Source organism: Arachis hypogaea, chromosome 12 (genome assembly GCF_003086295.3).
Source record: "Arachis hypogaea cultivar Tifrunner chromosome 12, arahy.Tifrunner.gnm2.J5K5, whole genome shotgun sequence".
Classification (NCBI taxonomy): Eukaryota; Viridiplantae; Streptophyta; class Magnoliopsida; order Fabales; family Fabaceae; genus Arachis; species Arachis hypogaea.
Window position 1 is genome coordinate 14,906,611 of NC_092047.1, and position 72,089 is coordinate 14,978,699.

Genomic DNA, 72,089 nt, shown 5'->3' on the forward strand with positions numbered 1-72,089 from the left:
TGTGATTTATCATTGACGATGACACCACAAGAATAATATACCAAACTTGATTACCAAGCTTAGCATATAACAGAAAAGAAATTAAAAATATGTTACATTAATTAAAGCAGATCCTGTACTAGTATTGTGCATGATAGTCAAATTATATATGATATAGAAAATTAATTTTTAATTAATTAATATTAGTTAGTTTTTATTGTAAAAATATTTTTTAATTCTCATTTTTTGGAAGATCTAAGCTAAAGTTTAGGATTAGGGTTAAAATTTAAAATTTATAATTAAAAAAAGTTTGTTAATATTGATTGAAAAAAAAAATAATTTCCTAAATAAATACTATAAATATTATTCAAATATGGGTGAGTTTCAATTATGTTTCTCATAAACATTGTTTCTACTGAGTACTAATTAATGGTGTAGATATGTTTTTGGTTACTATTATTATAGTGAATCTTATATATTTACACATATTTGAAATCTTTTAGTTAATTTCAATTATACTTAGTTGCTTATTTTCCTCATATGATAATCGATCAGATGCAATGATGTTATTAAAAGCAAATATTTTTGTTAGAATATAATTAGAATCAATTAAATCAATTAACATTATTTAGTATATCTGAATATTTATTATAAAATATTACATTTTTATTATTTCGATTCTCTTAACACCTATAAATACCCTTCTATATTTGTATTATTTCATACAATTTGAATATACGCAAACTTTTTTCTCTACTATTCTCTCTTACCCTTTCTAACAATTTTAACCACTATTTAGAGATTAAAAGAGAAATGTTTTAAATTTAAAACAAAATAGAGATATATACATACGTTCAAACTTGGTCTACTTGGTATTCATTATTACTATGTACTAAGATAATAAGATGTTGAGACATATGTGAGATACAGCTAAGAGGGAAGTATCCACCACCACATTCTTGTGGACACAACTCTTCCACCATTAACTTTTTATTATCAAAATAGCTATCTTAAGAACATTTATATTTTATTTATTATTAACTTCAATATTAATTTATTTAAGTGAGATTTTATTTTTATCCAATTTCACAAAATATTTTTTTATTCAAAAAAAAAAAAAAGAAAAAACTTGTTGAGTGTGTTATTTTAGGACACATAACCCTGATACAATTAAAACCTTGTATGGACTGGAAATCTACCTAAGTGTTAAAAGACTTTTTTTTTTAAAAAAGGAATTAGAATTATAAATAGGAAAAAAATGTTTAAGTCAAAATGAGCTTTAAGGAGAAGGGGGATGCATGGAGTTGTCCACAAATGCTGGCAGAATAAAGTTCATAGATATAACTTCCAAGAGCTATAGATAAATGTAACACTAAACTAGCCAAACAGAAAATGGTGGATGGAAATCATGACCTCAATGCAAATTAAATCAGAAAAAAAATACAAATTATTTAAAAAAAAAATTGAACATGGTGTAAAGTGTGAAGCATCCCTACAAGTCAAACTACCTTTTAGTATTGTTTTCCTTGTCCACATTTCAAAGTATCTTCACCCAAAAAAAGGTGTCTCTCAATTTTTAAAATTTATGTAAGAGATGTGTCAATAAGTCAATAATTGAGACAATTGTACCGGAGAAAACTTTTACTAACTTGTTGGAAGCTATGTCCTAAGGGATTTTTTTTTTTTTTTGTGCTACTGAGTTTAGAACTTTCATATTGTTTGGCGGCTAACCGTTATTACATTGACCTTACTTTAATTTCTGGCTGGAAAATTTGTGTATAATAGTCAATTAATTTATTTGATTGCATCATATAATTTTGTGTATAATAGGTTATTTATTTGATTGCTCCATATGTGTACTTATTAATTAACTAACAATACAATAATACGTAAGATATATATAAAATATATATTAGAATAATATTAAAAAGGATTTAATTAATTTATGTCTTTAGAGTATATATATGTTAAGATTATATATTAATTTTTTTAATTAAAAATGAAAAAAATTAAATTTTTAATATATTTATTTTGTATTATTAAAAAAATATTTAAAAACTTTTATTAATAGTACTTTTATCGTGTGCTCTTAGAAAATTAATTTGGATTGATCTAATGGTTAAAGCACTATACTAGACCGTGTAAGTAAGTGTCAGAGAGTTTAAAATCCTGCTTTACGTGTAGGGGTGGCAAGCGGAAAAGCCCGTCCCGCCCCGCCAAAAGCCGGCGAAATCTCTTTTTTTTTTTTTTTACTATTAAGTATTAAATAATATATATAATTTTACAACCATTTTAATAAATTTATAATTTCTAAAGACATAAAAAAATTATAATTTCTAAATTCACAAACATTAAAGTCTTTATAATTATAAATATATAATAAACATAATCATAAACCAAATTTTTTGAAACAAAATAATAAAACCAACATTGTCCAAAGCAAAATAAATATTGTCCAAAACATATAATTAAACATCTACAAGTTCAGAACATAATCAATCAAACGTAAAACATAATTCAAAATACTAAATTAGAACAACTTCAATTCTTATCTTCGTTCTCTTATAGATCAATAACATCATTGGAACCAACTCCTGAAAATAAGCTTCTCCTTTTGCAATATCTTCTTCATCTAAATTTTTCTCTAGAAAAAAGTAAATAAATGTATTAGAAAGATAATACATAATAATGAACAAAATCACTCAAATAGGTATGTTACAAATATAATTATACCATAATCAGCATATTCACGTATCCAATTTCGAGTGAAATCACAAATTCAACATTATCTAGCAATAAACGGCTTCTATACTTATTCAAAACATGAGAATCCATGCTAAATGTAGATTCTGAAGCCACGGTGGTAATAGGAATGCTCAACAAATCTTGTACCATTAGTGATAGTGTTGAAAACAATGATGATTATTGTCTTTCTACTATTGCAAAACATCTATGATTGCATCATTGCAAACAATGTTGCCTCACTCAAATAAACACCAAGTTGATTCTTTCCACTTTTCACTTCAGCTTCTTGATTATGGGACATCAAATCTTTTGAATCGCAAACAATATATGAATAAAAAAACATAAACAATAAAAAATACATATAATCAAGTAGAGTAATATAAAAAAAATACTTACACCAATAATTTTAATAAGCTGAGTTCCTATTGCAGAAGATATCGCTTGAGAAAGTATTCTTGGAGTTTGAGAAGTACTTTCTACAATTGTAGAGGAACTGTGGTCATAAACCTCAAAGAGCTTGTATAACATACTCTTCACATACTCCATCTTGTCTTTAGCACTAATAGGATCAATTCCATTATAGCAATGAGTCAAAGTGTTGAATTTAAATCTAGGATTAAGAACTGTCCCAAATACAAGAACAATACTATATTCATCCCAATATTTCTTGAACTTGATCATCATTTATTCTCCCATAGTCTTTATAAGCACTTCATCATTTTTCAGACTATTCATCAAAATAAGCTGAATTTACTAAACTTGTAAGAAATGCAAGTTGAGTGTTAGTAAGAAGTTCCAGACATTAACTTAGTAGTTTCGTAAAATGGTAACAAGAAATCACATATCTTTTCAGTTTTTTTTCACTCATCTGATAAAGGACAAATATTCCTAAATCCAACTTCTTTCACTTTATACATTTCAAAAGCTTTCTTATATGGAATAGCACTTGCAAGCATTGCATAAAGTGAATTCCACCTAGTAGAAATATCTAAACATAATGCATTTGTATACTCAAGTCCCTTAATATTTGAAAAATATTATTTAAATTTAACCATCCGACTTTTAGATTTTCTCAGATACTTAATACAATCTCTAATCTTATGCACTGCATCACCAACTATTTATGTTCCATCTTTAATAATAAGATTTAAAATATGAGTAGAGCAACGAACATGAAAGAATTCACCACCACATAACAACGAATCATGCACATCCAAAGTATTTTTCAAGTGATCAACACAAGTATCATTAGAAGAAGCATTATCCAAAGTAATAGAAAATTTTTTTTATCAATTTTCCACTCATTTAAAAACGTAAAAATTTTAGAAGACAACTCAAATCCTGTGTGAGGAGGAGGCATATGACAAAATTGAGAATTTTACTCTGTAATTTTCAGTTCTCATCAACAAATTGTGCAGTCAAACATTTAAACTCCTCATTGTTCATGGATGTCCAAAGATCATATGTTAAGCAAATTCCATTTGGAATGGGAACTAAAATTTTTTTAAGTTTCGTAGCTTCTCTCTTGTGAACTTTTACTATGTCAGACTTAATCGTATTTCTAGTAGGAAGTTTCAAAGTTAAACTTATATATTTCACCCAATTTCTAAATCTCCTATCATCAACCATATTGAATGGATTATCCCCTGCAACTACATAAGAAGCAAACATATCCCTAGCGACTCCTTAATCAATCTTAAGTGAACCCATTTTATTTTGCAATTCTGCTATAATCTCACCAATACATGCTTAATCTGAGTACAATTATCAAGATGTCGTTTTAGAGTAGATGTGTCATATTGCTTACCTCTAACTTTAAACACCTTCTTGCATCCTTTACACTCAGAACGTTCTACTACATCCTTATTTGGACCGAGTTTTTTGAAAAAATTTAAAAATATCAGATGTTGCTGGACTGGCCCTTTTCGAACTAGGTTCATCAACCTCGACCTGAGCAGCCTCAAAACCAGCTCCAGCAGTAACAAGATTACTCACAATTTCAAAATTCATATTTTCTGAAATAAAAGTAAATGTTAAAACAAGTATTATACATTATGATTTAGTTAAAACCATGATCAAACAAAAGAAAACACAACAAACAATAAAAAAATCTGCATAAGATTTTAGATTTGTCAAAACAGTAAAATTTAATCAAAGCAAACAAACTTAAACTTATCTAAATCTCTGATATGATACAAACCTAAACTTATGCTAATGTTTAATTTAACCATGCACACTATTTTGTAAAAAGATAAAAAAATTCAAAACATTAACAAAAAAACTAACATACCAGAAATTCAGAATAACAGCGGTGAGCTGGCGACGACCAGGACAGAGGAGACGAGGAGCAGCGGCGACGACTAGACGACAGACCCAGAGAGGACAGAGGAGCATTGCCGATGGCCAGGAACCCAGGACCCACAAGCAACGACGACGATGGCTAGACGGAGCAGTGGTGGTGGCTAGAACCCAGGAGGACCGAGGAGCGACGGAGGGAGCAACCTATGACGAGGAGCACCGCGACTGTGGTGTAGGATTGCTGAGTGCAACTGTGCGAGACTGCGAGTGTTAGCGTGAGAGAAGAGTAACGAGCCAATGGCACCTGTAGGGGCGTCGAATGCTGGACGCAGCATGGTTGGGAGCGACGGCTGGTGTGAGTGTGACTGTGGGAAAGGCTCAGTGTGCTGTGAGTTTGAGTGAGTGAGTCCGAGGGAGTAAGGGAGGGTCAATTAGGGTCGGTAGAATTTTTATTGGGTCGGATCGGGTTGGGGGAAGCTGAGTTTTGGGACAGAAAATTTGCAAAAAAATGCACCTGGCCAAAAAAATACTGAGCCCGTTGGGGAAGTCCGCTCTGCCCCGCCAAAACTTGCCAAAATCCACGGTTTAAGCGGTGCGGGTTTGGCGGGCTTTTGATGTGTGACAGTCTCAATTTTTCAGCCCAGTCCGTCTTTTTTGGAGGATTACGCTGGCTGACCCAACGGGTTTAGACTCATTTGCCACTCCTATTTACGTGTATGCAGCAACTCATTAGTTAACAACAAATGCTTAAATGGAATTTAGATCCACAATAAATTAATCATTGACCTCTCAAATTAAAAAATACCGTTAGCAATCAATAATATATTCTTGTGTTCTTAAGGCATATTTTAGCTAAATATTTTTTATTAACTAATCGTGACATTAAGATTTTGTTGCATTAGCTCAAAATGTGTACTTTATTAAGATGTAAAACACATTATTACATTTGCAATTGTTATATTTAGCTAAGAGAATTACCAATAAATAATCATATAATGTTGGCATCTCGTTTTTTTGTGCTACAAACAATATTATTAATTGCCTTAATTACCTTTGTAAGTTCAAGTTCTACAACAAAGCCATTAGACCATAATCCTTTGACTTATGTTATTTAGCATCAAGCCCTATTGGCCGTACAAAATCTACAATAATTAGTGTAGTTAGGACCTTTTTTTTTTCATGTAATAAGCTCAATTTTTTATGTCATGGTCTAATTTGACTTATGTTATATTTAAATTTTGTTTAGAATTTATCTTTTGCAGTATTTTAGATGTTAGCTATACAACTAAACAAAAATTAGAATTTATTTAATTGTTAAAAGAGAAATGACAATGTTTTGATAACGTCATTTTTTTATTTTTATTTTTTTTTATTTTTTTCTAAAACTATCCTCAATCTATATTTGTCATATCAATATTTTCTAATACTTTTTTGTCATATCCATAAAGATTATAGATAATTTTAGAAGAAAATAAAAAAATGTAGTTAAAAAAGAATGTCATTATCAATATAAGAGTGACATTATTATCTCCTTTGTTAAAAATAATCTATTTGTTTTCTTATTTAGTATCATCAATGATAAAGTTGCGTTATTGTCACTGTTCTCACCATTACCGCTATTAGCACCACCGTCATCTATCTGTTTTGTCACCTATATTTCTTAAAAGTTTATCCGATCTATTTTGACGTTCCTAATAATAATGTCACTATTTGATTTTTTTAGGAAGAAGAAGAAGATAAATGACAAAAGTAAAATTGAAAAAAAAAATATTAATCAGTTATTTTATAAATAAATTTAAAGGGTAAGATAAAATTAATATAAGTTGAATATTGATAATATTTTTAAATATTTTTTCAAATAACATGTAAAAAAAGCACTTTATCCCCCTTATTTATTTGTCTCTAATGCACTCAGTTGCTTCCTTTCATGGTTTTCTTTGTTCTTCCTTTCAAACAATATATAATTGCATGGAAAAAACAAATAAAGTAAGAAGTAAGGAGACACAACTACACAAAGCATCAAAATTAAAGCTTGAAGGGTTTGTATTCCTAACATCAATTATTAAACTATAGGGTAGTTAATTAGAGAACTTTAGAGAGTGATGGGGGAATTTAAGCACTAAGCAGTACAACACACATTAAACACAAAAAAGACAAAAGTACATCATAATTTTGATTGCAAGTTGTTTGAATTAAAAAGGGATATTAATTATGACAACTATAGTCCTACTTGGCAGCATATTAGGGAGTGCTTACAATCACCAGAATCTTCCCAAGAGCAAGCTATTTTTTTAATGGTGATTAATGTCTACAAAGTAGTGTCTAATTTATTTAAAAAATTAAAAATTAATATTTAATTTAAAATATAAAATAAATAATTTTTAAATATTTAAATTTTTTTATAAAAAATAAATTAAATTAAAATTAAATACTAAATAATAGACACTATAAAATTCAACTTTTTTTTTATTTCTTGCTTGATCTAAAAGAAATTGATGTGGCAAAAGGTTATTAGAATGACAAGAAAGTCTTTAATTAGTGTTAGAAGAAAATTCTTTGTGTCACTAAATTGTTCCTGTATTTGACAATAAAGTGATGGAATAATGATAGTTAGAGCTTAGAAGGTTGAACACAGAACACAATAATAATAACTTGAACTTCAAAAATTCTGCCAACCCAGCAAGTGGACAAGTCTCTTTTGCTGTTGTATTTGACTTTAGAAATTAGAACATTGAAATTTTCATTATTATCTTCTTTTCATTTTAGTTTGTCTAGTGCAATAATTTGAATATAATATTTACAAAATTAATATATTTTCATTCATTATTAAATAAGATACGAGATGATTTCTTACTCTAATAACTAGTTGTGTATGAAAGCATAGCATTGTACGTTTTTGTTCTGCTAAAAATTTGTTTAATTCTAAAAGTTAAATAAAAATTTATATATATTTTGTATTTAAAATATAGAAATAAAATGTACATACATTTAAAGTTTTCTATATTTAAATAGTAAAAAATAATAATAATTATTTAAAATTCTTGATCATTTCTCTTTTAGATATAAGTTTACAAATAGGGTAAATCACCCTTTTAAATTGTTTGGCATTCGATATTACTTAATTGTCCTGTTTTAATTTTTGTTTATTGATTTAACTTAAATCGATTTAGTATGTATTCATATTTTAAGTTAAATTGATATACCCTTATATCATGTAATCGTTTTAAGTTAAATTAATTTAGTAGAAAATGACATTTCATTGTAATTTAATTTATGTTAAACTGATTCCGTAGAATGTTGTGCTCTATATAAATTAACAATTTCGTTAGGTAACTAAAAAGAATCCAGTCAACTCTTGTCAATTTTTATTGGGTTAGATCCTAGAACCCATTTTATCAAAAAAACTACATCTTCGATTATTCATGGTAAACCTAATTCCTCCCAATGACTATAATAAATTTAATTTACACTAATTTTTACCGTTCAACCTCATTTACCAAGACACTACTGCAGCACCACCGAACCACCTCTTCGCACATGTTTTCCATCGCTGACGTCAACTCTGGTCAGCGCCGCCAGCGCGTCCATCAGCAAGCAACTGCGGCTCTTCGGCAAATTAATGTAGCGCCGCCACTACTGCTGCATGTCACCATGGCCGCTCCATTGAAGATGCATCCCCTTCTCAGTTGGACCATCTGACGGTGCCTCTTATTGCTCTGCCTCCAGGCACACTGCGGGATTGTTATATGAATTGAACTGAATTTTTATATGATATTGGTTCATTATGCTTTGCTGGAGAGCTGTTGTATGCATTGATAATTATAGTTGTTAAGAGAATTTAGAACTATGGGATAAAAATAGGATTATAAGTTCGTTTGTGTTTTTTTTTTTCGGGTTTAAATTGGGTTTGAATGTGGTCAACTTATAATTGGATTTGAAAAATATAGTTGTTATCCCCATAAATACAGAGTGATGTTTTGGAATGCTGAGTAACAAATAATAGTTATAATCCTATTAACTGACTGTTATTTTGGATGTGTCTTCTGATCAAAGTTAATTTGCATGCACCGTTCCATGGTTCAGATTATATGTATGATTGTCACTAATTGAATTTATTTGATTTCGTTCAGTGTTCTTTGATGTTCATTTGATTAATAAAAGTTGCTATTAAATTACTTTATGTCTTGTTATTCTTGTACCTTTGATTTAGTTGATTTAGAAAAATCAAAAGTTGAATCTTGAAATTTTTTCTCCTGAATTGATTTTTGATTTATAATTTAGTGATTAATAGGTGCAATGGTTTAAATTCTCTAAAATAAATGGGTGTGTCTTCTTATCAAAGTTTATTTTCATGCACCATTCTATGGTTCAGACTATATGTATGGTTGTCATTAATTGAATTTATTTGATTTCGTTCAATATTCCTTGATGTTCATTTGATCAATAGAGATTGCTACAGAATTACTTTATGTCTTGTTATTCTTGTACCTTTGATTTAGTTGATTTAGAAAAACTAAAATTTGAATCTTGGAATTTTTTTTCCTGAATTGATTTTTGGTTTATGATTTAGCGATTAATAGGTGCAATGGTTTAAATTATCTAAAAATAAGTGTGTCTTCTGATCAAAGTTAATTTTCATGCACCGTTCCACGGTTCAAATTATATGTATGGTTATCACTAACTGAATTTATTTGGTTTCGTTCAGTGTTCTTTGATGTCCATTTAATTAATAGAGGTTGCTGTTGAATTACTTTATGTCTTGTATGTTATTCTTGTACCTTTGATTTAGTTGACTAAGGAAAAAACCGAAAAGTTGAATCTTGGAATTATTTTTTTTTTGAATTGGTGTTTGTTTATAATTTAGTAATTTATAGCTTCAATAATAGTCTAAATTATCTAAAAATGTTTGATGTTTCTCTCGGTACTGATAAACCGCAGAGTTTTTTCCCCCTCTCTTTTTATTATGGGGTGTTGTTGATTGAGCTGGAATGTGTGTTTAATTTAGTATTAATTTGATGCTTGCATCGTCGGATTTTATTTTTCACTTAAACTAGTTTACATTCCCAACCAGCGTCGGAAGCCCCCCACTTTTGGTGTGTTGCTGAAAATCACCTTGCAAAAAATGAAAAAACTGGTACTACAATGTCCATGCTATGTGCTTCTCTTTTAATTTGTGACTCTATTTCCTTCTTACGGTCGCTTCCTATGTTAACTGAAATTATTGGAGACAAGGTGCTCACCTTGTTACATCACTAATATGATGAGAGATCTAGGCATCTAGCTGAAGAAAACCTAGTTGAGGTAGAGTCAATGGGACATAATGCTTGATATCATTCTGAATCCTCATAATTCAGTGATTGACCAAGCACTGAACGCTTTCAATAGACGTTCTCAACCTGTTGTGCGCTGCAACAATTTAAAGAACAAATGTAAGGAAGTTAGGTCATCGTTCACAGCAAGAGTATCCATACAAAAATCCACTAATTTACATACAAAAATCCAATAGATTATTACGAAATATCAAATAACAAACAAGAGTATCCATGCAAGTACAACCAAAAAAAATATAAACAAAGTTCCAAAGAAATATGCAACTTGCATAACAAAAAGAGACAAAAAAAAGAAAAAACACATCATATATCAAAGTTATACTATCAGACTGGCATAAAAAATATCAACACTAATTATACTACTAAACTACCACTCACCTTCTTTACACGTTGGGTATCAACATCACTCAAGCACTGGGCATTGACTACGGTGCAATTAGAGTGATCACTCACATAATCCGAAGTGCCACACGATCCTTCTTCACAAGTTGATGGTTCCATTGACGCAACACTCTCAAACTGCATTCAACGGCAACAACTACACCTTGCTCCTATGGAGGTGGAACGCTATAGCTCCACGAGAGGGGTCTGTTCACGTTGACGTTTAGGAGGGATGTTCGGTGGCATGACGACGGGGCATGCACGACGACGACAATAACTAGCATGGGGTTGGGATGTGATCGCGTTGAGTAAGATTGAGTTTCTCGTTGACGAAACCTGTTGGATTATAAATGGAATTGGGGAGTGACGATGCGCGTTTGGTCGGTCTCCGCGGTAGCACGACAACAACGCAAGAACCACGACGGCGACAGCATGTGAAGACGGGTGGGGTGCAATTGCGAGATAGGGTTGGGACCTCCTTAAAAAGGACGACGTAAATGTGGCTGTATTTGGCAACCTTTTTTTTAATTAGTAATTAATGTTGATCATTAACATATTAAGCATATTATTTTTAATAAAAAATAAATATTAATTATAATGGTTACAACTTGGCTGATTCTAAGTTATTCTCCAATACTTTTTCATTAATTCAAGTTAAGCCGATTTGGTAGGGTGTTGTGCTCTATATAAATCAATACAAGCTAAATCAATTTATTAAGGATAATATTTTTATTATATGATCATATCTGCTCTTTACTTAAGTAATTTTAATAATTTTCATTTTGTATACTATTGTTTTTCAAAGTACTTATAGACGGATGTTATAACTTATATAAACATATTAGGAAAATAAATTTAGACGCTCATAAGAATTGTCTTTTTTTTTTATTTATTTATTAACTTTAATTGCTGACAGAAAAAATGAAAAGAGATCATTTAAAAAAAGATTTAATAATATTGTATTAAACATATTTTATAATTTTTTTAAAAAATAAATGACTTTTTGATATTGTATATTTATTAAAAATTAAATATTTAATTAATATGTGTTCAAAGAACACATGACTCTTGTTTCTCACCCCTCTCTTTGTACCATCTTTAATTAGAAACGACACAGCACGAAACAATACACTGTTAAATTGAGCTAAAAAGACTAATGCATTATTAGGAGCCACTACAAGGGAGGCGCGAATTGGCGGCGGTTTTTTTCTTGATTAGTGGCGGTTTAATGCCGGCGGTTAACCGGACCGCAATGGATATAGGCGCCGGGATTGGGTTTGGCGGCGGTTTCCAGCAACCGCTGGTATAACCGCCGCTAAATCAAAATTTTGCGTTGCTTCATATTTACCGGCGGTTTCCAAACTGCCGCAAATTATCACGTTATGTCAAAGTTTCCACAGGTTTAGCGGCGGTTTAAAACCGCCGCAGTTTGTATAATCTCTAAACCCAAACAGAGGCGGTTTAAAACTGCCGCTAATTTAAGAAAAATTAAAAAAAATTTGATTTTTCAAAAAAACCCCGCATAATTTTATTAAAATATTATTGAATTATTTTTTTAATTTTTTTATATTTTTTATTAATTTAAGAGTAAATATTTTCAACAAAAATAGAATCTAAACTTGTAGCAAAAACAAAATTGAAATATAAGCATAACAAAATAATATATCCATCAAAATACGAAGTAAATAAATCTATTTCGAAGAATTGCTCAGTCTAATTCAATAAAATGTTTGCTTCAATGCAAAATAACTCCAATCCTAATATTCTATTTTCACTCTATCATTCCACGAAACTCATCCCTGCGGCGATGTCGGTGGTAGCTCCTCACCCTGCCGTTGAAACAGATAAAGCAGAGCACTTTCCATCGCTTTCATCTTTTTCTTCTCTGCTGCTACCTCATCCTCCATCACCTTCCTCTTCAACTTCTCGCCTTTCAGCCCTGCCTGCAATTCAAGCAGCTTCCTCTGGGTCTCCTCTAGTTGGACTCCGTTGCCAGACGCATGTAAATTCGGACCAAAGAGTTGACTACGAGTCGGTCTAAAACCCACATCACGTACTCTACCCGGTTTCTCTTTTCCGAAAACCTGAGCAATGGAATCATTTTGAGACAACATCCTAGAAGACTCATCCTGTTGCTCAATCTCCTCAATTCTTTCCTATATACACAAATTAGCAATCTCCTCAATTAACTGTATCACTTACATTTCAAAAAAAAAAAATATAGCAACAAAAAAATTTAATATTACACATAAAATCTCAGTCAATAAAAAAGCCAAAGGCAAATGAAAAGAAAAATAACAAACAAACAAGAAATTAAAATTGATTTCTGATAGTAAATGAAATGTTTTGAAGATTAGCATCGATGATCATATTACATACAAACTCACAACATAAAGATGTGATAGTTTAGTTTAGCATACTATAGAATTCATAGGCCATCTCTAATTCTTTACACACAGTAAGTTCATCACATAATAAAGAGAGAACACCATAACAGTTCAAAGAAGCCTTCTCTTTATACGCAACGCATGGTGCAGCATTTTTTAAGCTTGGAGCATGCAATATCATAGTAATGTGCAAAGATATGCACTATGAACCAAAACATAAAAAAAGGGAATTCTCCTAAACTGACTTGTGTTAACCTTTATCAATTAACTCTTGAGAGACCAACGTGGGAGCATAATTGAGCATATTTACAACATGGGTTGCCATAAATTTACTTAATTTGAATAACACAATTAACAAGTTCATAAATCTACAACATGGGATAAAGGTACTTAATTTTCCAGCCATTCAGTCACAATATTGATAATTCTCCAATGCTGACAAAGCCAAGAGAAGGTTAAAAAAAAATAGGGTAGTCATAATTTGATTACCTTGAAAGAAAGCAAGTGCTTTCTGGGAGCTGCAGAGGCAAGAGAGGCTTGGTAAGAAGCGATGGGAGAGAATAGTGAATGAAGTGTTTTTGTAGAGAGAGCTTAATAGCTATAATTTAATTACTACTAAACAGGAAAAGCTTTGTGCTTGGGGCACATTTTTGCCTTTTAACTATGGAACCCCACTCTTGTTGTATTTTTCCTGGTTTAATGGAAAAAAGAGAGAAAAATGAAGCATGTTTTCTTGCCCACAGCACCCTTTTCACACTTTTCTTTCCCCGTGTTGCATTGGAAAGCATTTTGGGATGACCGAAGTCGCAGTCGCTCCCGTTGAGGTTGCTGAAACCCTGGTCCAAACTTTGATTTTTTCGTGAATCGACCTTCCTGAGCCATCTTAAACTCCTGACACCAACAAGCACACAAAAAATTATACGAATAGTCATGGTCCATAGTTGTTTTCTCATATTCATAATCTCAAGCAGCTCATGAGAACCAATACTTGTTTTTTAATCCCTGTTAATTTTAATTCAATGTAATCGGCAGAATTATGAGGTTTTCAATAATAGAGGAATTTTTATCAACATGTTCCTATTACAATGCAGGTTCATGAACTATACCCCTGGGTCATCTATGAGCAAATTATATAGCCATGCATGTTGCCAGAGTCCAGGTAAATTCATGCTTCAGTCAAAATATATACACAAGAAATAATTAGAGGACGAACCCTTACCTGAGAAGAGAAGACGGGACAGCAGACCTTCGAAAGGAAAGAACTGCGATAGACGAGAGAAGCGCTAGGTTTCAAGCCTTCGTCAGGAGGGGGCTTCGATGGCTTGGGACTACGTGAGACACTGCTGGAGGTAGGTTCAATTGGAGTCTCACAAGGCTTGAAAGAGGATTTGGGCGCCGTTCCTTATTTCATCTCAAATTTGGCTTTAGCAATGTGTTAGTGTGGAAAATTGGATTCCCACTCTTTTATAATAATAATAATAATAATAATAATAATAATAGTAATAATATTAAAAGGATAATAATAAAACCAGCCATAATTAACAAAGGCATGTCCTTAGTAAGTCACACCCGCACACCGCCTTAAGTACAAGTATCGGGGAGTGTTAGTATATATATGAACATAGGAATTATAATATAGGGGTTTTCTATATCTGAACCAAAAATTAGTTTTCATATCTTTTTTAAAATATAATTTCCAGATAAATATAAGTTAAAGTGACCTCTTTTACTATTAAATAGGTGATATTATTCCCATATCGAATATATCAAAAAATTTCTTCTTATTGTACCAATTAATATAGCATCCGTGTCTAATAGCTCACCCATTCAAACTTGTATTACTGCATAATTATAATTACCATCTTTCATACATAATTAGATAAATAAATTATCTGAAAATTAATATCATAATATTTAGGGGTGGCAACACTACCCGAACCCGCGGGTACCCACCCCGCCCCTACCCGCCCCCGCATCGGGGTGGGTTTTAACGGGGCGGGTTCTTAGGCGGGGCGGGGCGGGGTCGGGTTTAGGTTGAACCCGCCCCTACCCGCTCTGGTATATATAATATATGTAACATATATAACATAATTAGTAAAATGATTAATAATATTATATTATATATAAATTTTTACTTTAATTTATATTATGTATGTAAATGGTGGTTATATAATTTTTAAAATTTAATTTTATTTGTTGGATTTAATAATTATAGGGGCAGGTAGGGGCGGGACAAGTACCCGCAGGGGTGGGTTAGGGTTTAACATTTTACAACCCGCGGGTAGGGCGGGGCGGGTTTGATGCAGATTTTTTGTAGGGCGGGGCGGGGTCGGGTAGAGCAAAAACCCGCCCCGTTGCCACCCTAATAATATTGACCAATATATATATATATATATATAGGACTATCCAATTATCCAAATACAAGTAAATTTAATGAGCCCTTACTGCTAAGGCAAACCAAACCTCTATATCTATCTATCTATCTATCTTTCTTTCTTTCTGTATTCCCCTGCTCTCTCTATGCATATTTTGTTGTTGTTTTTGCATGTCTCATGAATTTTTTAGCTTCACCAACTTTGATATCAATCAATGAAAAAAGGGCAAAGAAGTTTGTTTTGTATTGAAATGAAATTGCAGCCGCACTACAATGCAGAAATCATAGAAAACATGCCATAATTGATTGCCAAAAATTTACCATAAACTCATGTTTGTTTATCATTTTAATGCTCTTTTCAGTGCCAACACCTAAAAATGTTAAAAAGAAAATGTTTAACAATGTAATTATGTAGGGGTAAAAAAGTCATGAATCAGAGATTGAGTAAGGTTTGGTTTATTACCCATGGTGACAGCACTAGCAAAAATAACACCAGAGAGGATGAATACAATAAGTGAAGCCCTTCCAAGACATTTAACCAATCTTCTTACAAAGAATTATCCCCAGAATCCAGCCAAAACTGACACTGTAGTGAGGTATAAGGTTGTTAAAAAAATACAATAAAATTTTGATTTATATGTGTTGTTATTGTCTGTATAGAACTTTTTTATATTAACATATGGTCAAGTTCTTTTGTTGAGATAAATATTGTAAAAGAAGTTTTATACGAAGGTTTATAAATTAAACTTGAACTTTTATACATAGAACTACAATCAACTTAGGGGCAGTGCTATGGTGATGAAAGGAAAAATTTTCCTTTCATGCTGAAGCAACGTGGAGTACATGGTTGGTGGACGTGTGTAAAGTTGTTCTCCAAGAAACAATAAGTCTGACCAGAAGCAGAGACAACAGGCTTTAACATGTAAAACTGATTAATAAGATAAGTACTACATTATGTTAATTAATGTGGTTAAATGTTTGGGCCATTTTTATTTCAAGTCCAATAAAATTTTTTGAAGCTGGGTTATTCATTCAACAAGAATAGATTGGGATGCTGTATCCCTCTCTGGGCTTAGTCCTAATAATAATAATAATAATAATAATAATATGTGAAAGAAGTGTTGGAGCCTTGGAGGAACTAGGGTAACCCAGACGCTATAACGATTTCAGGAGGGGGAAGGGTGACAGCAGTACATAGTGAAAGGCTAGAAAAATTGAAGGGTACGAAGGGAAAGGACCGGGAGCGGCGCTAATTTGTGTCCAAACCATTTAAGCCGGTAAGTTTTTCCAACAGAACACTTTAATTTTGTACATTGAAGATTATGCTTGGTTGTATGTTGATGCAAGGGTGTGTTTGAGTTGTAAGGTGGTAGAGAAGTTAAAATTAGTATCGCAGGTTTTTTGCTAACAACAGAGGATGTGATGAAAAATAAGCAAATGCAATTGACGCCAATTTTTCTTTATTTGTAAGTTTTATGGGGATTTGTTGCTAATGCATATAAATTGTGATGTAAAATATTTTTTTGAAGTAATGATGGTCGAGAAAAATTTTTAGAAATAAAAAGAGCTTGTTGTTGTTGCTGCATGATTGATTGTAAAATTGTTTAGACTAAGTTGATTAGTAATTTGTGATGTCAGATATTTTTGCTGCATGTTGATGAGTAATTGTTTAGGAAATATTCTGTTCTGTCACTCCGGTATTGTATTTTCAGATATTTTTTGTTGCTGTGTTACTGAGTAGTTACTTTTATTATTTATTTTGATGCAAATATTCTTCTAGTGTATTCGTTGTTGAATTTATTGAACTCCAAAATTCACTGAAAATTTTAATGGCTGAGAGTGGATATGAAATGTTGGATGAAGAAGCCGGTGACTATGGAGATGTATTGCAGTTGAGTAAGGAAGAGATAATGAATAAGGCATTCCGAAGCGATGAAGCAGCATATGAATTTTACAGGAGGTTAGGCAAATATTTTGGTTTTGGTATTCGAAAGGGTGACTCGGGAAAAGATGAAAGTGGAAGGGTTATTTGTCGTAGATTTTTTTGTAATAGAGCGGGCCTGAGACAACGTCATCACTATGATAGGCTAGATAGGCAGAGAGGTCATAGACCAGAAATGCAGACAAATTGTGAGGCAAAGCTGTCAGTCTACCTTGATGTGGTCAGTGGTATATGGAGGGTGAGGAAAATAGTATTGGATCATAACCATGATTTAACTCCGGCATATATGGTTCATATGATGATGAATTTTAGAGAAATAAGTTGTTTTGCTAAGGCACAAATATCTGGTATGCAGGCTCATGTTGTTCCGACGTCTAAGATTTTGGGGTATATGGCTGGACAGTCTAGTGGCTATTCTCTAATGGGCTTCACTAAGAAGGATGCTTACAATTATATTAACAAGGCTAAGCGTGCAAAGATTATTGATGGGGACGCTAACGCCGCTGTTGTATACTTGGAGGGGAAAGCGGGGGCAGATCCGATGTCGATGGCTAGGTATAATCTTACTAAGGATAATATGCTAGCCAATATGTTTTGGGCGGATGGTGGCAGTAGAGTTGATTACCAATACTTTGGGGATGTTCTAGCCTTTGATTCGACCTACAAGAAAAATAAATATCAGAGACCGCTGGTGATATTTTCTGGTGTTAATAACCATAAGCAGACGACAATATTTGGGTTTGTCTTGGTGTTAGATGAAAGCGTTGGGTCTTATAAGTGGTTGCTAGAAAATTTGTTGGAAGTCAGGTGTAACAAGAAGCCGTCGGTTGTCGTCACGAATGGCTGTGATTCAATGAAAGCTGCAATCAAGTCTATTTTTCCAGAGGCAACGCATCAATTGTTCTTGGCATATGGAGGAGAACGTAACCGCTAATGTGAAGGAAGAGGGACTGCGGCAATATTTCACCTGGTGGCTGTATTCAGATATGGAATACCTTGTCGGCATATGTTTTTTGTAATGAAGCATGAGCATTTGACTCGAATTCCTGAGAAGCTGGTTCTGAAGAGGTGGCACAAGGATGCAAAGTCGTTGGATAAGTATGCTGAGATAACGGAAGTTGGTAGTGAAATTGGTTTCTTGTTGCGCCATGGTGCACGTCATGCAGCCGCACAGTGGATGCTATATGTCGGAGCTAGGAGCCCTTCGTCTTTCACACAAGCGCTTAACGGTCTCCATACGCTGTGTCAGGAACTGAATAGAGGCCTTGAAAATGTCCGTCAGAAGAAAGCTCTTGATACGGTTGACTTACATGACCCTGTTGTGGCGAAGACCAAGGGTGCCCTTCGTGTGAGGAGGCAGGGTGGACGGAAAAGGCGCTGCACCCGTTGCCGCAAAACAGGGCACACAAAATGACACTGCAATGCCAACCGGTCCTTTATTTTCAAAGCTGAAGAGAGCAAAGATTTTGAGGTGACAAATTTAGGGTCGGAGGGGTCATCGCCAACGGAAGGGGTGAAAACACCGCATACCCTTTCTTATTGTAGCAAGTAGAGTTGTGTGTTTCAAAAATTATGTGTTTTTATTTCCTTTTGATGGCTTCATTCCGCTGTTTGGCGTGCAGGTCAGATTCAAAACAAAGCAAGAAGGGTGTTCCTAGACCCAATAATTTGGCTACGCAGGTTTGCTTAGAGGCATCAGGTTCGAAGATTAGATTACAACATGAAATTCCTGCTGCAACTGGACGTAATGAGACTATGGAATGGGAGAGGAACATGATAAGTAACACCGATGATTTACTAACACAGGTACGTGGTTTTGGTAAGCTTCTCCTAGTTAAAAATCTGACTTCTGCACTCATGTTCTGGTGGTACCTTAAAAGAAATTTTCAAACCGAAATTGAGTGATTATATTTACTTTTACCTGTGCAGTTGATGACTCAAATAACTGATATCAGTTCAAGACTGGGTTCGAGGTTCCCAGAATAATTAGTAGTCGAAGTTGGTGTTCATTAGAGAATTCAGTTTCCTAATATAATAGTTGTGCTTTATGCTCTTTGTTTTCTGAAGTGTTAGTTTCTATCTTTGCTTGAGTATAGTATTTGATGGGTAAAAAGACTGCCTAATTTAGTGCCATTGAAATGTCATTTCTACCACCGATAAAGGAAATATGGATCACAAGTTATATCTTTCATATGGGAAATTATTGCAGCCAGCTATTTGCTATTTGTGTACATTCATTAGATGAAGTGTGTGTATTAGCCTTCTATTCGTGGTCGAAAGAAGTGTAATTAACATCTGAGGAACCATTGAAAGACTAAAATGAGATTAATGAAACCAATACTAGAACTAGTAATAGTAAGGCGTAAATTAATTAAGAGTCTTTGATATACTCGCAGGTCCACTTCCATCATTGAGGACTAACATGAGATTAATGAAACCAATACTAGGACTAGTAATAGTAAGGCGTAAAATAATTAATAGTCTTTGATATACTCACAGGTCCACTTCCATTTAGTATGCCATCCTTATTATTTGTCAGTAGACCTTGATCATAAATTAGTTTCATGTGTTTTTAAGCAGGCGTGTTCTATTTGACTTTTGGTGCAAGCGGTGCTGAATTAAACTGGTTAAACGTTTATCAAGCAATCTAGGTAGTGAACGTTCTTTAGTGACTTCTGGTAATGGGCTTTATTAGTGGTTAAAAATGAGTCCACGGTACCACAGATTCATTATATCATGGGCTCATGTTTTCCTTGTCTCAGGGTTATTACTATATCTAATATTAAAACTACTCATTCTTGCGGAGCTTGGTACAATCACTTCGACTCGTGTAATATTACTATATCTAATATTAAAACTACTCATTCACGCACCTGTCCAAATGACGCTTAAGTGACGATATCCCATATTGTTTACCACCAGCCTTAAACTTCTATTTGCATCCATCACATTGAGCACGATCTATTCCATCATCACCAGGTCCAAGCTTTGTGAAATATCTCCACACATCAGATGTTACAGCCTTTGTCTTTTTCTTTTTAATATCTTCTTCCGTTTCAGATCTTTCCATATTTTCAGGATTTTATGTTACATTTCTACCATCAACTTCCATAGAGACAGAATCATCCATTGCAGAATCAACAACTCAACCTAAATAACACAAATAAATAACAATATCTAAATCAGCAATAAATCAATAATGTTGCATCAGAAGTCAGAACACATACACCAAGCATCACAGAAAGCAAAGAAGTAAAAGTTCAAACTAAAGTTACATAGTTAAAATGATACTAATACAGTAATACTCTAATAGAAGCCACATAAAGATAGGCAAGAAACAAGATGAATAGCATGTATTATTCACACTAGTACACTACAAACTTTTGGAATATTCATTAGTACCTCACACCCAGTACATACCACCACAAAATGAAAAAAAAGATGAAGATAAAGATGGTGAAAATATGTAATAGCAGCATGCCAGAGATATAATTTCTGGTGTAATTAATATAATTCTTTTCTTTTTTTTCTGGACTATTTCAGTAGATCATAAGCTTTGTATAAATTAATGAACATAGGCCTTCAAATTACTATGCTTACATTTTCAATTCATAGGTGAATTTCAAGGGAGGGAAAACAATGAAATGGTAGCAGAATTATGTTATATATGTACAGCCATTTAAATACAAATAATGCTTCCATATATGGATGGAAGTAGTGTATGTCTTGCATAACAAGTACTACAATGCTGATATCTGAGAGGGTTACTTGCCTACTCTCAAAATTCATAAGCAAATTTCATAAACAAATTTCAAAAATAAACACCAGTAAAATAAATTTCATAAAAAATCCACCGTAATTTTCAACAGCATCAAAGAAGCTGTCCACAATCACAATCACAGATTCACAGTTCCTTACTAAAAAAAAAACAAAAAATAAATATCTTTACTTACTGGCTCACAGTCGTCGAGAGGCATGGGAGGAGAGAGTAGCGCCGCCGGGATCTGCCAGAACACAGAACCGCCGAGACAACGTAGAGGCAACACGAGATAGCGACACCGGGACTTCAGTTTGGTGAGGACAGGTGAGATGAAACAGCGACCAGTGACGTGACTGACCGACGACGAGAGGCAACTCAGAGAGAAGTGGAACTGGAGCGCGTTGCCACGAACCGCGACGGTGTGATGCTGCCTGTGCAGGGAGCTCAGGGAACACCTAAGCACAGCGAGGTCGAGGAGTGAGGACAGACGAGGGAGCTGAGCTGTTGAAGGATGAAGCCGGGGGGTCAGGGTCCATCGGTATGAGGGTCTCACCGTCTCAGGGAGTCAGGGTCAGGGAAGGGAGTAAGGGACGAAGGGTTAGGGCCGGCTGTTTGTGGGAAGTGGGAACTGGTAAGCAGGGGAAGGAAAACCTAATTTTCCTATTTATATATCACTTGTAAATTTATGAAATTACCCTTAAAAAAAACATGTCAGCCCGCCGGGCCAGCCCTCCCCGCCTCGTCTTGGCCCGCGTTTTTGGCGGTGCGGTTTTGGCGGGTTTTTAAAATTTGGCGGGTTCAAAATCTCGTCCCGACCCGCCGTTTTTGGCGGTTTTGGCAGTTTGACCCGGCGAATTCGGCCCGTTTCGCCACCCTTACCTGTGGCCCAAGATGCAATAGTGGCCCCTTAAACATTAATGGTCACCAAATTGGGCATGCAAATGTTGGGCTACGTAGTAAAAAAAATTTTATATTCCAAATTGCCACATATGCCGGCCCAAGAAAAGGTAATGAACCCAAACATTTGTCGTCCGGACCTATACGAAAAGAAAAAAAAAGATTTTGTCCAGACCGAAAACATATCTTTCTTTCGACACGAATGAGCAAAATTGAGCAAGTTGACCCTAAATATACAAAACAATGGGGATCCAGGGTTTTCATGCAGTGTTTCATGCACCTTTGGAGTCTCCTCCGACCTAATGTCCGCACTCCTGTGTGTGTAAAATGTCTATGGAGAGCCAGGACCTATGGACCTTATGTTTCTTATGAGGTCTTGTGAGGATTCTCCTTCATCTTTATAGGACAGTTTTCTCTAACATGAAGGAAATTACATATACATATGTATATAAATACCACGGAGAATTTCTTTAAAAAAATAAACTAACAATTACCTGAAAATAAAATCCGTTTGGAGAACTACAAACCTGTAAGTTGACTTGTGGTGCTGGTTGGGGAGTACCGGCTTTTCCCTTATTGACCCTGCCCATCCTTGTAGGCGGTGGGGCCGATATACCTCGGACAACGTTCTCTGGTTTTGGTGGAGGACACTCTTGGCGTGTCGGAGCTTCTTCTGGGAGCGTCCCGGTGTTCGCTACCTCTTTCACCGTCTCTTGAAGTGTTCCATCACCTGGGTAAATATGCACTCCTCCAAAAGGATGCAAGTTTAGGTTCAGGTCCATGATCGGTTTGTTGTCACAAGCAGCAAGTACATTCAAAGATGTGAGAAGTTCCAGCACCCGACCGTGCTGTGCCACAACTGCGGTTAGGGCCTGTATTTGGTTCGCTTGCGTCTTCAGGATCCCCAAAATCATGTCATCTCCGGTTGATGGTTTCTGAACAATGACGACAGAAGGGAAGCATGTCACCGTTTCCGTGTGCAAGTGATACTAAACCGGATGATAAAGAACGAAAAAAAAAAACACACTTTTGCAGAAAAAGAACAACGTTCTCATACCTGTGTGTGATCATCGACACTGCTGACTGCTTCGTCCACGGTGGTTACCCGCTCCATTGATTCATCCTTGGTTGCTCTCCTTCGACGCTTCACTGCATCCTCGATGCTTTTCTCTTTGTGTAACTCCATCCTGAACAGTACGAGCAAGGGCACAATAGAATGGAAGTACAGTGGGTTAGGAAACTAGTGTGCTTTAGACGATTCCCATTTACATTGCAGTTCATAAATATGACACACGTGTGGCTACTCAAACATAAGGCCACTGTTAATTGTATTCACCTAATGTGTTCAAGAGCGGCCCAATTCGTGTCGTAGAATGCATACTGAACCCCATCATTTGGTTTCTTATTCATGGGCTTCTTTGGTGTTATGGCCTAATGGGCCGAATGGCATCGTTTTTGTAGGCGTCTTCTGGGACAATACAGCACACGGGAAAATTCACTCAAGGCTGACCCTAACTTCAAATGCAATTTAGGGTTTTCCCTACCTTTATCCAATCACACATCAACCTTTTTCCACCACATCTGCATGCCTATTCAAGTCTGTTTGACAAGACAGGAGAAAGAATACCTTCCTTCTCATTAGATAGGTAAATGATATCCTATGGCATTGGTAGCAGACTATACCCGAGTTTATGGTTGGAAAAGTAATTCAATTAATTTAAACAAAAAATTAACTCAACGTCAGCAGTTATACAAAATTTTGTGGTTACATAGTAGTTGGTTCCACTGTGGACTTCCTCGGTAAGTTAAATAAATTAACTATTAGGGCACTAAGTCTTAGGTCCCTATTTTTTGCTGCAGCATGCCTAAGTTTACCAGAGTTAAGTTAAATAAATTAAGTTTGAGTAAATGTAATTCATAGACCCAACCACCGTAAAATATGTAATTAACCTGAACATTTGCATAATTAGTTCGTCAACCGTCCTTCAAAATTACTGGAAAGCAAAGTATACCCAACAACAACATCACCGTTCACCACGTTACAAGACTCATCGTCGATGTTAACAATAGAAAAACACAAACATGAATAACTACTAAACATGAACAACAGTAAAGGACGAAGACTTAACAATAACCTGCTAAACTGTGAACGTAGAAACTTGCAACCATAGTCAACCCTCCATTCAAGTCTCGAATAAGTCGTTATACTTCTGAAGGTCAGACCTAAGCTTTCGGTTCTTCTGTTCAAGATCCCGGATTCGCTGGTGTACGGGGTTTGGTAGTTGCCGTTCCAGCTTTTCAACCCGAACTCTCAAGGCTGCCACGATCCTGTAGTTGTAGTCTTGGATTTCCTTCCCCACCAAAGATAACACCTTTCCCAACATTTTGAACGACGCGTCTGCCTTGTGGTCTGCTCATCCGATGAGAACCCACCCTCAACGATCCAATTAACATCGCGTTGTTGTGATTGCAGTGTCACCCAGTAGCTATGAAGCAACTCACCACTGTCAGAGAAAAACTCACGCCTGTTAAAGACCGGATAATCAAGCCTCACCTGGCAGCAAACACGAATGAGATAAACCTCCATATCTTAAACCAATACAAACTGAGTCAAAGAAGTCTCTGGAACAATATTCGGTCCTGGACATCGATGATAATGACAAACACCCAAAGTTATTCATCGTCATAATCAATGGCAGTTTAAACGGGAAAAAAAAAAAGAAAAGAGAAACCATTGGCGTAACCATACCAACACTTGCCCCCGTACCTTGTGGTATCTGAGAACAAGGAACGAATGCTTTCTGTGATGACTCACCCAATGTTGGGCCAACGTGCATGCTGTTGAAGTGTTTAGATAAAGAGAACGGTTGCTCAAACAGTCCCGTCAGAGGATGAACTCCAGAATCGAGCTCCGGAGGTGGGGGTAGTGTCAATGGTGGATCAACAACTCCCAACCAATGTTGGGCATCTCTCAGGAGGCAAAAACCCTTGAACTCTGCATCTTTAAATCCGTTAACTTGTTCTTTATAGTCCTCCCAAGACGTGTAGATTCTAGGAATACGTCCCCTGCGCACAGCATAGAGCCTGTACTTTCCGTTGTTCATGGGTATTGCGTTTGGGAAAAATTTCGGGTGGGGATCACTCACTGTGAAAGAGGATTGCTCCTTCTCTATGTGTAACGCACACAATGGATATAAAGCCACGCTGAGTGAAGGAAACCTTGAAAATCAATTTTTGATGGTAACCGGTGAAAAGAATAGTAGCAGAGCCGATTTAATATTAACTGAACGTATTGTCGTTTCATTTTGGTAAATATTATTAGAAAATTAATTCCCTTCTTGTTAGTATCATACGAACCTTTGACTGCCAACAATTAATTAATGAAATCATTTTCGAAGTTGCTCGTAATGACTATTTTCGAAACTCGTCCTTATCAATTAAGTGTTGGAGTTAATATAATTATGTAATAAATTATTCTTTTATTGATTAAAAAGTATTTTTTAAAACATGTAATACTTATATTACATTTTCGTATAATATCCTTCAAAAATTATTCAATTATTAAATTATAATTTTACCAAAAATTTCGTTAACAATTTTTTTATATTTTGCTATTAACTTGTTGATATAAAAAAAATATAATATTTTAATATTAAGTAAAAAATTTAAGTAAAATTATTTTTCAATATCCATATGTATTAATTGTTATACATATTAATAGTAGTAACATTTTTTTGTTTCATGTTAAAATAATATATATTGATATCGAAAAGTTAATAATAAAATATATATAGTTAACTGTTAACAAAAATGTTAGTAAAAACAAAATTTAGTAACGAAATAATTGTTGAAGGGTATGTATCTTACAAAAAAATAATCTATTTATTATTTTTTTTAAAATATTTGGGTAAAAATACAGTTTCATTAATAAAAAATAATTTATTAAAGAGTATTTTGTTAAGCAAAATTTAAAAAATAGATTAAAGATGAGGTTTTTAAAAAGTTACAAAAAACAGAAATGTACATTTATAAAATAGAGGGAACAGGAGTGCCATTTTAGCATCTTACAAAAGAGAATGGCTAAAATTTTCTCTTAATTTTAACTTTGAGGACCAACTATAACGTTCAAGAGAAAGGGAAAGAAAATTATTTACTCTATGACAAAGAACAACATTAAGAATTTAATTCTATGCAAAAAGAAAATGAAAAAACAAATAAATAAAGAAAGCGAAAATGTAATTCACGAGGAGATCTATTTCCAAATCTCTACTGTCTCTCTCTCATCTTGGTAATGAGCGGATAATTTATACACTTTTTGGCATTGTTTTTAGGTAGTTTTTAGTATATTTTAGTTACTTTTTATTAATGAAAATCACATTTCTGGACTTTACTATGAGTTTGTGTGTTTTTCTGTGATTTCAGGTATTTTCTAGCTGAAATTGAGGGACCTGAGCAAAAATCTGATTTAGAGGCTGAAAAAGGACTGCAGATGTTGTTGGATTCTGACCTCCCTGCACTCAAAATAGATTTTCTGGAGTTACAGAAGCCCAATTGGCGCGCTCTCAATTGCGTTGGAAAGTAGACATCCTGGGCTTTCCAGCAATATATAATAGTCTATACTTTGTCCGAGTTTTGATAATGCAAACTGGCGTTTAAACGCCAACTTTCTACCCTATTCTGGCGTTAAACGCCAGAACTGGCATAAAAGCTGGAGTTAAACGCCCAAACTGGCACCAGAACTGGCATTTGACTCCAAGAAAAGTCTCTATATGTGAAAGCTTCAATGCTCAGCCCAAGCACACACCAAGTGGGCCCCGGAAGTGGATTTCTGCATCATTTACTCATTTCTGTAAACCCTAGGCTACTAGTTCATTATAAATAGGACCTTTTACTATTGTATTTTCATCTTGGAATCATCTTTAGATCATTGTTGAGGCTATCTTTGTATCACTTTTGATCTCTTGATCACGTTTGGGGGCTGGCCATTCGGCCATGCCTAGACCTTCTGTTCTTATGTATTTTCAACGGTGGAGTTTCTACACCCCATAGACTAAGGTATGGAGCTCTGCTGTTCCTCATGAATTAATGCAAAGTACTATTATTTTTCTATTCAATCCAAGCTTATTCTTGTTCTAAGATATCCATTCGCACTTCAACATGATGAATGGTGATGATTATGTGACACTCATCACCATTCTCACTTATGAACGTGTGCCTGACAACCACTTCCGTTCTACATGAAAACGAGCTTGAATGCATATCTCTTAGCCTCCTGGTTCACGATGCATGGTTGCCTCTCCTGACAACAGAGCCCTCCATTCCGTGAGATCAGAGTCTTCGTGGTATAAGATAGAATCAATTGGCAGCATTCTTGAGACTCGGAAAGTCTAAACCTTGTATGTGGTATTCCGAGTAGGATCTGGGATGGGATAACTATGACGAGCTTCAAACTCACGAGTGTTGGCCATAGTGACAGACGCAAAAGGATCAATGGATCCTATTCCAACATGAGTGAGAACCGACAGATGATTAGCCGTGCGGTGACAGCGCATTTGGACCATTTTCACTGAGAGGACGGACGGTAGCCATTGACAACGGTGATCCCCCAACATACAGCTTGCCATGGAAGGGAGTACACATGATTGGATGAAGGCAATAGGAAAGCAGAGATTCAGAAGGAACATAGCATCTTCATACGCTTATCTGAAATCTTACCAATGAATTACATAAGTATTTCTATCTTATTTTTTGTTTTAATTATATTTTAATTATCAAACTCATGAACATTTGAATCCGCCTGACTGAGATTTACAAGGATGACCATAGCTTGCTTCAAGCCAAAAATTTCCGTAGGATCGACCCTTACTCACGTAAGGTATTACTTAGACGACCAAGTGCACTTGCTGGTCAGCTGCACGGAGTTGTGTGAAAAGTGTGCGATCACAATTTTGTGTACCACTTGGTGACAGTCATTGCTGCAGGCATATGATGGACGTGAAGTGAACACCGAGTACAATTGCGTGCTTCAGTCGCCCAACTCAGTTCTCGTCACCCACAACAAAAAGTGTATAAATATTTAATATTTTCTCTTAAACCTGTAGCCGACGTTATTTATTTATTTTCTTGTTTAACCATATAAATTTTCATATATTAGGATCATATTGTTATAAACAAATAATTTTTTTACAACAAACTTGGCAACTAAAATCAACCATTATTATATTTTTCTATTAATATGTTTGTAGTTTAATTTATTCGTAATGTATATTTATATTTCAGTATGTATTTTATACAAGGTTACAAAAACCGAACCGATCAATGAATCGGTAGAATGACCAGTTCAACGATTTATTAGTCTAACCGTGGTTCAACTGGGATTCAACCAGTTTACTTATATATAAGATAAAATTATAAAAAATTAAGAAGTCATTTTTAATACTTAAATTCAATAAATTTTCAACTAAATAAACTTTCTCGAAATTACATATAACAAAATAAAACTTCAGTCATAAAAAATATAGCTTTAAATCCTTTAAAAAATCTTATGAAGTACATTATCTCAAAGAAAAAAAAGGGGGTATTGTACTTATTGGCATCAATGTATAGTTTAATTTCTTAAAATCAACAGAATTATTCTAAGAAATTCAACAAGGTATCAGCAATCATTAACAAAAATACTCCAACAGTAACAAAAAAAAGAGGAAAAACAAATGAAGCAGCAACCATATTTTCTTCAGTTAATCAACAGAGTTACATAGGTAATCCAATTGAAATATTTTTTGCAACTACAACAATCAGAATTTAATCTATCCAAGCATCAGAATTCAGAATATAAAAACAACAAATCATAATAATTATAATTAACAAAATAAAAAAAGACAAATTGAACAACCGATCGAATAACTCAACAAAGAGGGGGAGCAACACAGTCAAACTGTGTAATTTTCTATGGCGGCGGAGTTAAACGGCGAAGATTCTACAGCGGCAGATAGTAACGCTCGAACTGTGCTATGAGCTCGACAGAGAAGCTGAGAAGGTGACGCTACTGTTGGTGGTAGCGGCGCTGGAACTCAAAGGGGTGGTGGCGGCGTGGAACTCAGAGGGAGATAGAAAGGGGTATTAGGGTTTTCTTATGAGAGAAAGGGGATAGTTGGGCTTTTATATGGGGGTTTTGTTAGTTTTTTTTTTAAACCTTTAAAAACCGTTAAAAAACCGACTGGTTTTAGCGATTCACCGGTTAACCGCCAATTCGGCCAGTACTATCACCGGTTTTTTGCCATGCAGTTTCTAGGCTTACCCAGACCGGCTAGCAGACCGGTTTCCAATTAATCCGGTTGAACCAGCCGGTCCGGTTTGATTTTTAGCACCATGATTTTATAATACTGGCTACAAAATTACAAAAGAAAAATAATAACTGGTTTAAAAGTAAACTTTAAAATACATTTTTTTCATAATATTTTAAGAATATCAAACTGCATATTAAATAATATGGTTCAAGAATAAAATATATTTTGCTATATTTACGCTGGGATACATATTTTTAATTTGTTTTTATAATAAAATAACTATTATTGTTAAATTTCAATAATTTCTTAATTAGTTTACATCCGTTACACTATTAAATACTATAAGTATTTGTTGGAAAATACCACTACTACAGGTAATGTAATGTAATTATCCATACTGGACAAAATGAGACTATATAATCGTCCCTTTATCTTAGGTAAGTTGAGATATGGCTCCTGGAAGTGGGTTGAGAGATTTTAGGGGCAGTTACTTTTTTGAATAAGTCTTATCTGCCAGCTAACCTTCGTTCCCAACTTCCTTAGGGTGGAAACTGTGTCGAATCTGATTTCTTGGAAGGAGGTCGATTACGTGGGGAGGCCAACCTATGGATTGAGACTTTTTTATCCTATTTGGACCTGGGCGTTGGTGTTGGGCCAGGGTATGAACATAACTATTGTGAAATCAAAATATAATTATCTTAACAACGACAAAATTGATCACTACAAGTAAAAACAAATTAGACAGAAGTAAACCGTATATTAGAATTGAAGATTACATAAAACGTAATTAACTCACAACACGTCTGACCGAATTAACTGGCGTAATTTCTTTGCACCAAAAATTGTTTGCTCCGTCCAGAAGACCACGAACAGGTGTTTCCAGACACGCTCTCTTAGCCGGCCACTCTTCTCCACCTTCATGTACTTTTTTGGTCGTTCTTGTACTTCGTACACGGAGGTCAACTGCCCCTTCGACGTGGATTAAGAGAACACACTTCTCTGAAGCCATCAGCTACTTCCCATGATGGTAGCTTCGGTAGGTCCGCTTAAAGTGTGCCTATTGGTCCTTCTGCCTCCCACCGTCTTCGAACTTCCCTTTTGGAGCTCGTTCAGCCTCTACTTGTCGCTCTAGTACAATCTCCAGCTGCACCAACCATCCCTGGTGTCTGTGCTCAGTTTGACGACGTCAAGCACAGGGAAGAGCGTGAAGCACCACATGCACTCTCAAGCATAATTAGGCTGGAAAGGAGAATGGCAGACGTGCGGAGACTTGTTCGAACTGCACAACGGATAAAAATATTCCACCACGTTCCAATCCCAATCTCTATCAATATACTTTTAATAGTACTCATGTCAATGCTTACGTTACTCTGAATGTTAGTCATTTTTTTTCTTCTTCCTCGTAAGTCCTTCCAGGTTTCTAGTATATATAAAAAAAGGAAACAAATTCATTTTCCCATATTACATGATCCAATTAACTATACCTAATATCAACATGCTAGTTTTCTGTCTCTCAAACTGAATATTTTCAAAAAGATGTTTCTCCACCGTTAGGCCATACACAATACAAAAATAACCCTTAAAAAATCCCAACCCCACCATTACAACCAAAAATACCCATGACCTACAAAAAAATCCAATTCAAAAACATAACTATCATTAATAATTTAATATAAGCTTATGACCTATGTGATTATCCCAACTCACCTAAAACTCTCTCTGCAACCACTGCAGCCGACAGGCTTTTGTCTGCGCGTGCACTCCTAATATCAACACGCGTCCCCTAGATGATGCCGCCAGCTTAGTTTATCACCTGATGAAATATAAGGGCTTCAGCACGGTAGCAACGGCCTTTGCGGAATATGGTCAAAAATCAATTGCCAAGTGTGTCTTGTGTTGTGCGTTACATTTTGGTTAATCAAATGCATATCCTAAGGGATTTTTTTATTTATAAAATAAAGAAAAGTATTATTTTTTCCAACATGATTTCTGAACTTTAATTCCCCAAATACGATTTTTTTTTTGGCATTTAAGCAAGTTCGCCAAACCCCCGGCAAACTCTATAAAAATTGGCAAGTTCTCCTAACCCCGCGGCAAACTCTGTTTTAAGTTTTCTCAATTCTGCTTTTTAATCCATTATCACCTTTTCCAGATAATATATACATCTACAAACAGTATATAAGAATACACAAAAATACACGGACAACAAGCATGACTTCTTCAAGGAACTTGTAATTATAAATTAAAAAAATAACTCATACTTAACAATGGCAACTATTGTTATCGTCTCTAAAATACGTACATACTTTTTCATCATTCCTAGTTGGTTTAATAAACATCTACTTACATTTTAATTGAAACAATTCTTTCTTTAAATCAAAGTTATCATTTTCTAATTTTTTAAATTCTTAAATCTTATCAATTTTCAAGTTATCAAAATTACACCGACTCTGAACAACATTCTAAATTCTATTTATAATTTCCCTGACTAAGTTTCTTTTGTTACATATTTTCTTTTCTTTTTTTTGGAATTGGGTTATATATTTTCCTTCCTAAGTTACCAATTACTAGCGACTACCATTGTATTTTTGTTTTCTACTTTTATAATTATCAATCTTTTTCACCAAAAGTTTCCTTCTTTATCCAACTCACAAAAACTTTAACTCATAGTTTTAACGACCGAAAAACCGAACCAAAAAGCCCATCCCACATCATAACAAAACTCATATGCTGGGCCTACACCAAAAATCCCAACATCATAATCATCATCATTAGGGATGAAAAACTCTAACCAAATAAATCCCCTTCTCTAACACGGACTGCATATCCTCTGACTTTACACAGCCTATGTCTCCATTTCAGGAACAACGTTACACGTTTCGCAAATATAGCTCCTCCACGTCGTTTCAGCTGTTGAAGAAGAATAACCTCTTCATCATAGTTGTTCTATGTATAAAAGTTTAAGTTTAATTTATAAACCTTCGTATAAAACTTCTTTTACAATATTTATCTCAACAAAAGAACTTGACCATATGTTAAGGGCAGTGATACGGTGATGAAAGAAAAAATTTTCCTTTCATGCTGAAGCAACGTGGAGTACATGGTTGGTGGACGTGTGTATAGTTGTTCCCCAAGAAACAACAAGTCTGACCAGAAGCAGAGACAGCAGGCTTTAACATGTAAAACTGATTAATAAGATAAGTACTACATTATGTTAATTAATGTGGTTAAATGTTTGGGCTATTTTTATTTCAAGCCCAATAAAATTTTTTGAATCTGGGTTATTCATTCAACAAGAATATATTGGGATGCTGTATCCTTCTCTGGGCTTAGTCCCAATAATAATAATAATAATAATAATAATAATAATAATAATAATAATAATAATAATATGTGAAAGAAGTGTTGGAGCCTTGGAGGAACTAGGGTAACCCAGATGCTGTAACGATTTCAGGAGGGGGAAGGGTGACGGCAGTACATAGTGAAAGGCCGGAAAAGTTGAAGGGTACGAAGGAAAAGGACAGGGAGCGGTGCTGATTTGTGTCCAAACCATTTAAGCCGGTAAGTTTTTCCGACATAACACTTTAATTTTGTACATTGAAGATTATGCTTGGTTGTATGTTGATGCAAGGGTGTGTTTGAGTTGTAAGGTGGTAGAGAAGTTAAAATTAGTATTGCAGGTTTTTTGCTAACAACAGAGGATGTGATGAAAAATAAGCAAATACAATTTACGCCAATTTTTCTTTTTTTGTAAGTTTTATGGGGGATTTGTTGCTAATGCATATAATTTGTGATGTAAAATATTTTTTTGAAGTAATGATGGTCGAGAAAAATTTTTAGAAATAAAAAGAGCTTGTTGTTGTTGTTGCATGATTGATTGTAAAATTGTTTAGACTAAGTTGATGAGTAATTTGTGATGTCAGATATTTTTGCTGCATGATGATGAGTAATTGTTTAGGAAATATTCTGTTCTGCCACTCCGGTATTGTATTTTTGGAATTAATGAATCACACTGGTGAGGAGATTTTTTTGTTGCTGTGTTACTGAGCAGTTACTTTTATTATTTATTTTGATGCAAATATTCTTCCAGGATATTCGTTGTTGAATTTATTGAACTCCAAAATTCACTAAAAATTTTAATGGCTGAGAGTGGATATGAAATGTTGGATGAAGAAGCCGGTGAATATGGAGATGTATTGCAGTTGAGTAAGGAAGAGATAATGAATAAGGCATTCCAAAGCGATGAAGCAGCATATGAATTTTACAGGAGGTTAGGCAAATGTTTTGGTTTTGGTATTCGAAAGGGTGACTCGGGAAAAGATGAAAGTGGAAGGGTTATTCGTCGTAGATTTTTTTGTAATAGAGCGGGCCTGAGACAACGTCATCACTATGATAGGCTAGATAGGCAGAGAGGTCATAGACCGGAAACGCGGACAAATTGTGAGGCAAAGCTATCAGTCTACCTTGATGTGGTCAATGGTATATGGAGGGTGAGGAAAATAGTATTGGATCATAACCATGATTTAACTCCGGCATATATGGTTCATATGATGACGAATTTTAGAGAAATAAGTTGTTCCGCTAAGGCACAAATATCTGGTATACAGGCTCATGGTGTTCCGACGTCTAAGATTCTAGGGTATATGGCTGGATAGTCTGGTGGCTATTCTCTAATGGGCTTCACTAAGAAGGATGCTTACAATTATATTAACAAGGCTAAATGTGCAAAGATTATTGATGGGGACGCTAACGCCGCTGTTGTATACTTGGAGGGTAAAGCGGGGGCAGATTCGATGTCGATGGCTAGGTATAATCTTACTAAGGATAATATGCTAGCCAATATGTTTTGGGCGGATGGTGGCAGTAGAGTTGATTACCAATACTTTGGGGATGTTCTAGCCTTTGATTCGACCTATAAGAAAAATAAATATCAGAGACCGATGGTGATATTTTCTTGTGTGAATAACCATAAGCAGACGACAATATTTGGGTTTGGCTTGGTGTTAGATGAAAGCGTTGGGTCTTATAAGTGGTTGCTGGAAAATTTGTTGGAAGTCATGCGTAACAAGAAGCCGTCGGATGTCATCACGGATGGCTGTGATTCAATGAAAGCTGCAATCAAGTCTATTTTTCCGGAGGCAACGCATTGATTGTGTGCTTGGCATATGGAGAAGAACGTAACCGCTAATGTGAAGGAAGAGGGACTGTGGCAATGTTTTACCCGGTGGCTGCATTCAGAGATGGAAATAGATGAATTTGAGGCTGAGTGGGATGATGCCGTTGAAGAGTATGGGTTGCAAAATAGTTTTTGGGCCAAAGAAACTTTTCAGAAGAGGATGATGTGGGCTAATGCGTATCTAAAAGACAAGTTCTGTGCAGGTTTTCGGACAACATCCCGGTGTGAAGGCATTAACGCGTACGTGAAGAATTTTCTTAAGTCTAGGCACAGTCTCGTTGATATGGTTCAAAATTTGAAGTTGGTCGTGTGAGAGTACCGAAATAATGAATTGCTTGCACAATTTAGATCACTCCATGGGATGCTGGTTATGATAACTTGTTTGGATCCTCTTGAAAAGTATGCTGCAGATGCATACACACGGGAGATATTCGTTGATGCGAAGAAGGAAATAGTGGGTGTCGGTGAAGTTAATTTTGTAGCCAAGATTAGACGTTCAACTACAATGGTGTACACATTGGAGGAATACGACGACCCAGGTAGAGAGGTGATTGTGTTGTATGATAGGGTTTCAAGGAAAATGGAGTGCCGATGCAATTTTTAGAGCCAAAAGGGAATTCCTTGTCGGCATATATTTTTTGTAATGAAGCATAAGCATTTGACTCGAATTCCTGAGAGGCTGGTTCTGAAGAGGTGGCGCAAGGATGCAAAGTCGTTGGATAAGTATGCTGAGATAACGGAAGTTGGTAGTGAAATTGGTTTCTTATTGCGCCATGGTGTACTTCATGCAGCCGCACAGTACACAGGCGTTTAACGGTCTCCATACGCTGTGTCAGAAATAGGATAGAGGCCCTGAAAATGTCCGTCAGAAGAAAGCTCTTGATACGGTTGACTTACATGACCCTGTTGTGGCGAAGACCAAGGGTGCCCCTCGTGTGATGAGGCAGGGCGGACAGAAAAGGTGCTGCACCCGTTGCCGCAAAACGGGGCACACAAAATGACACTGCAAGCCGACCGGTCCTTTGTTTCCAAAGCTGAAGAGAGCAAAGATTTTGAGGCGACAAATTTAGGGTCAGAGGGGTCATTGCCAACGGAAGGGGTGAAAACACCGCATACCATTTCTTATTGTAGCAAGTAGAGTTTTGTGTTTCAAAAATTATGTGTTTTTGTTTCCTTTTGATGGCTGTTTGGCGTGCAGGTTAGATTTGAACACGGCAAGAAGGGTGTTCCTGGACCCAATAATTTGGCTACGCAGGTTTGCTTAGAGGCATCAGGTTCGAAGATTTGATTACAACATGAAATTTATGCTGCAACTGGACGTAATGAGACTATGGAATGGGAGAAGAACATGATAAGTAACACCGATGATTTACTAACACAGGTACGTGGTTTTGGTAAGCTTCTCCTAGTTAAAAATCTGACTTCTGCACTCATGTTCTGGTGGCACCTTAAAAGAAATTTTCAAACCGAAATTGAGTGATTATATTTACTTTTACCTGTGCAGCTGATGACTCAAATAACTGATATCAGTTCAAGACTGGGTTTGAGGTTTCCAGCATAATTAGTAGTCAAAGTTGGTGTTCATTAGAGAATTCAGTTTCCTAATATAATAGCTGTGCTTTATGCTCTTTGTTTTCTGAAGTGTTAGTTTCTATCTTTGCTTGAGTATAGTATTGGATGGGTAAAAACACTGCCTAATTTAGTGCCAATGAAATGTCATTTCTACCACCGATAAAGGAAATATGGATCACAAGTTATATCTTTCATATGGGAAATTATTGCAGCCAGCTATTTGCTATTTGTGTACATTCATTAGATGAAGTGTGTGTATTAGCCTTCTATTCGTGGTCGAAAGAAGTGCAATTAACATCTGCGGAACCATTGAAAGACTAACATGAAATTAATGAAACCAATACTAGAACTAGTAATAGTAAGGCGTAAATTAATTAAGAGTCTTTGATATACTCGTAGGTCCACTTCCATTATTGAGGACTAACATGAGATTAATGAAACCAATACTAGGACTAGTAATAGTAAGGCGTAAAATAATTAATAGTCTTTGATATACTCACAGGTCCACTTCCATTTAGTATGCCATCCTTATTATTTGTCAGTAGACCTTGATCATAAATTAGTTTCATGTGTTTTTAAGCAGGCGTGTTCTATTTAACTTTTGGTGCAAGCTGTGCTGAATTAAACTGGTTAAACATTTATCAAGCAATCTAGGTAGTGAACGTTCTTTAGTGACTTCTGGTAACGGGCTTTATTAGTGGTTAAAAATGAGTCCATGGTACCACAGATTAATTATATCATGGGCTCATGTTTTCCTTGTCTCAAGGTTATTACTATATCTAATATTAAAACTACTCATTCTTGCGGAGCTTGGTACAATCACTTCGACTCGTGTAATCGTTAAGGACAAGTGTGCCTACTGAAATATGGAATGTCATTTCATTTACAATTTGTATCTACTGAGGAACATTCACAACATGCCATACAATAATCTTGTTTTCTGAGTACAATAGAGACCACTAATTCAAAACCAAAAAAATTCATCAGTGTCATGTATGGAGACAAAAAAATAATAGCAAACCAGATCTCATTTGATGCATTTAACGCCAACTAATGTTAACCCAACAAGTACGGTCACACAAAGGTTGGTTGTACCCAGATTGTGGTTCATTCATATTGATCAAAAAAGGGAGCACCGATGAAAGTGTTGAACGCAGGCCAATTCATCCTGCCAGAGATCCATTAAAGCATTTGATAGAGCATTCAACAACCCAAAAAATGTTATAATTTGAGCCACATCAAACTTAGGGACTTAGTGGCCCTACAGGGCTACGGGTCCTCTTTCTTGGTCTGGCTCCTTTCATGTAAGAACAAATCATATTCCTGTCCCAGAATTGAACAGCCTTTTGTTGAACTTCTTCGGAGATTGGGTTGTGCTCACCCATAACTAGATCAACAGCAATGGTCATTCTGGTGTGTCCATTGATCTTCTGAAAGGAGAACACACAATGGTAATACATATATATTCATTACAACCACATGAAATTCAACCTAAATCATGTACAGGATTGAAAGCATTCAATGAACCATTTAATTATCTAACTTGAAGGTCATATGATGCCCATAAATCGTATTGGATCATCCACTCTGCAACCCAAACTCCGCAGTCATTGCCGCAAACACAGAAATGAACTTTATAATGAATAAAGTAAGCATGGCAGAAAGGAATCAGTGAAAGAGTTCACAACATACGAATCCGCAGCCTGTTGAGAAATGTGTGGCTCGTGGATCCTAAACTTTGATATAGACTTCGGCACAGTCGTCTTACACTCGTATGCAGACATGTCAGACAACAATAGCTCAAGTAAACGAGCCTACAATGATTAGTGAGATACATATTGTTAGCACCATGTGTGGGATGAATCTTAAAAATTATGCAGCTATGGGGAACAAATTTTGCTTATTGTTAAAGGGGCAATCATGTCATTGTAACAAATGAACAAAATCTAGAAGCGAATGAGATAAAAAAAAAAGAAAATCAGAGGGAGATTAGACGAGAATCAGTAGTGAGAGGAAACAACTTCCAATATTTGGTCTATTCGAGCCTGTCGCTCGACGGTGGACTTTAATGAATCCAGATAAATCAAATTCTGATCCCACATGTCAACAATCATCAAATAACAGTGGCGTCCCATGTGGAGAGGAACATAAATCTGCACCAACAGGGACACTCGCCAGTGAGATTGTAACTATGATGACCGTTTAAACCGTTAGTAAAAATCTTGGGTCTGAGAAGATTCACCTTCAGTAGATTGTCGACGAAACCCATGTACTTAGCTACGATGTAATCCAGGGTTGACTTGCAATGGTGGCCTGGGCTCATCGCTATTTGCTGCAAAAAATATCATTTAGGTGAACAAAATTATGAAGGAGTTTAATTGCCAATCGAGAGTACTTATCCTTTTGCCCGAACAAAATTTAACTGGTTAACAAACTCACCGCAAACGTGGTAGGAAGCCACCACCTTTGTTTCTCAGCCATATTTGAGGAAAACATTGCCACGACAAGGTTGATAACCTACGTGTTGGTAAATTTAAGCGCAAACAATTAACGGATGTATTCGGAAAGAATGTAACCATGCTGTGAGGAAATAAAAAATTCAAGCCACTTACGTCGTCGACGACCTCCTCTCCAGGGCGTAATGTCCAAAGGGCTTCCCAATTCCCGGTGCAATGTTCATTCTCCACCAAGATTTCGCTGCCAGGTCACCATACAGAAAAAACAAAAATAGCCATGAGTGGTGAAAGTAGTTTCTAATTCTAGAAATAATTGTAGACTACTAAACAAGAGAACCCGAAAAATGTAACTGCTTACCTCAGTTGTAGGCCGTTGGCAAAGATGTAGGCCGCAACAGCGAGCTCGTGGCCAACAAACTGCATCCCTGGCGGGGGGCCAGAATGAGAGGTCCAAGCATTGCTTCTCCATGAGGGTGTTGGAATCGCGGAAATAAAATTTCTTAAATTTCTTAGTATACGGGCCCAACATGAATAAAACCTTAAGAGTATACCCAATGGTCCGAAGGTTATTATATTTGCATAGCAAGACATAAACAGTTCACGGTTTCACGGAAAATAACCCACTTGCAGTTAAATAAAAAAGTGATCCAAACAATAATGATTAGTAAGGAAAGCATTCCATCAGACTATGAGAAGGCTATTGGGTCTAACTAAAGCCACCTGTGGCCCAAGATGCAGTAGTGGCCCCTTAAACATTAATGGTCACCAAATTGGACATGCAAATGTTGGGCTACGTAGTAAAAAAAATTAAATTCCAAATTGCCACATATGCCGGCCCAAGAAAAGGTAATGAACCCAAATATTTGTCGTCCGGACCTATACGAAAAGAAAAAAAAATTTTGTCCAGACCGAAAACATATCTTTCTTTCGACACGAATGAGAAAAATTGAGCAAGTTGACCCTAAACATACAAAACAATGGGGATCCAGGGTTTCCATGCAGTGTTTCATGTACCTTTGGAGTCTCCTCTGACCTAATGTCCGCACTCCTGTGTGTGTAAAATGTCCATGGAGAGCCAGGACCTGTGGACCTTATGTTTCTTATGAGGTCTTGTGATGATTCTCCTTCATCTTTAAAGGACAGCTTTCTCTGACATGAAGGAAATTACATATACATATGTATATAAATACCACGGAGAATATCTTTAAAAAAATAAACCAACAATAACCTGAAAATAAAATCCGTTTGGAGAACTACAAACTTGTAAGTTGACTTGTGGTGCTGGTTGGGGAGTACCGGCTTTTCCCTTATTGACCCTGGCCATCCTTGTAGGCGGTGGGGCTGATATACCTCGGACAACGTCCTCTGGTTTTGGTGGAGGACACTCTTGGCGTGTCGGAGCTTCATCTGGGAACATTCTGGTGTTCGCTACCTCTTTCACCGTCTCTTGAAGTGTTCCATCGCTTGGGTAAATATGCACTCCTCCAAAAGGATGCAAGTTTAGGTTCAGGTCCATGATCGGTTTGTTGTCACAAGCAGCAGGTACATTCAAAGATGTGAGAAGTTCCAGCACCAGACCGTGCTGTGCCACAACTGCGGTTAGAGCCTATATTTGGTTCGCTTGCGTCTTCAGGATCCCCAAAATCATGTCATCTCCGGTTGACGGTTTCTGAACAATGACGACAGAAGGGAAGCATGTCACCGTTTCCGTGTGCAAGTGATACTAAACCGGATGATAAAGAACGAAAAAAAACCACACTTTTGCAGAAAAAGAACAACGTTCTCATACCTGTGTGTGATCATCGACACCGCTGACTGCATCGTCCACGGTGGTTACCCGCTCCATTGATTCATCCTTGGTTGCTCTTCTTCGACGCTTCATTGCATCCTCGATACTTTTCTCTTTGTGTAACTCCATCCGGAAAAGTGTGAGCAAGGGCAGAATAGAATGGAAGTACAGTGGGTTAGGAAACTAGTGTGCTTTAGACGATTCCCATTAACATTGCAGTTCATAAATATGACACACGTGTAGCTACTCAAACATAAGGCCACTGTTAATTGTATTCACCTAATGTGTTCAAGAGCGGCCCAATTCGTGTCATAGAATGCATACTGAACCCCATCATTTGGTTTCTTATTCATGGGCTTTTTTGGTGTTATGGCCTAATGGGCCGAATGGCATCGTTTCTGTAGGCGTCTTCTGGGACAATACAGCACACGGGAAAATTCACTCAAGGTTGACCCTAACTTCAAATGCAATTTAGGGTTTTCCCTACCTTTATCCAATCACACATCAACCTTTTTCCACCACATCTGCACGCCTATTCACGTCTGTTTGACAAGACAGGAGAAACAACACCTTCCTTCTCATTAGATAGGTAAATAATATCCTATGGCATTGGTAGCAGACTATACCCAATTTTATGGTTGGAAAAGTAATTCAATTAATTTAAACAAAAAATTAACTCAACGTCAGCAGTTATACAAAATTTTGTGGTTACATAGTAGTTGGTTCCACTGTGGACTTCCTCGGTAAGTTAAATAAATTAACTATTAGGGCACTAAGTCCTAGGTCCCTATTTTTTGCTGCAGCATGCCTAAGTTTACCAGAGTTAAGTTAAATAAATTAAGTTTGAGTAAATATAATTCACAGACCCAACCACCGTAAAATATGTAATTAACCTGAACATTTGCATCATTAGTTCGTCAACCATCCTTGGAAATTACTGAAAAGCAAAGTATACCCAACAACAACATCACCGTTCACCACGTTACAAGACTCACCATTGACGTTAACAACAGAAAAACGCAAACAGGAATAACTACTAAACATGAACAACAGTAAAGGACGAAGACTTAACAATAAGCTGCTAAACTGTGAATGTAGAAACTTGCAACCATAGTCAACCCTCCATTCAAGTCTCGAATAAGTCGTTATACTTCTAAAGGTCAGACCTAAGCTTTCAGTTCTCCTGTTTGAGATCCTGGATTCGCTGGTGTACGGGGTTTGGTAGTTGCCATTCCAGCTCCTCAACCCGAACTCTCAAGGCTGCCACGATCCTGTAGTTGTAGTCCTGCCTTGCGGTCTACTCATTCGATGAGAACCCACTGACAAACCCCAACTTGAGGGTTTATCTTGTGCTGATTTCAGGGGTTTTATCAATGATTCCACACACTTTCTATATGAAAATACAAGATTTTGCATTCCTTTCCTAGTTGCTCCTCATGAATGAAAACATGCTTATTTCGCACTAAAATAGATACATTTCTAATCTTCTCTTGATGCCATTCGATGCCGTGATTTGTGTGTTAAGTGGTTTCAGGATATAGAGTAGGAATGGACCGAAAGAGAGAAGGAAGACGGGTACAAAGGAAGGAAGCATGAGGATTAAGCTTTGGAGGTTTCCGCATGGGCGCGTGCGCGCACCTTGCGCGCCCGCGCGGATAGGGCAACGTGGAGCCAAAGCCAAGAGCCGGCTTGAGAAGCGGCTAAGCCAGGATCTTCATGGGCGCGTACGCGTACATCACGCCTCCGCGCACATTACAAGACGTCTCAACGGCGCGCGCGCGTACCTTGCGCGTGCGCGCCGATTTGCGAATATCATTTTTAAGAAGTCACGTGACTTAGGCGTGGAGGCAGTTAAGGATCCCACTCTTGGAGAAACACCTTGGCGGGAAAAGCTTAAGAAGACCAAAGGAACAAGGGTTAAGGACACTTAGTTAGTTCATTTTCTAGATCTAGATATTTTGGGGAGAGAGGAGAGTTAGTTACACTTTTTGGGAGAAGAAGAGGGAGATTCCAAGCTTCACTAGGGTTCATCCTCATCTAATTTCTGGATTTTCAATGACTTTTTGGTGAGATCCATTACAATTCTCACTCCACTTTGTTCGTGTCATAGATTTTCTTCTCTAGTTCAAGTAGTAGATGTAATTGATCCACTTTCATAGATCTAGGATTCAACTTTGTAATTTTGGATTTCATTCCTATTTTGAGAATTTGATTTCCATTGCTACTCTTTGAGACTTGTTGTTAGATCTTTGGGTTGCAATACTTTCAATTCAACTTTTCTTCTCATTTTACTATGACTTTCCTTCTTGCTCATCACATGTTTGATAAAATGACAACACTAGCTATGGAGTAGAATTTTCACACTTGGCATAGGGTTTGGTCCTTGGAAGAAGTTGAATAGTTGTATCAATAGTTGATTTAGAATTAGGGATTGCTAGTTGGCTTGGAGTGCACTAAAGCTAGATTCACATAAGGTGAAGCTAGGACTTGTGACTCAAGTTGATTGCTTTCATTTGACTTCCCTCTATACCTAGGGGATAACTAAATGAAGCAAGGCCTAATTGTTGTCAATATTGAATGGACTATAAGGATAGAAATTCTAATACCAACCCTAAGCCAAGTCTTTTGATAATTGATTGTTTGTTTCTCATTACTTGCTAAAACCTTCAAAGAATTCCAACAAGGCTTACTAAATCAATAAGATGCACACTTTGGCAATTCCAAGGGAGAACGACTCGGGAGACTAGTACTCTCGGATATAGATTGTAGATTTGTTTGATGAAGGAGTTTGCGTCGGTTTAGACTATACTACGATTGATCATTTGATAATTTCTATACCGGCAAAAATTCATTTGTCAAAATGGCGCCGTTGCCGGGGGATTTGCTTAGTGTGCCATGTTATTGTTTTGGATTAAGTGTGTATATATGTACATAGTTGCACTTCATTGTAAATTGCTCAATTGACTAACTCCTCATCGTTACAATGAATTCCATTTCTCCTTCATTGCATGACGCGTTCACAACCGAATCCGAGCTTAGCCCCTTTTGATCCGGAAATAGAACGAACTTTATTTCATATTAGACAAGCTCGGAGGCGGCTAAGATTTGGAAAAGGTGAAGAGGTTTTCACCACCTCAACCACCTTACTACAAGTGAACATTGAACCGTCACTCAAAGAAGGCATTAATCATACTCCCATCAATCTCACTAACAATTCTTCTTTTGTTTTAGGTACTAATACCATGGACGCTCCAAGGAGAGTTACCATCAAGGAAGCGGGTGCACCGGATTATGTCCTTCAACCCCTTCATGTAACTCACCCCAATTTGAATGCGAATTTTGAATTGAAGACCGCTTTGATCAATCTCCTACCCAAGTTTTACGGGCTTCCCGCACAAGACCCTATTCGACATCTCAAGGACTTCCATCGCATATGCTCGACTACTAGACGGGAAGGGTCCGATGAAGTTGCGATATGGTTGTTTGCTTTCCCTTTCTCTCTTGAGGATAAGGCCAAAGAATGGTTCTACACTCTCTCTAGTGAAGTTACCTCCGATTGGGACCTACTTAGAAGGGGGTTCTTGGATAAATTCTTACCCCCGGAAAAGATGGATAGGCTAAGGAAAGAAATGTCTTGTATTGTGCAAGGTGAGACGGAACCACTCTATGAGTATTGGGAACGGTTTCGCAAACTACTAGATGCGTGCCCTAATCACATGCTCGACACTCAAGTATTGCTTGGATACATATGTCAAGGGATGCGAGAGCAAGATAGAACCCTCTTGGACACTTCTAGCAATGGTTCTTTGTCCAAATATAAAACCGCGGAGGAGGCATGGCAACTTATTATTGACTTAGCCGAATCCAATCAACATATGAAGCGAAGAGTCAACCGTCCAAGGACCGTGAACGAGGTATCAACTAGTAGTGAAGCTACCGCTCTAACTCAATCCTTGAATGAGATGACATCCGTTTTGAGGCAACTCCAATTGAACCAACAACAACTACAACAACCTCAATCATATCAACAACACCCTCCACCACCTCAACAACACAACCAACAATTGGTCCCTCAAAGAGTATGTGGCATTTGCTCTTGCTACTCTCACCACACGGATGAGTGCCCAAGCCTTCAAGAAGATAACACTTTGGCGGCTACCCATAATTTCTATGACCGTCCTAATCAAGGGTACTACCAAGGAGGTAATCCTAACCAAGGGCACCCTTATCAAGGAGGAGGCTACAACCAAGGAAGTGGACACAATAATCAAAATTGGAAAGACAATCATCAACAAGGGAATAGGGATAACAACAACAATGGAGGAGGTCAAAGATGGAATAACAACTCGCAAAATTTCTCACAAAACCGACCATACAACTTACAAAATCAACCATACAATCAACAAAACCCACAAAGAAACTACCAAACATATCAACCACCACATCAAAGACCACCACCCAACCAATCACAAGCCCCTCAACTCACATATGCAACCACCCCCTCCAACCAAGATGAAACACTCCGGACCATTATCCAAGGCCAAAAGGAATTACAAAACACACTTGCTTCCGGCCTCACCGGCCTCACCTCTACACTACAAGCTCTTCTTGCACGTATGGACACACCATCGACCCCCACTCCTCAACCCCCAATCCAAAGTGTCATTCCCTCTCAACCTCAACCAAATCCAAAAGGGGGCATCAATGCCATCACCCTTAGATCCGGTACACAATTAAAAGAAAAGGAAGCAAAGGACCCAAGTCCTATCACAACCACCCAAGAGGAAGAGAGAATAGATATAGAAGAGGTAGTAGAAGAGGAGACACCACAAGCCATAGTTGAGGATGAAGCCCAACCAACAAAGGAGACAACCAAGGCCAAAAGAACCTTGGAAGAAGAAATTGCTCAACCAATTCCATTTCCAACACTTGCAAAGAAAGCTAAAAAGCGCATAGAACTCGACCCAAAAATGGTAGAAATGTTCAAGAAAGTTGAGGTAACCATCCCCCTCTTTGATGCCATCCATCAAGTTCCTAGATATGCCAAATTCCTCAAAGATTTATGCATAAACAAGGATAGAATTCTTGAATTGGAAACCATCCCATTGGGGAGTTCTATTTCCGCTTTGATGGGAACATTACCGGAGAAGTGTGATGACCCGGGCCCTTGTATGGTCACTTGCACCGTCAATGGAGTTCAATTTAGAGATTGTATGTGTGACCTCGGAGCATGTGTTAGCATCATGCCGCTCTCCGTTTATCGAGTATTGAAGTTGCCCCCACTAAAAAGGTCGACGGCAAGATTTGTCCTAGCGGATAAAAGCATAATAACCGTAGCGGGTGTTGCGGAAGATGTATTGGTGAATATAAAGGGGTTGGTGTTTCCGATTGACTTCTATGTCCTTGAAATGCCGTCAAGCGAAACCGAGAGAGCATCCTCTATCCTACTTGGAAGGCCCTTCTTGAGAACTTCTAGATTTAAGCTTGATGCTTACTCGGGGAACTACTCATTTGAAATTGATGGAAGAATTGTAAGCTTTAGCCTAGAGGAAGCAATGAAGCATCCACCGGAGAACCATTCTCTATTTCGGTGTGACCCAATCGATAACATAGTAGCCGAAGTGCATCTTGCAAGATTAGATGAGAAGTGCATGGTCAAAGAAGCAAATGAAGAGTCGAGCGAACCAAACACCACACACCATACAAACCATCCGGAAACTCAAACTTCAAAGAATGACAAGAAGATGGAATTGAAGCCACTACCACCTCACTTAAGGTATTCATACCTTGATGAAGCCCAAAAGCTACCCGTGATAATTGCTCAAGAGTTAACTCCTCAACAAGAAGAAAAATTGCTGAATGTATTGAGGAAAAACAAAAGGGCATTTGGGTGGAGTTTGGCGGATCTAGTGGGAATAAGCCCCCAAGTATGCGAGCACCGCATATTTCTTGAAGAAGGAGCAAGACCGGTCCGACAACCTCAAAGGAGACTTAACCCAACCATTCTTGAGGTGGTGAAGAAAGAAGTCACTAAGCTACTTGAAGCGGACATCATCTACCCTATCTCGGATAGCGAATGGGTAAGCCCAGTCCAAGTAGTGCCAAAGAAGTCCGGAGTGACAACAATCAAAAACGAAAGTGGTGAACTTATAGCAACAAGAGTGCAGAATTCTTGGAGAGTATGCATAGACTACCGAAGATTGAATGCGGCCACAAGAAAAGACCATTTTCCACTACCATTTATCGATCAAATGCTTGATCGGTTAGCCGGTAAATCATACTATTGTTTTCTTGATGGCTATTCCGGATACTTCCAAATTCATATTGCTCTAGAAGACCAAGAAAAAACTACATTTACTTGCTCTTTTGGAACGTATGCTTACAAGCGTATGCCATTTGGCCTATGCAATGCACCGGCAACGTTTCAAAGATGCATGATGAGCCTATTTGCGGACTTTCTAGAGCAATCAATGGAAGTTTTCATGGATGATTTTAGTGTGTATGGTGAGTCATTTGAGCATTGCTTAGGTAACCTTGAAAAAGTCTTAGAAAGATGCACCAAAACAAACCTTGTCTTAAATTTTGAAAAATGTCATTTCATGGTCAAACAAGGCATTGTTTTGGGATACATAGTATCAAAGGAGGGCATCTCCGTAGATCCGGCAAAGATAAATGTCATATCCAGTTTACCTTACCCCTCCTCCGAGAGGGAAGTCCGTTCTTTTCTTGGACATGCAGGATTCTACCGGAGATTCATCAAGGACTTTAGCAAGGTGGCCTTACCTCTCTCTCGATTACTTCAAAAAGACACCGAATTTGAGATGAGCAAGGAATGTATGGAAGCATATGACAAACTCAAGGTAGCATTGACACAAGCCCCTATTGTACGAGGACCCAATTGGACTCAACCCTTTGAAATCATGTGTGATGCTTCGAATTATGCGATAGGAGCCGCGTTAGCACAACGCGAGGGTAAGATTCCCCATGTCATAGCTTATGCTTCCAAAACATTAGACGGAGCCCAATCCAACTACACTACTACCGAAAAGGAACTTTTAGCTATTGTTTTTGCTTTGGACAAGTTCCGAGCCTATCTTCTTGGTTCCAAGGTAGTAGTATATTCGGATCACGCGGCACTAAAGTACTTGTTGGCAAAAAAGGAATCAAAACCGAGATTAATTCGTTGGGTGCTCTTATTACAAGAATTTGACTTGGAAATCAAAGATAGGAGCGGTGCCCAAAACCTAGTGGTGGACCATTTAAGTCGCCTCGAACACACAAAAGGCGACACCACTCCTATCAATGATTCCTTTCCTTTAGATGCTTTGCATGCAATCTCGGAAGTGGTTCCTTGGTATGCCCCAATAGCAAACTATTTGGTTTCACGCACTTTCCCTCCCAATCTCAACAAACACAAAAAGGATAAGCTGAAAAGCGAATCCAAATACTATATTTGGGATGATCCCTATTTGTGGAGGTGTGGAGCGGACCAAATAGTGCGACGGTGCATACCTCAAACCGAATTCCAAGCAATCTTGGACGCTTGCCATGCTTCCGAAGGAGGTGGTCACTACGGGCCCCAAAGAACGGCAAGAAAAATCCTTGATTACGGATTTTGGTGGCCAACTCTTCTCAAAGATGCTTCCCTCTATTGCAAATCTTGTCCCCAATGTATTAGGTTTGGAGATATTTCCAAGAAGGACGAAATTCCCCAACAAAATATGCTTTTTTGCGAAATCTTTGACGTATGGGGAATCGACTTCATGGGACCATTTCCAAATTCCAATGGCTTTCTCTACATCTTGTTAGCCGTCGATTATGTGTCAAAATAGGTTGAGGCAATCCCCACCCGAACGGATGACGCTAATGTTGTGTATTCTTTTGTGAGGAACAACATCATTTGTCGCTTTGGCGCCCCAAGAGCAATCATAAGTGACCAAGGATCCCACTTTTGCAACAAAAGAATAGACGGCCTCATGAGAAAATATGGCATCATCCACAAAGTCACCACGGCTTACCACCCTCAGACAAACGGCCAAGCCGAAGTCTCTAACCGGGAAATCAAGCATGTGTTGGAAAGGATTGTAAAGCCGAATAGGAAAGATTGGAGCACTAAACTCTCCGATGCACTATGGGCCTATCGAACGGCTTACAAGACACCCATTGGCATGAGCCCCTTTCGGCTTGTATATGGTAAAGCATGTCACTTACCGGTGGAGATTGAACACAAAGCTTATTGGGCCGTAAAGGAGTGTAATATGAGCTTGGGTGGGGCCGGAGTAGAAAGAAAGCTTCAATTGGCTGAATTAGAATGTATGAGATTGGAAGCTTACGACAACTCCAGACTTTATAAGGAAAAGTTGAAAGCCATCCATGACAAGAACATTAGGAGAAGGGAATTCGGACCCGGTGACCTAGTCCTTCTCTACAATTCAAGGTTGAGATTACTACCCGGAAAGCTTAGATCAAGGTGGGATGGGCCCTACCAAGTGGAGAAAGTAGAACCTTATGGAGTCTACCACTTGCGCCACCCATCAAGCCCGGACATCTTCAAGGTAAACGGGCACCGTCTTAAATTGTATCATGGTGAGCAAAGAAAGAACGCCAAGGAATTTGAAGTGTTCCTCTTGAGGGATGCAACTCTTGAATAAACACTATAAGCTGCTGAAAGTCCAACTTAAGGACGTTAAACAAAAGTGCTAGGTGGGAGACACCCCACCATGGTAAGATCTTCCTTTGAGACTTGTACATAGACACTTGACTTCATGTTTGTTAGCTAGATTTTAATGACAACTCCCCTTCATTGTTGACTTCATTTGCTATAGTGCTTAAGTGGCTGTATGGAGGGGGGGTTTGAAATGTTGAAAATGGTGTAACCACTTGCAAATTTAGAAAAACCCACCCCTCTGTGCGTGCGCGCACATGGCGCGTCCGCGCACATGAGCGAAATCCGCCAATCGACGCGCAAGCGCATGGTGCGCGTCCGCGCCAATTGCCTTGTTTCCCCCCTAGTACATTTTACAGAGAGTTAAGCCATTCTCAAGCCTACACTACGCCACCAGCCCAGCACCTTTGCCGCGTGCGCGCACCTGGCGCGCACGCGTCCATACAAAGCGAGCACGGAATGCGCGCGCGCGCCACAGCCGCGCACGCGCCCTTTCATTCTGCACTCCTCTCTGGGCCATTTCACAGAGAGTTGAGCCCCCTCCAGGCCCCTCTCATGCCTGGGGCACAACCACGTGGACGCGTACGCGCACTGCGCGCGCGCGCGCCAACACACGCTAAAGCAATCTCTGGTACTTCGTCCAGAGAGTTATGCCACCCCTGTGCCTCTCCTGTGCCCCCAGCCCATGGACGCGCACGCGACATGTGCGCGCGCGCGCGCCCCTAGTCACCTTACTCCCTGCGCGAGCGCGCACCGCGCGCGCACGCGCCGATACTCGACGCCACCTTTAAGAAGGGCACACTTACCCCTTCATTCTCATTCCACTTCTCTTCTTCTTCCACATCCTTCTCCATCTCACAAGGTATTATACTAGGCCCCTCTTAGTCCAATAATCTCTTGTGGTTCTTATTCATTTAGTTGCACCATCTTTTAGGTTCTTCTTCTCTCTTGTGGTCTTTGCTCTCCCCTCTCTTTCAATCCCATTCTTCATAGGCATCTAGGCCCCAAACTCACTTACATGAGTAGATGAATGGTGTTGCTTACTTTTCTTGCACTCAATATGCATTATAATCATTAATAATGGATTGTGGAAAGTTACATTGCTCTCATTTTCACATAATCACATACTACTTGAGGGATGCACACCAAGTGTTCGATGAAAGGCACACTTGAATTTTGGACTTATTGTGACTACCTTGCCTCTCAACCAATCACTTTTGAGTGCATCCCCACTTTCCACAAACCATTCATCCCCATTTATGGTCCCCAAGGGTGTGTGCTTCTCATGCTTCTTCCTTGCATGCTTAAACTACCCTTGCACCACATGAAAATCATTTGCCTTGCTCTTCACACATTATCCTAGTTACATGTTGCAGCTGTCATGTAACAAAGATACCCATATTTTATGGCATAACTTTCATTACATAGAGCTCATGTACCTCCACTTCTTTGGGTTTGATATTTTCCTTTCTTGCTTCCACAGGATGGTCATCAAAAAGGACAACGGGAAAGGCCCCAAGAAGCCAGCTTCCAATAAAGCACGCCAAGAACTAACGGCCAGGCCCCTCCTGAAGAAGACCAAGGGCCCCGTTGACGTTCTAGAGAAGGACAACCCTCCAAAGGATTCAAACAAGTTTCCCAACCGCTACTGCAAACTTGTTTACTCCAGAATTATTGAAAGGAATTACCATCCGGAACCCCTCCTAGTCTTACCGGCTCACCTCAGTCCGATTGTGATGCCACACATTGACCGGAGGCATTGGAGGTTCCTCTTGAGGCAACCAACGGAGGCCAATCTCTCTTGGGTGGTAGAATTCTACTCCAACTTCCACTCACCTCATCTCACATCAATATTTGTGCGCCGAAAACAAGTGTCGGTCACAGTGGAAACCATCCGAGAAGTCCTTGGGATTGCACCGTCCACGGATGCATATGACGCCTACCAAGAAGTCCTGGCTACATGCGTTGACCGCGCATTCGATTGGAGCGCGATCCTCCGCGTCATTGCGTTACCCGACGCATATTGGATTCGGGGGACCATAAAGCGAAGATCCAAGGGTTTAGATGTCCGCCACCTCACTCAAGAAGCCACGACATGGGCCCAAATTCTAGCTCACTACGTGCTCCCAAGCACACATGGGTCATCCATCACCGCCGAGCTTGCCTTATTGATATGATGCATCTTGACTGAGAAACCGGTCGACGCCCCGCGTGCCATCCGCCAATCCATGGGGCGCATTCATGCCAAGGGAAATCTACCATTCCCCGCTTTAGTGACGGCATTAGTTGCGAAAGCCGGCGTCAACCGGGAGACTAAAGATAGGCGAACCTCAATACCGGTCGATGGTGATATCATTCCGACCAAGAGATGCCTCAAGCCTCCGGAAGTCACCAAGGACATTGAACTACCCACACCAACTGGCCACGCTACCACTTCATCTACATCACAAAAATCAGCCGCCCAACGCCTTGAAGACCTTCACAACAAATTAGACTGTTATGAGAGGCGTAACCAACGCCGCTATGCTCATGTGAAGAGGCTTCTAAGCATGATCACCCCACCGATGGAGGAACCCGATATCTCCACCTCCACCTTAACTTCAAGCGGAGATAGCAATGGCATTGGAGATGTGGCACACTCGGAGCTCAATCAACCAGCGCGCCTAACCTCTAGCACGGAGGACCGTGCTAAGTTTTAAGTGTGGGGAGGTCGGCCGACCGATCTCCGTAGGTAACATCTGAATAAATCTGAATAAATTAGGATAGGTTGCATGATTAGGTCTTAGTTGGCACCATTCGCATGATAAGCCTGCTTGGTTGGAACAATGAAATTCTCTCTTAGGAAACCAACACTTTGGGGCAACCATGGCATTGCAAATTTTAAATGCTTTGATGCCAAAGTTGCATGAAGAATTATATTTTGGAACATGGTTTTGAGCTAAGAACACAAGCTTGTGAGATTTGAGCCTAATGGTGTGGTTACATCTTATAACCACTTATTTTTCCTTCTTGTGTGCATTATTCTCCTTCTATGATTGTGATCTTTGATTTGTTTGACTCTTTATGTCCATTATTTGGTGTTTATATGATTGAGGCCATCATTTCATTAGCTCACTCACCCAAACGGCCTTACCTTCTATCTTCCTTTGTTAGCCAAACTTGAGCCTACGATTAACCCACTTTGTTCTTAATTTAGCACATTACAAGCCTTAAAGCGGAAAACAATAAAAGTCCTTATTTGGATCTTTGATTAGCTTAGGCTAGTGTGTGTGAGTATCATTCAAGTGTGGGAACCTTGGGGCATTGGGTGGATAAAAGGGTATTTTGTATTATTATTGAAATATTGGGAATTGGGTACATACTCATGAATTGATCAAATGTAAAACATTATGCATTGACGCTCTCGTATATAGAAAAAAAATGAGAAAAACAAAAGAACAAAAGAAAAAGAAGAACAATATGGAAAAGAAAAGAAAAATAGAAAAAGAAAAAAAAAGGAAAAAAAAATAATAAAAAGGGGACAAAATGCCCCAAAGTGAAGCTCAAGAGGAATCAATGCATAAGTATTGTGAAACGAAAAGAAAATGCATGAGTATGTGGAAAAGTGAGGAATGGGTAGTTAGGATAGTACTTAATTGTATAGGTCATTATATAGGTTAGGTGGGAAAGTTTAAGTTAATCAAAGATTCAAATCCTAAGTCCACTAGCCATATATGACCCTACCTTGACCCTAACCCCATTACAACCTAAGGAAAAGACCTCATGATAATTGTATGCATGCATTGAATAATTGTTGATTGTTAGATGAAAAACAATTCTTGGAAAGCACGATTAGGGGAGAATTGAGAGAATAAACCCCAAACACCGAGTGATTAGAGTGCAAACACTTCCGCCGAGGGTTCGATGCTCAATCCTTTGATTCCCGGCTCTCGCGAGCATTCCTCATGCAAGGTTGCACATATTGCATTTGATGCTTAGAAAGTGGCAAGTCCTATGCTTTGACCATCATTGTACCCCATGTGCTCGCATATGTCCTAAGAAGGCTAATTTGCTCCCAACCAAGTGGATAGTGGCACTAGTCATAGTTGCATGCATATAAGTAGGTTGCACTTCATGAGTCTTATACTTTTGCAATCCCTCGGTCTTCTGTGTTTCTTTGTATTTCTCTAAGCATGAGGACATGCTAGGATCTAAGTATGGGGAGGTTGACAAACCCCAACTTGAGGGTTTATCTTGTGCTGATTTCAGGGGTTTTATCAATGATTCCACACACTTTCTATATGAAAATACAAGATTTTGCATTCCTTTCCTAGTTGCGCCTCATGAATGAAAACATGCTTATTTCGCACTAAAATAGATACATTTCTAATCTTCTCTTGATGCCATTCGATGCCGTGATTTGTGTGTTAAGTGGTTTCAGGATATAGAGTAGGAATGGACCGAAAGAGAGAAGGAAGACGGGTACAAAGGAAGGAAGCATGAGGATTAAGCTTTGGAGGTTTCCGCATGGGCGCGTGCGCGCACCTTGCGCGCCCGCGCGGATAGGGCAACGTGGAGCCAAAGCCAAGAGCCGGCTTGAGAAGCGGCTAAGCCAGGATCTTCATGGGCGCGTACGCGTACATCACGCCTCCGCGCACATTACAAGACGTCTCAACGGCGCGTGCGCGCCGATTTGCGAATATGATTTTTAAGAAGTCACGTGACTTAGGCGTGGAGGCAGTTAAGGATCCCACTCTTGGAGAAACACCTTGGCGGAAAAAGCTTAAGAAGACCAAAGGAACAAGGGTTAAGGACACTTAGTTAGTTCATTTTCTAGATCTAGATATTTTGGGGAGAGAGGAGAGTTAGTTACACTTTTTGGGAGAAGAAGAGGGAGATTCCAAGCTTCACTAGGGTTTATCCTCATCTAATTTCTGGATTTTCAATGACTTTTTGGTGAGATCCATTACAATTCTCACTCCACTTTGTTCGTGTCATAGATTTTCTTCTCTAGTTCAAGTAGTAGATGTAATTGATCCACTTTCATAGATCTAGGATTCAACTTTGTAATTTTGGATTTCATTCCTATTTTGAGAATTTGATTTCCATTGCTACTCTTTGAGACTTGTTGTTAGATCTTTGGGTTGCAATACTTTCAATTCAACTTTTCTTCTCATTTTACTATGACTTTCCTTCTTGCTCATCACATGTTTGATAAAATGACAACACTAGCTATGGAGTAGAATTTTCACACTTGGCATAGGGTTTGGTCCTTGGAAGAAGTTGAATAGTTGTATCAATAGTTGATTTAGAATTAGGGATTGCTAGTTGGCTTGGAGTGCACTAAAGCTAGATTCACATAAGGTGAAGCTAGGACTTGTGACTCAAGTTGATTGCTTTCATTTGACTTCCCTCTATACCTAGGGGATAACTAAATGAAGCAAGGCCTAATTGTTGTCAATATTGAATGGACTATAAGGATAGAAATTCTAATGCCAACCCTAAGCCAAGTCTTTTGATAATTGATTGTTTGTTTCTCATTACTTGCTAAAACCTTCAAAGAATTCCAACAAGGCTTACTAAATCAATAAGATGCACACTTTGGCAATTCCAAGGGAGAACGACTCGGGAGACTAGTACTCTCGGATATAGATTGTAGATTTGTTTGATGAAGGAGTTTGCGTCGGTTTAGACTATACTACGATTGATCATTTGATAATTTCTATACCGGAAAAAATTCATTTGTCACCCACCCTCGAAGATCCAATTAACATCGCGTTGTTGTGATTGCAGTGTCACCCAGTAGCCATGAAGCAACTCACCACTGTCGGAGAAAAACTCACGCCTGTTAAAGACCGGATAATCAAGCCTTAGCTGGCAGCAAACACGAATGAGATAGACCTCCATGTCTTCAACCAGTACAAACTGAGTCAAAGAAGTCTCCGGAACAATATTCAGTCCCGGACATCGATGACAATGATAAACACCCAAAGTTATTCATCGTCATAATCAATGGCAGTTTAAACAGGGAAAAAAAAAGAAAAGAGAAACCATTGGCGTAACCATACCAACACTTGCCCCCGTACCTTGTGGTATTTGAGAACAAGGAATGAATGCTTTCTGTGATGACTCACCTAATGTTGGGCCAACGTGCATGCTGTTGAAGTGTTTGGATAAAGAGAACGGTTGCTTAAATAGTCCTGTCGGAGGATGAACTCCAGAATCGAGCTCCGGAGGTGGGGGTAGTATCATTGGTGGATCAACAACTCCCAACCAATTTGGGCGTCTCTCAGGAGGCGGAAATCCTTGAACTCTGCATCTTTAAATCCGTTAACTTGTTCTTTACAGTCCTCCCAAGACATGTAGATTCCAAGAATACATCCCCTGCGCACAGCATAGAGCCTATACTTTCCGTTGTTCATGGGTATTGTGTTTGGGAAAAATTTCAGGTGGGGATCACTCACTGTGAAAGAGGATTGCTCCTTCTCTATGTGTAACACACACAATGGATATAAAGCCACGCGGAGTGAAGGAAACCTTGAAAATCAATTTTTGATGGTAACCGGTGAAAAGAATAGTAGCAGAGCCAATTTAATATTAACTGAACGTATTGTCGTTTCATTTTGGTAAATATTATTAGAAAATTAATTCCCTTCTTGTTAGTATCATACGAACCTTTGACTGCCAATAATTAATTAATGAAATCATTTTCGAAGTTGCTCGTAATGACTATTTTCAAAACTCGTCCTTATCAATTAAGTGTTGGAGTTAATATAATTATTTAATAAATTATTCTTTTATTGATTAAAAAGTATTTTTTTAAAACATGTAATACTTATATTACATTTTCGTATAATATCCTTCAAAAATTATTCAATTATTAAATTACAATTTTACCAAAAATTTCGTTAACAATTTTTTTATATTTTACTATTAACTTGTTGATATAAAAAAATATAATATTTTAATATTAAGTAAAAAATTTAAGTAAAATTATTTTTCAATATCCATATGTATTAATTGTTATACATATTAATAGTAGTAACATTTTTTTGTTTCATGTTAAAATAATATATATTGATATCGAAAAGTCAATAATAAAATATATATAGTTAACTGTTAACAAAAATGTTAGTAAAAACAAAATTTAGTAACTAAATAATTGTTGAAGGGTATGTATCTTAGAAAAAAATAATCTATTTATTATTTTTTTAAAAATATTTGGGTAAAAATACAGTTTCATTAATAAAAAATAATTTATTAAAGAGTATTTTGTTAAGCAAAATTTAAAAAATAGATTAAAGATGAGGTTTTTAAAAAGTTACAAAAAACGGGAATGTACATTTATAAAATAGAGGGAACGGGAGTGCCATTTTAGCATCTTACAAAGGAGAATGGCTGAAATTTTCTCTTAATTTTAACTTTGAGGACCAACTATAACATTCAAGAGAAAGGGAAAGAAAATTATTTACTCCATCACAAAGAACAACATTAAGAATTTTTCTACGCAAAAAGAAAATGAAAAAACAAATAAATAAAGAAAGCGAAAATGTAATTCACGAGGAGATCTATTTCTAAATCTCTACTGTCTCTCTCTCACCTTGGTGACAGTCGTTACTGTAGGCATATGATGGACGTGAAGTGAACACCGAGTACAATTGCGTGTTTCAGTTGCCCAACTCAGTTCTCGTCACCCACAGCAAAAAGTGTATAAATATTTAATATTTTCTCTTAAACCTGCAGCCGACGTTATTTATTTATTTTCTTGTTTAACCATAAAAAATTTCATATATTAGGATCATATTGTTATAAACAAATAATTTTTTTTACAACAAACTTGGCAACTAAAATCAACCATTATGTTTGTAGTTTAATTTATTCGCAATGTATATTTATATTTCAGTATGTATTTTATATAAGGTTGCAAAAACCGAACCGGTCAATCAACTGGTAGAATGACTGGTTCAACAATTTATTAGTCTAACCGTGGTTCAACTGGGATTCAACCAGTTTACTTATATATAAGATAAAATTATAAAAAATTAAGAAGTCATTTTTAATATTTAAATTCAATAAATTTTCAACTAAATAAACTTTCTAGAAATTACATATAACAAAATAAAACTTCAGTCATAAAAAATATAGCTTTAAATCCTTTAAAAAAATCTTATGAAGTACATTATCTCAAAGAAAAAAAAAGGGGGTGTTGTACCTGTACTTATTGGCATCAATGTATAGTTTAATTTCTTAAAATCAACAGAATTATTCTAAGAATTTCAACAAGGTACCAGCAACCATTAACAAAAATACTCCAACAGTAACAAAAAAAAGAGGAAAAACAAATGAAGCAGCAACCATATTTTCTTTAGTTAATCAACAGAGTTACATAGGTAATCCAATTGAAATATTTTTTGCAACTACAACAATCAGAATTTAATCTATCCAAGCATAAGAATTCAGAATATAAAAACAACAAATCATAATCATTATAATTAACAAAATAAAAAAAGACAAATTGAACAACCGATCGAATAACTCAACAAAGAGGGAGAGCAACACAGTCAAACTGTGTAATTTTCTATGGCGGCGGAGTTAAACGGCGAAGATTCTACAGCGGCAGATAGTAACGCTCGAACTGTGCTTTGAGCTCGACAGAGAAGCTGAGAAGGTGACGCTACTGTTGGTGGTAGCGGCGCTGAAACTCAAAGGGGTGGTGGCGGCGTGGAACTTAGAGGGAGATAGAAAGGGGTATTAGGGTTTTCTTATGAGAGAAAGGGGGTAGTTGGGCTTTTATATGGGGGTTTGTTTTTTTTTTTAAACCTTTAAAAACCATCAAAAAATCGACTGGTTTTTCCGATTCACCGATTAACCGCCGGTTCGGCCAGTACTATCACCGATTTTTTGCCATGCAGTTTCTAGGCTTATCCGGACCGGCTAGCTGACCGGTTCTCAGTTAATCCGGTTGAATCGCCCGGTCCGGTTTGATTTTCAGCACCATGATTTTATACTACTGGCTACAAAATTACAAAAGAAAAATAATAACTGGTTTAAAAGTAAACTTTAAAATACATTTTTTTCATAATATTTTAAGAATATCAAACTGCATATTAAATAATATGGTTCGAGAATAAAATATATTTTGCTATATTTATGCTGGGATACATATTTTTAATTTGTTTTTATAATAAAATAACTATTATTGTTAAATTTCAATAATTTCTTAATTAGTTTACATCCATTACACTATTAAATACTATAAGTATTTGTTGGAAAATACCACTACTGCAGGTAATGTAATGTAATTATCCATACTGGACAAAATGAGACTATATAACTTCTTAAAATAGGTAACCGGAGAATAGTGGGCTGGACTCCTTGTTCCTGGTCCAATCGTCTGAACGAGAAAGAGTCTAACCAAGTTTGGAGAATATTGGAACTTAGAGATACCTGAGGGGTGTCAGTGTATTTATAGTGGTGATTCAATAATTACCGTTAGAGTAGCTCCACCTTTTAAGGAGGATAATCGTCCCTTTATCTTAGGTAAGTTGAGATATGGCTCCTGGAAGTGGGTTGAGAGATTTTAGGGGCAGTTACTTTTTTGAATAAGTCTTATCTGCCAGCTAACCTTCGTTCCCAACTTCCTTAGGGTGGAAACTGTGTCGAATCTGATTTCTTGGAAGGAGGTCGATTACGTGGGGAGGCCAACCTATGGATTGGGACTTTTTTATCCTATTTGGACCTGGGCGTTGGTGTTGGGCCAGGGTATGAACATAACTATTGTGAAATCAAAATATAATTATCTTAACAACGACAAAATTGATCACTACAAGTAAAAACAAATTAGACAGAAGTAAACCGTATATTAGAATTGAAGATTACATAAACGTAATTAACTCACAACACGTCTGACCGAATTAACTGGCGTAATTTCTTTGCACCAAAAATTGTCTGTTCCATCCAGAAGACCGCGAACAGGTGTTTTCGAACAGGCTCTCTTAGCCGGCCACTCTTCTCCACCTTCATGTACTTTTTCGGTCGTTCTTGTACTTCGTACACGGAGGTCAGCTGCCCCTTCGACATGGATTAAAAGAACACACTTTTCTGAAGCCATCAGCTACTTCCCATGATGGTAGCTTCGGTAGGTCTGCTTAAAGTGTGCTTGTTGGTCTTTCTGCCTCCCATCGTCTTCGAACTTCCCTTTTGGAGCTTGTTCAGCCTCTACTTGTCGCTCCAGTACAATCTCTAGCTGCACCAACCATCCCTGGTGTCTGTGCTAAGTTTGACAGCGTCAAGCATAGGGAGGAGCGTGAAGCACCACATGCACTCTCAAGCATAATTAGGCCGGAAAGGAGAATGGCGAACGTGCGGAGACTTGTTCGAACTGCATAACGGACAAAAACATTCCACCACGTTCCAATCCCAATCTCTATTAATATACTTTTAATAGTACTCATGTCAATGCTTATGTTACTCTGAATGTTAGTCATTTTTTTTCTTCTGCCTCGTAGGTCCTTCCAGGTTTCTAGTATATATAACAAAAGGAAACAAATTCATTTTCCCATATTACATGGTCCAATTAACTATACCTAATATCAATATGCTAGTTTTCTCTCTCTCAAACTGAATATTTTCAAAAAGATGTTTCTCCACCGTTAGGCCATACACAATACAAAAATAACCCTTAAAAAATCCCAACCCCACCATTGCAACCCAAAATACCCATGACCTACAAAAAAATCCAATTCAAAAACATAACTATCATTAATAATTTAATATAAGCTTATGACCTATGTGATTATCCCAACTCACCTAAATCTCTCTCTGCAACCACTGCAGCCGACAGGCTTTTGTCTGCGCGTGCACTCCTAACATCAACACGCATCCATTAGATGATGCCGCCAGCTCAGTTTATCACCTGCTGAAATATAAGGGCTTCAGCACGGTAGCAACGGCCTTTGCGGAATATGATCACAAATCAATTGCCAAGTGTGTCTTGTGTTGTGCGTTACATTTTGGTTAATCAAATGCATATCCTAAGGGATTTTTTTATTTATAAAATAAAAAAAGTATTATTTTTCCCAACATGACTTCTGAACTTTAATTCCCCAAATACGCTTTTTTTTTTAGAATTTAAGCAAGTTCGCCGAACCCCCGGCAAACTCTATAAAAATTGGCAAGTTCGCCTAATCTCCAGCAAACTCTATAAATTTTATATAGTTCGCCTAACCCCGCGGCGAACTCTGTTTTAAGTTTTTTCAATTCCGCTTTTTAATCCATTATCACCATCTCCAGATAATATATACATCTACAAACAGTATATAAGAATACACAAAAATACACGGATAATAAGCATGACTTCTTCAAAGATTTTTTTAATTATAAATTAAAAAAATAACTCATACTTAACAATGGCAACTATTGTTATCGTCTCTAAAAATACGTACATACTTTTTCATCATTCCTAGTTGGTTTAATAAACATCTACTTACATTTTAATTGAAACAATTCTTTCTTTAAATCAAAGTTATCATTTTCTAATTTTCTAAATTCATAAATCTTATCAATTTTCAAATTTTCAAAATTACACTGACTCTGAACAACATTCTAAATTCTATTTATAATTTCCCTGACTACGTTTTTTTTTGTTACATATTTTCTTTTCTTTTTTTTTTTTGGAATTGGGTTATATATTTTCCTTCCTAAGTTACCAATTAGTAGCGCCTACCATTGTATTTTTGTTTTCTACTTTTATAATTATCAATCTTTTTCACCAAAAGTTTTCTTCTCTATCCAACTCACAAAAACTTTAACTCATAGTTTTAACGACCAAAAAACTGAACCAAAAAGCCCATCCCACATCATAACAAAACTCATATGCTAGGCCTACACCAAAAACCCCAACATCATAATCATCATCATTAGGGATGAATAACTCTAACCAAATAAATCCCCTTCTCTAACACGGACTGCATATCCTCTAACTCTACACAGCCTATGTCTCCATTTCAGGAACAACGTTACACGTTTCGCAAATATAGCTCCTCCACGTTGTTTCAGCAGCTGAAGAAGAATAACCTCTTCATCATGGTTGTTCTATGTATAAAAGTTTAAGTTTAGTTTATAAACCTTCGTATAAAACTTCTTTTACAATATTTATCTCAACAAAAGAACTTGACCATATGTTAAGGGCAGTGCTACGGTGATGAAAGAAAAAATTTTCCTTTCATGCTGAAGCAACGTGGAGTACATGGTTGGTGGACGTGTGTAAAGTTGTTCCCCAAGAAACAACAAGTCTGACCAGAAGCAGAGACAGTAGGCTTTAACATGTAAAACTGATTAATAAGATAAGTACTACATTATGTTAATTAATGTGGTTAAATGTTTGGGCCATTTTTATTTCAAGCCCAATAAAAATTTTTGAAGCTGGGTTATTCATTCAACAAGAATAGATTGGGATGCTGTATCCCTCTCTGGGCTTAGTCCCAATAATAATAATAATAATAATAATAATAATAATAATAATAATAATAATAATAATAATAATAATAATAATAATAATATGTGAAAGAAGTGTTGGAGCCTTGGAGGAACTAGGGTAACCCAGACGCTGTAACGATTTCAGGAGGGGGAAGGGTGATGGCAGTACATAGTGAAAGGCCGGAAAAATTGAAGGGTACAAAGGGAAAGGACCGGGAGCGGCGCTGATTTGTGTCCAAACCATTTAAGCCGGTAAGTTTTTCCAACAGAACACTTTAATTTTGTACATTGAAGATTATGCTTGGTTGTATGATGATGCAAGAGTGTGTTTGAGTTGTAAGGTGGTAGAGAAGTTAAAATTAGTATCGCAGGTTTTTTGCTAACAACAGAGGATGTGATGAAAAATAAGCAAATGCAATTGACGCCAATTTTTCTTTATTTGTAAGTTTTATGGGGGATTTGTTGCTAATGCATATAATTTGTGATGTAAAATATTTTTTTGAAGTAATGATGGTCGAGAAAAATTTTTAGAAATAAAAAGAGCTTGTTATTGTTGCTGCATGATTGATTGTAAAATTGTTTAGACTAAGTTGATGAGTAATTTGTGATGTCAGATATTTTTGCTGCATGTTGATGAGTAATTGTTTAGGAAATATTCTGTTCTGCCACTCCAGTATTGTATTTTCGGAATTAATGAATCACACTGGTGAGGAGATTTTTTGTTGCTGTGTTACTGAGCAGTTACTTTTATTATTTATTTTGATGCAAATATTCTACCAGGGTACTCGTTGTTGAATTTATTGAACTCCAAAATTCACTAAAAATTTTAATGGCTGAGAGTGGATATGAAATGTTGGATGAAGAAGCCGGTGACTATAGAGATGTATTGCAGTTGAGTAAGGAAGAGATAATGAATAAGGCATTCCGAAGCGATGAAGCAGCATATGAATTTTACAGGAGGTTAGGCAAATGTTTTGGTTTTGGTATTCGAAAAGGTGACTCGGGAAAAGATGAAAGTGGAAGGGTTATTCGTCGTAGATTTTTTTGTAATAGAGCGGGTCTGAGACAACGTCATCACTATGACAGGCTAGATAGGCAGAGAGGTTATAGACCAGAAACGCGGAAAAATTGTGAGGCAAAGCTATCAGTCTACCTTGATGTGGTCAGTGGTATATGGAGGGTGAGGAAAATAGTATTGGATCATAACCATTATTTAACTCCGGCATATATGGTTCATATGATGACGAATTTTAGAGAAATAAGTTGTTCTACTAAGGCACAAATATCTGGTATGCAGGCTCATGGTGTTCCGACGTCTAGGATTCTGGGGTATATGGCGGGATAGTCTGGTGGCTATTCTCTAATGGGCTTCACTAAGATGGATGCTTACAATTATATTAACAAGGCTAAGCGTGCAAAGATTATTGATGGGGACGCTAACGTCGCTGTTGTATACTTGGAGGCGAAAGCGGGGGCAAATCCGATGTCGATGACTAGGTATAATCTTACTAAGGATAATATGCTAGCCAATATGTTTTAGGCAGATGGTGGCAGTAGAGTTGATTACCAATACTTTGGGGATGTTCTAGCCTTTGATTCGACCTACAAGAAAAATAAATATCAGAGACCGCTGGTGATATTTTCTGGTGTGAATAACCATAAGCAGACGACAATATTTGGGTTTGGCTTGGTGTTAGATGAAAGCGTTGGGTCTTATAAGTGGTTGCGGGAAAATTTGTTGGAAGTCATGTGTAACAAGAAGCCGTCGGTTGTCGTCACGGATGGCTGTGATTCAATGAAAGCTGCAATCAAGTCTGTTTTTCCGGAGGCAACGCATCGATTGTGTGCTTGGTATATGGAGAAGAACGTAACCGCTAATGTGAAGGAAGAGGGGCTGCGGCAATGTTTCACCCGGTGGCTGTATTCAGAGATGGAAATAGATGAATTTGAGGCTGAGTGGGATGATGTCGTTGCAGAGTATGGGTTGCAAAATAGTTTTTGGGCCAAAGAAACTTTTCAGAAGAGGATGATGTGGGCTAATGCGTATCTACAAGACAAGTTCTGTGCAGGTTTTCGGACAACATCCCGGTGCGAAGGCATTAACGCGTACGTGAAGAATTTTCTTAAGTCTAGGCACAGTCTCGTTGATATGGTTCAAAATTTGGAGTTGGTCGTGCGAGAGTACCAAAATAATGAATTGCTTGCACAATTTAGATCACTCCATGGGATGTCGGTTATGACAACTTGTTTGGATCCTCTTGAAAAGTATGCTGCAGATGCATACACACAGGAGATATTCGTTGATGCGAAGAAGGAAATAGTGGGTGTCGGTGCAGTTAATTTTGTTGCCAAGATTAGTCGTTCAACTACAATGGTGTACACATTGGAGGAATACGGCGACCCAAGTAGAGAGGTGATTGTGTTGTACGATAGGGTTTCAAGGAAAATGGAGTGCCGATGCAATTTTTGGAGCCAAAAGGGAATACCTTGTCAGCATATATTTTTTGTAATGAAGCATAAGCATTTGACTCGAATTCCTGAGAGGCTGGTTCTGAAGAGGTGGCGCAAGGATACAAAGTCGTTGGATAAGTATGCTGAGATAACGGAAGTTGGTAGTGAAATTGGTTTCTTGTTGCGCCATGGTGCACTTCATGCAGCCGCACAGTGGATGCTATATGTCGGAGCTAGGAGCCCTTCGTCTTTCACACAGGCGCTTAACGGTCTCCATACGCTGTGTCAGGAACTGGATAGAGGCCCTGAAAATGTCCGTCAGAAGAAAGCTCTTAATACGGTTGATTTACATGACCCTGTTGTGGCGAAGACCAAGGGTGCCCCTCGTGTGAGGAGGCAGGATAGACGGAAAAGGCGCTGCACCCGTTGCCGCAAAACGGGGCACACAAAACGACACTGCAATGCCGACCAGTCCTTTGTTTCCAAAGTTGAAGAGAGCAAAGATTTTGAGGCGACAAATTTAGGGTCGGAGGGGTCATTGCCAACGGAAGGGGTGAAAACACCGCATACCCTTTCTTATTGTAGCAAGTAGAGTTGTGTGTTTCAAAAATTATGTGTTTTTGTTTCCTTTTGATGGCTTCATTCCGCTGTTTGGCGTGCAGGTCAGATTCGAACACGGCAAGAAGGGTGTTCTTGGACCCAATAATTTGGCTACACAGGTTTGCTTAGAGGCATCAGGTTTGAAGATTAGATTACAACATGAAATTCCTGTTGCAACTGGATGTAATGAGACTATGGAATGGGAGAGGAACATGATAAGTAACACCGATGATTTACTAGCACAGGTACGTGGTTTTAGTAAGCTTTTCCTAGTTAAAAATCTGACTTCTGCACTCATGTTCTGGTGGCACCTTAAAAGAAATTTTCAAACCAAAATTGAGTGATTATATTTACTTTTACCTGTGCATCTGATGACTCAAATAACTGATATCAGTTCAAGACTGGGTTCGAGGTTTCTAGCATAATTAGTAGTCAAAGTTGGTGTTCATTAGAGAATTCAGTTTCCTAATATAATAGCTGTGCTTTATGCTCTTTGTTTTCTGAAGTGTTAGTTACTATCTTTGCTTGATTATAGTATTGGATGGGTAAAAAGACTGCCTAATTTAGTGCCAATGAAATGTCATTTCTACCACCGATAAAGGAAATATGGATCACAAGTTATATCTTTCATATGGGAAATTATTGCATCCAGCTATTTGCTATTTGTGTACATTCATTAGATGAAGTGTGTGTATTAGCCTTCTATTCGTGGTCGAAAGAAGTGCAATTAACATCTGCGGAACCATTGAAAGACTAACTTGAGATTAATGAAACCAATACTAGAACTAGTAATAGTAAGGCGTAAATTAATTAAGAGTCTTTGATATACTCGCAGGTCCACTTCCATCATTAAGGACTAACATGAGATTAATGAAACCAATACTAGGACTAGTAATAGTAAGGCGTAAAATAATTAATAGTCTTTGATATACTCGCAGGTCTACTTCCATTTAGTATGCCATCCTTATTATTTGTCAATAGACTTTGATCATAAATTAATTTCATGTGTTTTTAAGCAGGCATGTTCTATTTGACTTTTGGTGCAAGCGGTGCTGAATTAAACTGGTTAAACGTTTATCAAGCAATCTAGGTAGTGAACGTTCTTTAGTGACTTCTGGTAACGGGCTTTATTAGTGGTTAAAAATGAGTCCATGGTACCACAGATTAATTATATCATGGGCTCATGTTTTCCTTGTCTCAGGGTTATTACTATATCTAATATTAAAACTACTCATTCTTGCGGAGCTTGGTACAATCACTTCGACTCGTGTAATCGTTAAGGACAAGTGTGCCTACTGAAATATGGAATGGCGTTTCATTTACAATTTGAATCTACTAAGGAACATTCACAACATGCCATACAATAATCTTGTTTTCTGAGTACAATAGAGACCACTAATTCAAAACCAAAAAAATTCATCAGTGTCATGTATGGAGACAAAAAAATAATAGCAAACCAGATCTCATTTGATGCATTTAACGCCAACTAATGTTAACCCAACAAGTACGATCACACAAAGGTTGGTTGTACCCAGATTGTGGTTCATTCATATTGAGCAAAAAAGGGAGCACCGATGAAAGTGTTGAACGTAGGCCAATTCATCCTGCCAGAGATCCATTAAAGCATTTGATAGAGCATTCAACAACCCAAAAAATGTTATAATTTGAGCCACATCAAACTTAGGGACTTAGTGGCCCTACAGGGCTACGGGTCCTCTTTCTTGGTCTGGCTCCTTTCATGTAAGAACAAATCATATTCCTGTCCCAGAATTGAACAGCCTTTTGTTGAACTTCTTCGGAGATTGGGTTGTGCTCACCCATAACTAGATCAACAGCAATGGTCATTCTGGTGTGTCCATTGATCTTCTAAAAGGAGAACACACAATGGTAATACATATATATTCATTACAACCACATGAACTTCAACCTAAATCATGTATAGGATTGAAAGCATTCCATGAACCATTTAATTATCTAACCTGAAGGTCATACGATGCCCATAAATCGTATTGGATCATCCACTCTGCAACCCAAACTCCGTAGTCATTGCCACAAACACAGAAATGAACTTTATAATGAATAAAGTAAGCATGGCAGAAAGGAATCGGTGAAAGAGTTCACAACATACGAATCCGCAACCTATTGAGAAATGTGTGGCTCGTGGATCCTAAACTTTGATATAGACTTCGGCACAGTCGTCTTACACTCGTATGCAGACATGTCAGACAACAATAGCTCAAGTAAACGAGCCTACAATGATTAGTGAGATACATATTGTTAGCACCATGTGTGGGATGAATCTTAAAAATTATGCAGCTATGGGGAACAAATTTTGCTTATTGTTAAAGGGGCAATCATGTCATTGTAACAAATGAACAAAATCTAGAAGCGAATGAGATAAAAAAATCAGAGGGAGATTAGACGAGAATCAGTAGTGAGAGGAAACAACTTCCAATATTTGGTCTATTCGAGCCTGTCGCTCGACGGTGGACTTTAATGAATCCAGATAAATCAAATTATGATCCCACATGTCAACAATCATCAGATACCAGTGGCATCCCATGTGGAGAGGAACATAAATCTGCACCAACAGGGACACTTGCCAGTGAGATTGTAACTATGATGACCGTTTAAACCGTTAGTAAAAATCTTGGGTCTGAGAAGATTCACCTTCAGTAGATTGTCGACGAAACCCATGTACTTAGCTACGATGTAATCCAGGGTTGACTTGCAATGGTGGCCTGGGCTCATCGCTATTTGCTGCAAAAAATATCATTTAGGTGAACAAAATTATGAAGGAGTTTAATTGCCAATCGAGAGTACTTATCCTTTTGCCCGAACAAAATTTAACTGGTTAACAAACTCACCGCAAACGTGGTAGGAAGCCACCACCTTTGTTTCTCAGCCATATTTGAGGAAAACATTGCCACGACAAGGTTGATAACCTACGTGTTGGTAAATTTAAGCGCAAATAATTAACGGATGTATTCGGAAAGAATGTAACCATGCTGTGAGGAAATAAAAAATTCAAGCCACTTACGTCGTCGACGACCTCCTCTCCAGGGCGTAATGTCCAAAGGGCTTCCCGATTCCCGGTGCAATGTTCATTCTCCACCAAGATTTCGCTGCCAGGCCACCATACAGAAAAAACAAAAATAGCCATGAGTGGTGAAAGTAGTTTCTAATTCTAGAAATAATTGTAGACTACTAAACAAGAGAACCCGAAAAATGTAACTGCTTACCTCGGTTGTAGGCCGTTGACAAAGATGTAGGCCGCAACAGCGAGCTCGTGGCCAACAAACTGCATCCCTGGCGGGGGGACAGAATGAGAGGTCCAAGCATTGCTTCTCCATGAAGGTGTTGGAATCGCAGAAATAAAATTTCTTAAATTTCTTAGTATACGAGCCCAACATGAATAAAACCTTAAGAGTATACCCAACGGTCCGAAGGTTATTATATTTGCATAACAAGACATAAACAGTTCACGGTTTCACGGAAAATAACCCACTTGCAGTTAAATAAAAAAGTGATCCAAACAATAATGATTAGTAAGGAAAGCATTCCATCAGACTATGAGAAGGCTATTGGGTCTAATTAAAGCCACCTGTGGCCCAAGATGCAGTAGTGGCCCCTTAAACATTAATGGTCACTAAATTGGGCATGCAAATGTTGGGCTACGTAGTAAAAAAAATTAAATTCCAAATTGCCACATATGCCGGCCCAAGAAAAGGTAATGAACCCAAACATTTGTCGTCCGGACCTATATGAAAAGAAAAAAAAAATTTTGTCCAAAACGAAAACATATCTTTCTTTCGACATGAATGAGCAAAATTGAGCAAGTTGACCCTAAACATACAAAACAATGGGGATCCAGGGTTTCCATGCAGTGTTTCATGTACCTTTGGAGTCTCTTCCGACCTAATGTCCGCACTCCTGTGTGTGTAAAATGTCCATGGAGAGCCAGGACCTGTGGACCTTATGTTTCTTATGAGGTCTTGTGATGATTCTCCTTCATCTTTAAAGGACAGCTTTCTCTGACATGAAGGAAATTACATATACATATGTATATAAATACCACGGAGAATATCTTTAAAAAAATAAACCAACAATAACCTGAAAATAAAATCCGTTTGGAGAACTACAAACTTGTAAGTTGACTTGTGGCGCTGGTTGGGGAGTACCGGCTTTTCCCTTATTGACCCTGGCCATCCTTGTAGGCGGTGGGGCTGATATACCTCGGACAACGTCCTCTAGTTTTGGTGGAGGACACTCTTGGCGTGTCAGAGCTTCATCTGGGAGCGTCCTGGTGTTCGCTACCTCTTTCACCGTCTCTTGAAGTGTTCCATCGCCTGGGTAAATATGCACTCCTCCAAAAGGATGCAAGTTTAGGTTCAGGTCCATGATCGGTTTGTTGTCACAAGTAGCAGGTACATTCAAAGATGTGAGAAGTTCCAGCACCTGACCGTGTTGTGCCACAACTGCGGTTAGGGCCTGTATTTGGTTCGCTTGTGTCTTCAGGATCCCCAAAATCATGTCATCTCCGGTTGACGGTTTCTGAACAATGACGACAGAAGGGAAGCATGTCACCGTTTCCGTGTGCAAGTGATACTAAACCGGATGATAAAGAACGAAAAAAAAACCACACTTTTGCAGAAAAAGAACAACGTTCTCATACCTGTGTGTGATCATCGACACCGCTGACTGCATCATCCACGGTGGTTACCCGCTCCATTGATTCATCCTTGGTTGCTCTCCTTCGACACTTCACTGCATCCTCGATGCTTTTCTCTTTGTGTAACTCCATCCTGAATAGTAGGAGCAAGGGCACAATAGAATGGAGGTACAGTGGGTTAGGAAATTAGTGTGCTTTAGACGATTCCCATTTACATTACAGTTCATAAATATGACACACGTGTGGCTACTTAAACATAGGGCCACTGTTAATTGTATTCACCTAACGTGTTGAAGAGCGGCCCAATTCGTGTCATAGAATGCATACTGAACCCCATCATTTGGTTTCTTATTCATGGGCTTTTTTGGTGTTATGGCCTAATGGGCCGAATGGCATCGTTTCTGTAGGCATCTTCTGGGACAATACAGCACATGGGAAAATTCACTCAAGGTTGAACCCAACTTCAAATGCAATTTAGGGTTTCCCTACCTTTATCCAACCACACATCAACCTTTTTCCACCACATCTGCACGCCTATTCACGTCTGTTTGACAAGACAGGAGAAACAACACCTTCCTTCTCATCAGATAGGTAAATGATATCCTATGGCATTGGTAGTAGACTATACCCGAGTTTATGGTTGGAAAAGTAATTCAATTAATTTAAACAAAAAATTAACTCAACGTCAGCAGTTATACAAAATTTTGTGGTTACATAGTAGTTGGTTCCACTGTGGACTTCCTCGGTAAGTTAAATAAATTAACTATTAGGGCACTAATTCCTAGGTCCCTATTTTTTGCTGCAGCATGCCTAAGTTTACCAGAGTTAAGTTAAATAAATTATGTTTGAGTAAATGTAATTCACAAACCCAACCACCGTAAAATATGTAATTAACCTGAACATTTGCATAATTAGTTCATCAACCGTCCTTGGAAATTACTGGAAAGCAAAGTATACCCAACAACAACATCACCGTTCACCACGTTACAAGACTCACCATCGACGTTAACAACAGAAAAATGTAAACAGGAATAACTACTAAACATGAAGACTTAACAATAAGCTGCTAAACTGTGAATGTAGAAACTTGCAACCATAGTCAACCCTCCATTCAAGTCTCGAATAAGTCATTATACTTCTGAAGGTCAGACCTAAGCTTTCAGTTCTCCTGTTTGAGATCCCGGATTCACTGGTGTACGGGGTTTGGTAGTTGCCATTCCAGCTCCTCAATTCAAACTCTCAAGGCTGCCACGATCCTGTAGTTGTAGTCGTGGATTTCCTTCCCCACCAAAGATAACACCTTCCCTAACATTTTGAACGACGTGTCCTGCCTTGCGGTCTGCTCATCCGATGAGAACCCACCCTCGACGATCCAATTAACATCGCGTTGTTGTGATTGCAGCGTCACCCAGTAGCCATGAAGCAACTCACCACTGTCGGAGAAAAACTCACGCCTGTTAAAGGCCGGATAATCAAGCCTCAGCTGGCAGCAAACACGAATGAGATAGACCTCTATGTCTTCAACCAGTACAAACTGAGTCAAAGAAGTCTCCGGAACAATATTCGGTCCTGGACATCGATGACAATGACAAACACCCAAAGTTATTCATCGTCATAATCAATGGCAGTTTAAACGGGAAAAAAAAGAAAAGAGAAACCATTGGCGTAACCATACCAACACTTGCCCCCGTACCTTGTGGTATCTGAGAACAAGGAACGAATGCTTTCTGTGATGACTCACCCAATGTTGGGCCAACGTGCATGCTGTTAAAGTATTTGGATAAAGAGAACGATTGCTCAAACAGTCCCGTCGGAGGATGAACTCCAGAATCGAGCTCCGGAGGTGGGGGTAGTGTCAATGGTGGATTAACAACTCCCAACCAATGTTGGGCGTCTCTCAGGAGGCAGAAACCCTTGAACTCTGCATCTTTAAATTCGTTAACTTGTTCTTTACAGTCCTCCCAAGACGTGTAGATTCCAAGAATACGTCCCCTGCGCATAGCATAGAGCCTGTACTTTCCGTTGTTCATGGGTATTGCATTTGGGAAAAATTTCGGGTGGGGATCACTCACTGCGAAAGAGGATTGCTCCTTCTCTATGTGTAACGCACACAATGGATATAAAGCCACGCCAAGTGTAGAAAACCTTGAAAATCAATTTTTGATGGTAACCAGTGAAAAGAATAGTAGCAGAGCCGATTTAATATTAACTGAACGTATTGTCGTTTCATTTTGGTAAATATTATTAGAAAATTAATTCCCTTCTTGTTAGTATCATACGAACCTTTGACTGACAACAATTAATTAATGAAATCATTTTCGAAGTTGCTCGTAATGACTATTTTCGAAACTCGTCCTTATCAATTAAGTGTTGGAGTTAATATAATTATTTAATAAATTATTCTTTTATTGATTAAAAAGTATTTTTTAAAACATGTAATACTTATATTACATTTTCATATAATATCCTTCAAAAATTATTCAATTATTAAATTACAATTTTACCAAAAATTTCGTTAACAATTTTTTTATATTTTACTATTAACTTGTTGATATCAAAAAATATAATATTTTAATATTAAGTAAAAAATTTAAGTAAAATTATTTTTCAATATCCATATGTATTAATTGTTATACATATTAATAGTAGTAACATTTTTTTGTTTCATGTTAAAATAATATATATTGATACCGAAAAGTTAATAATAAAATATATATAGTTAACTGTTAACAAAAATTTTAGTAAAAACAAAATTTAGTAACGAAATAATTGTTGAAGGGTATGTATCTTAGAAAAAAATAATCTATTTATTATTTTTTTAAAAATATTTGGGTAAAAATACAGTTTCATTAATAAAAAATAATTTATTAAAG

General features: G+C 37.5%; 3 protein-coding genes and 1 long non-coding RNA gene across 5 annotated transcripts; 1 reads left to right on the plus strand and 3 right to left on the minus strand.

Moving 5' to 3' along the window:
* Positions 1 to 17,323: 17,323 nt before the first annotated feature.
* Positions 17,324 to 18,370, plus strand: LOC112729742 (protein FAR1-RELATED SEQUENCE 5-like). Its single transcript, XM_025779894.1, has one exon. It carries the CDS (start codon positions 17,324 to 17,326, stop codon positions 18,368 to 18,370), a length of 1,047 nt encoding a protein of 348 aa, XP_025635679.1.
* A 5,689-nt stretch (positions 18,371 to 24,059) lies between these two features.
* LOC112729148 (uncharacterized) lies at positions 24,060 to 25,368 on the minus strand. Its single transcript, XR_011869101.1, has 2 exons — positions 24,861 to 25,368; positions 24,060 to 24,733 (listed from the first exon to the last, which is right to left on the minus strand). It is a non-coding gene; the product is annotated as an uncharacterized lncRNA (long non-coding RNA).
* An 11,616-nt stretch (positions 25,369 to 36,984) lies between these two features.
* LOC112726967 (ubiquitin-like-specific protease 1A) lies at positions 36,985 to 49,373 on the minus strand. Of its 2 annotated transcripts, XR_011868336.1 has the most exons (6): positions 38,942 to 49,373; positions 38,740 to 38,824; positions 38,567 to 38,644; positions 38,370 to 38,459; positions 37,820 to 38,280; positions 36,985 to 37,557 (listed from the first exon to the last, which is right to left on the minus strand). XR_011868336.1 is itself a non-coding variant. In XM_025776549.2 (5 exons), the coding sequence occupies exons 1-5, from the start codon at positions 39,172 to 39,174 to the stop codon at positions 38,128 to 38,130; spliced, it is 639 nt and encodes a 212-aa protein (XP_025632334.1). In that variant the 5' UTR covers positions 39,175 to 49,373; the 3' UTR covers positions 36,985 to 38,127. The 2 variants fall into 2 exon arrangements, 1 of the variants encoding a protein (XP_025632334.1); XM_025776549.2 differs by having other exon boundaries at positions 36,985 to 38,280.
* A 20,716-nt stretch (positions 49,374 to 70,089) lies between these two features.
* Positions 70,090 to 71,427, minus strand: LOC112729150 (uncharacterized). Its single transcript, XM_025779498.3, has 2 exons — positions 70,910 to 71,427; positions 70,090 to 70,785 (listed from the first exon to the last, which is right to left on the minus strand). The coding sequence occupies exons 1-2, from the start codon at positions 71,244 to 71,246 to the stop codon at positions 70,448 to 70,450; spliced, it is 675 nt and encodes a 224-aa protein (XP_025635283.1). The 5' UTR covers positions 71,247 to 71,427; the 3' UTR covers positions 70,090 to 70,447.
* Positions 71,428 to 72,089: the final 662 nt, after the last annotated feature.

Bases quoted from the DNA above. Each gene is read 5' to 3' on its own strand.
- LOC112729742 (XM_025779894.1), top strand. From the start codon at position 17,324: ATGGCTGAGAGTGGATATGAAATGTTGGATGAAGAAGCCGGTGACTAT.
- LOC112726967 (XM_025776549.2), bottom strand. From the start codon at position 39,174: ATGTCTTGCTATGCAAATATAATAACCTTCGGACCATTGGGTATACTC. The intron at 38,645-38,739 runs GTAAGTGGCTTG...ACCAACACGTAG, and splicing joins GAGAGGAGGTCGTCGACGAC to GTTATCAACCTTGTCGTGGC. The intron at 38,281-38,369 runs GTGAATCTTCTC...CTGTTGGTGCAG, and splicing joins TCGTCGACAATCTACTGAAG to ATTTATGTTCCTCTCCACAT.
- LOC112729150 (XM_025779498.3), bottom strand. From the start codon at position 71,246: ATGAACAACGGAAAGTACAGGCTCTATGCTATGCGCAGGGGACGTATT. The intron at 70,786-70,909 runs GTACGGGGGCAA...ATCGATGTCCAG, and splicing joins TTGTTCTCAGATACCACAAG to GACCGAATATTGTTCCGGAG.